At 33.8% G+C, this 61,589-nt stretch overlaps 9 protein-coding genes across 10 annotated transcripts in view; 3 read left to right on the top strand and 6 right to left on the bottom strand.

The window, feature by feature from the left end:
- The first annotated feature begins 1,196 nt into the window (after positions 1-1,196).
- Positions 1,197-3,816, top strand: LOC123890842 (benzyl alcohol O-benzoyltransferase-like). Its single transcript, XM_045940546.1, has 2 exons — positions 1,197-1,739; positions 2,784-3,816. Exons 1-2 carry the CDS (start codon positions 1,257-1,259, stop codon positions 3,723-3,725), a joined length of 1,425 nt encoding a protein of 474 aa, XP_045796502.1. The 5' UTR covers positions 1,197-1,256; the 3' UTR covers positions 3,726-3,816.
- Positions 3,817-3,979: 163 nt separating this feature from the next.
- On the bottom strand, positions 3,980-5,915 carry LOC123890841 (aldehyde oxidase GLOX). The gene has a single exon (XM_045940545.1). It carries the CDS (start codon positions 5,807-5,809, stop codon positions 4,133-4,135), a length of 1,677 nt encoding a protein of 558 aa, XP_045796501.1. The 5' UTR covers positions 5,810-5,915; the 3' UTR covers positions 3,980-4,132.
- A 2,587-nt stretch (positions 5,916-8,502) lies between these two features.
- Positions 8,503-13,348, bottom strand: LOC123890840 (benzyl alcohol O-benzoyltransferase-like). Its single transcript, XM_045940544.1, has 2 exons — positions 12,705-13,348; positions 8,503-9,569 (listed from the first exon to the last, which is right to left on the bottom strand). Exons 1-2 carry the CDS (start codon positions 13,146-13,148, stop codon positions 8,697-8,699), a joined length of 1,317 nt encoding a protein of 438 aa, XP_045796500.1. The 5' UTR covers positions 13,149-13,348; the 3' UTR covers positions 8,503-8,696.
- A 6,371-nt stretch (positions 13,349-19,719) lies between these two features.
- On the top strand, positions 19,720-29,905 carry LOC123890838 (5'-3' exoribonuclease 4-like). Of its 2 annotated transcripts, XM_045940542.1 has the most exons (22): positions 19,720-20,222; positions 20,905-21,007; positions 21,483-21,559; positions 21,641-21,832; positions 21,956-22,075; positions 22,175-22,237; positions 22,327-22,449; positions 22,541-22,705; positions 22,913-22,990; positions 23,166-23,252; positions 23,939-24,019; positions 25,289-25,384; positions 26,035-26,105; positions 26,481-26,609; positions 26,683-26,759; positions 26,842-26,882; positions 27,005-27,079; positions 27,578-27,729; positions 27,823-27,927; positions 28,004-28,079; positions 28,270-28,349; positions 28,639-29,905. In XM_045940542.1, exons 1-22 carry the CDS (start codon positions 20,022-20,024, stop codon positions 29,294-29,296), a joined length of 2,850 nt encoding a protein of 949 aa, XP_045796498.1. In that variant the 5' UTR covers positions 19,720-20,021; the 3' UTR covers positions 29,297-29,905. The 2 variants fall into 2 exon arrangements, with proteins under 2 accessions (XP_045796498.1, XP_045796497.1); XM_045940541.1 differs by having other exon boundaries at positions 19,788-20,222; positions 27,578-27,927.
- Positions 29,906-30,438: 533 nt separating this feature from the next.
- LOC123890839 (rubredoxin) lies at positions 30,439-31,326 on the bottom strand. Its single transcript, XM_045940543.1, has one exon. It carries the CDS (start codon positions 31,159-31,161, stop codon positions 30,622-30,624), a length of 540 nt encoding a protein of 179 aa, XP_045796499.1. The 5' UTR covers positions 31,162-31,326; the 3' UTR covers positions 30,439-30,621.
- Positions 31,327-33,320: 1,994 nt separating this feature from the next.
- On the bottom strand, positions 33,321-35,260 carry LOC123890837 (probable transcription factor At3g04930). The gene has a single exon (XM_045940540.1). It carries the CDS (start codon positions 34,873-34,875, stop codon positions 33,571-33,573), a length of 1,305 nt encoding a protein of 434 aa, XP_045796496.1. The 5' UTR covers positions 34,876-35,260; the 3' UTR covers positions 33,321-33,570.
- A 2,753-nt stretch (positions 35,261-38,013) lies between these two features.
- LOC123890836 (40S ribosomal protein S24-1-like) lies at positions 38,014-40,064 on the bottom strand. The gene is made up of 5 exons (XM_045940539.1): positions 39,882-40,064; positions 39,525-39,566; positions 39,250-39,420; positions 38,357-38,443; positions 38,014-38,243 (listed from the first exon to the last, which is right to left on the bottom strand). Exons 1-5 carry the CDS (start codon positions 39,948-39,950, stop codon positions 38,202-38,204), a joined length of 411 nt encoding a protein of 136 aa, XP_045796495.1. The 5' UTR covers positions 39,951-40,064; the 3' UTR covers positions 38,014-38,201.
- Positions 40,065-40,810: 746 nt separating this feature from the next.
- Positions 40,811-50,354, top strand: LOC123890835. Its single transcript, XM_045940538.1, has 6 exons — positions 40,811-41,580; positions 47,059-47,161; positions 47,538-47,593; positions 48,123-48,287; positions 49,875-49,988; positions 50,069-50,354. The coding sequence occupies exons 1-6, from the start codon at positions 40,984-40,986 to the stop codon at positions 50,159-50,161; spliced, it is 1,128 nt and encodes a 375-aa protein (XP_045796494.1). The 5' UTR covers positions 40,811-40,983; the 3' UTR covers positions 50,162-50,354.
- Positions 50,355-59,037: 8,683 nt separating this feature from the next.
- The window catches only part of LOC123890834 (probable serine/threonine-protein kinase WNK9), a 3,529-nt gene continuing 977 nt past the window's right edge, over positions 59,038-61,589 (bottom strand). The window contains exons 3-7 of the mRNA XM_045940537.1: positions 61,533-61,589; positions 61,186-61,406; positions 60,784-60,941; positions 60,272-60,698; positions 59,038-60,177 (exon numbers count right to left, since the gene is read on the bottom strand). The exon at positions 61,533-61,589 is cut by the window's right edge and continues 171 nt beyond it. Coding sequence (XP_045796493.1) covers positions 59,147-60,177; positions 60,272-60,698; positions 60,784-60,941; positions 61,186-61,406; positions 61,533-61,589 — 1,894 coding nt within the window. The 3' untranslated portion in view covers positions 59,038-59,146. The remainder of the gene's footprint in view (positions 60,178-60,271; positions 60,699-60,783; positions 60,942-61,185; positions 61,407-61,532) is intronic.

The raw sequence follows: 61,589 nt of genomic DNA, 5'->3' as shown, positions 1-61,589 counted from the left end.
GAATTTCAATTTCGTCGAATTTGGAGTTACGATGCATTCGGTAGACGATGTTGAATTTGAAGATCACAAGTAGAATTTGAGATGCATTCGGTAAGATTATTTTACATTAATGTCAACTAATATCAGCTATACTTTTGCTATGTCATCTCTTTAACACCACTAGAGACAATAACAGGACTCATATTACAATTATTTTAGAGGGATCGAGACTCAAAATGTATCGGCCGATTGAGTACGTTATTCTGAGATGACCACACGTTTCTATCCAACGAACACGGAAGACAACCTTCTATAGCGGCCGATATCAAAATGATTAACTTTTAATACTAATCATTGTATTCTAGCTGTTATTCTGACGACCATCAATGTCGAAATGATCACATTCACCTTCACATTGATAATTGTGGCACTGCGTCGCACACCTATACATACACACGCAAAAGATTCAAGTATTCAATCTTCTCTTTATAAAAATCTCTTACTTCACGTCCTTAATTACTGCCGTTGGAGTAACATTCCTATTTTCTACACAACTCTACAAAAACAGTTAACCTCCTAATTTTACACCTCCACTAATATACAGTATATTTATATGACCACGTTCTTCCCTCCTACCATGTCATATATAGGGGACCAATTTATTTACTGGTCCATTCTGCACGATAATACGACCACTTGTTTTGTTTGAATTTGTAAGGGGGCGTGTATTCCTTATTTGACATTGTATGTTTGAATTTTTGGTTTATCTTATGCTAATTTATTTTGCCTTTTTAAAAAAAAAAAAACAAAAAAAACGTGTATTCCTTGGGTTTGGTGTAAACTAAGTATTTATGCGCGCAACTGCAGAGACATAATTCCTCAGATCTTGTGGGAACTAAGTGGGTGGCAAACACTCCATAAGAATTTTAATATTTTTATATGCTCACGCCAGAGATCGAACCCAAGATATTGGTTAAACTTGAACTCGAGTTCTCCTGAACGATTCGTCATAGGAAAGCTAGCTCATTAACCACTTGAGCCAATAATATCTTGGTTTCGTGTGTTAGTTTTGACGATAAAATCAGTTTTTATAAAAAATAAAATTGAACTCCTAAGATTTCAATTGTAGAGAGTATAAAAAATGAGTTATTTCCTTTCAACCGAATTATTTATATATATATATAAACTAAAAATTGAACTCCTAACCATTTGCTAGACTCTTACGTATCAATTTAGGTGTCATTTTCAAAAACTTCATTTATAAACTAAGACAATCAATGTACAACAAGTCACTCAAACTAAACACAACACTAATGAGTTCATCATCAATGTTCAACTTCAGAGTGCATAGGTGCCAACCAGAATTGGTGCAACCAGCTGCACCTACTCCTCATGAAATAAAACTACTATCTGACATAGATAATCAAGAATGTTTGCGTTTTTATTTTCCTATGATATTTATGTATCATCTTGAACCATCAATGACAAAGAAAGATCCTGTTAAAGTTCTTAGACATGCACTATCTCAAACACTTGTTTATTACTATCCATTTGCAGGAAGGATTAGGGAGGGAGCTGGAGGCAAGTTGATGGTGGATTGTAATGGTGAAGGTGTCATGTTCATTGAAGCTGAAGCTGATACAACACTTGATCAATTTGGTGACTCTCTGCATCCTCCATTCCCTTGGTTTCAACAACTCTTAGATGATGATGTTCATGGAACCCAACAAATTATTGATCATCCCATTTTACTCATACAGGTCTAATTATTATGTTATAATTATTCGCTTATATTATTTATTTACGTAAATTTTGTTCGGTAAGCTTAAAAATAAACCAATCGAATCCTAATTAATGATGATTACAATTTTAACAAGTTTTTCAACCTCTATTTTGATTAGTAAGGCTGTCAAATACAAATTTATTATTTTTACAAGAAATAATAATGGGTTTTGAGAGAGGTCCATATAAAATAACTTAATTATGTTGATTAAGTTATCTTAAAGTTAAAATATTATAGGCCTCACTTTTAACTTAATTGCCATTTTTGTGTATGAAATTGTGACTCAAACAATATTACATACCTCACTCTTATTTTGAAAATAGATTAAAAGACATCACAACAAAATTCACTTCCTCTTATTTTGACACGAAAAATCTATGAAGCATGAACATTTTTCGGAATAGGTGTGCCCTAGTGTCCGACACGATACTAACAGTTATGATTACATTGAATTTATAATATTTTTTATTATCAATGCCGATGTGTTGGTGTTCGTGTTTGTGTCTGTGCTTCATAGCGAAAACTTGGTCCCAAAGAGAGACAGGAAATGCTAATCTCTCCCTAAACAATATACTAACCTTTTATCTTCTTCACCCTACACAATATCCAAGGCTATTTAAATGCTTTCTTGGTGTCTCTCTTTTTAGGCTTGGTTGTAGGTGTTTTGTTTGTTGGAATTTTTTTTAGTACGTCTTTTTGGTGTAGCATTATCCAGGAGTTTTTCACTTTTTGTATTCCCTTTGTGGAATAGGTGTTTGTTCTTAGTATGTGTTTTGCGGATTTATTTTCTTTTTATTGTAAACTCTCTGTTTTTCTTATCGGCTATCCTTTTAGATAACTGTTTCAATAAATCTTTAATTATCGAAGAAAAAATCTTCTTCACGTTTTCATTGAAGAAAGCATAATTAATTGATAATTGTGATAATTTTTTTTGAATTATGATAATTATAATTAAGAATTTTTATTAGCTTTGTGAAAATATTTTATGATTTTAGTTTTTAAAATATAATTAAAATGACAGGTGACACGTCTCAAGTGTGGTGGTTTCATAGTGTCCTTAAATATAAACCATACAATTAGTGATGCAACTGGTTTGAAACAATTCATGAATGCTTGGGCAGAAATGGCTCGAGGAGCACATCAACCTTCAATTCAACCTATTTGGCATAGAGAGCTCCTAATGGCAAGAAACCCACCACACGTTACATGCAACCATCGTGAATTCGAACAAATTATACTTCCTCCAAACACCGTCAAGAAAGAAGATGCTACTACCATAGTCCATCAATCTTTCGTATTTACACCTGCTCACGTAGCTGCAATTCGTTGTTTGGTTCCAATTCATCTTCGTCAATGCACTGCATTTGATCTTATCACTGCATGCTTTTGGTGTTGTCGCACAAAAGCATTGCAGTTAGAGCCAAATGAAGAAGTACGAATGATTTATACGGTTAATGCACGTTCTAGGTTGAATGCTAACCAGTCGTCACTTGTTGGATATTATGGTAACTGTTCTGCTTTCCCGGTAGCTGTTACTAGTGCTGGAAATCTAATTTGTGGAAACCCATTAGGTTATGCAGTGGAATTGATAAAAAATGCAAAAGCCCAAGTTACTGAAGAATACATGCATTCTTTAGCTGATCTTTCGGTTATTAAAGAAAGATGTATATATAACACCATAAGGTCTTGTGTTGTATCAGACATGACCCGTGCTAAGTACGAAAATGTGAATTTCGGATGGGGTGAGGCTGTGTATGGCGGAGTGGTAAAAGGCGGGGCTGGACCGTTACCTGGAGCAACGTTTATAGTTCCGCATAAGAATGCAAAAGAAGGTTTAATATTACTAATAACTTGCTTGCCCTATGAAGATATGAAAAGGTTTGCTGAAGAGTTAGATAAGATGTTTGGAAACCAAAATCAACCTACAACTAGTGGTCCTAGTTTTGTGATGTCTTCTTTATAGTTGTGGCGTTTTAGATAAGTAAATCACATTTTTGTAAGTAAATACTCAAATGTGATTCAAGTTATAAATAAAGTTGTGGGCTTATTTATAATGTGCAATATGTTGTATTTATCTCCATTTATGGCAAGAACGAACAATGAGAGAAAAGTTCGGAGATGATCTGACTCCATAAAATAGTGTGAAAAATCATAACATAGGCAAAATGAGTATGAAGTTTATTAATATTATCAAATTAGCAAACTATATATATATGACCTGCCCAACAAATAAACACAATACATTCTCCATGATAATTACTAATTTGCAAACATCTTATCTAATCTAATACATTCCTCCTAATACCTACTTACTTAACAAACAAACAACATCTATTCTAACTAATTAACTAACCAACAATTTAAACTACACTACATGAGTTGAACCCACACACCCAAACTAGGCACACCTGCATGCACCAAAAACAAAATGTAATAACCTGGTGGTGCAATCTCTTGAGTAGAGGGTCCTACCACAGTAGCATAATAAGTCTCCAAATTCACCATTGTTACTCCAATCAACTTCAATACCACCATCCTCTGATTCATTGCATAAGAATGTGTAGTAAACGACGGCGCCAATAACCTAACCGAAACTTCACTCCCCGTAGCAAAATTACCTACTGTAAATGTTACATAATAAAACACCCTATACCCTAAAATAGTATTGGTGACGTATCTAATCGTTGGCCGTACCGGTTCAAACTCCGGAGACAAATATGGTGGATAAAAAGCTTCTAAGCTTAAATCCGTCGGGAATTCACCGCTGAAATTGTAAGTTATATGTGGATTACTACCACCAACTAAAACTCTTCCATCTTTTAACACCACTGCAGAGGAATGGTAAAGTCTAGGTCTAGAAGCTGGTGACATCACACTAAACCGTTTTGATAAGTCCGTTTCGGATGAACGGAAAATTACCGGTGTTAAAACCGGTTGTCGGCCATTTTCCCAACCGGCAGTACCTAATCCAGCGCCGTTAATTATAATAATATCGCCGTTAGGTAAAATTAACATGTCTCCCATTACTCTTGCCATTGGCATATTCTCTATAATCCAATTAGGATTTGAATCTGTTACTTTGAGAAATCCACATGTTGTAAGTGCTTGCATGAAACTATTTTGCTTCGAAGCAGCTTCGAATGATCCACGAGGTGCTCCTCCACAGATCATGATTGTAGCTTCAACCGAGGCTTGGTTTTCGTCTAATGGAAGAAGAACAGATGAACCTGAACTTGGATAGTTATGAGGATCACAACCTGGAATCTCAGGAAACTCTTTAACAATCATGTTTTGTTTGTAATCAAATAAAACAGATCGAGTGTTCGCGAAAATGAATAGGTTTCCGTCTGGTAAAAGATGAACAAAAGGATATAAGTTGTTTTCACTTCGATCGTTAGTTTCTTGAAGAAAATGTAGATTAATCGACGAAGAAGAAGAAGACGAGGATATTTCTTTAGGAAAAAATTCGTAGTTGAATTGTCTTCTACCTCCGATTATGATAATGCGGTGATCAGGTAGTATTTGATTAGTTGCATACCATCTTCGTTCGGATAAGTAACTAGGGAACTCAATCCAGTCACAAGTATCGTCGAAGCATGGTGTAAACATGCGAATTCGACGCTCACCATCGTTGAAACCACCGGTTTGGACTAATGTACCATTTGGGAGAACAGAGCCGGAGGAACACCAAGTGTCAGTCTGTATAGTTAACGATCGGAAGGTGTTTGTGAAAATGTCATATATAACAGAATGAGCAGTGCAATCAATTTGGAGGGCAGTGTCGTTTGGATCGATACGACAATTGCCTTTCGAAAGAGGAAGATATGAAGGGCCAAAATCAGTTCTATCAAAAATTATTATTTTATCATTGTGTGTAAGTTGCATGTGCATAGCTGAAATGCCAATGCTTGGTTGTAATAGAAGCCATTCTCCTTGAATGCTAAAAGGTAATGTTGGTGATAATAATGATGATGCAAATGGGATGTGAAAATATGAGATTAATGATGATAGTATGAAGAAAATTAGGATTAATGTGATAGAGTTCATTGTGGGGGGTAAGAAAAGAAAAAAGAGGTAAAAGTGTTGGAAGAATTGAGTAGCTAGTAGTAGTTGAATTACTATTTTACAAGTAAAGTGTTGGTGGGATTTGGGTTTGATGAGTGATATGATAGTTAGTAGGAATCTATATTTAAAATGAAATTAATATATGATATAATGTATTATGTTGAATTTGGTATTAGAAGATGAAAAATTAATTTTTGATGGAAAGTGTCTTTGAGAGGAGTGATGAATTCGGCAGCTAAAGAGGCGATAGTGAAGGAATGCAGTTTAAGGCCAAGAAGTGTGATTCCTACACATATGGGGAAGATGTTAATTTCCATATTTTGAGCAAAGACTAGGTAATGGAATTGTAGGTGGTGGTAACTGGTAAGCACTACTTCAGATGTGGGCTTTCTTTTTTTCCTTGCATTTTGGACTAATTTATTGACATAAATAAAGCTTTTGATTTTTATTTTTCACCATTAGTATCCGGCCCACTGAACCGTTTAATCTAATTCGGAGGGCCAGTTCTCACATCAAGTGGTTACAGTCTCCTCCCGATCATAATTGTGGGCATCAAATTGTGGTCCTCCCTATCAAGTCACTTAACGATTAGTTTATTTTACATGAAACATATTTACACCTCTTCAAATTTTAAAATTCGGGTTTTTGATCTCCGTATTTGACACAAAATCGCAATTTTGATTCTGACCTACATTTGTTTTTTATAGATTCGTAACCTATGTTTTAACCGAGACAAAAGTGGTTGATTTTTTGTCCTAAAAGTGATAATTTAGATGTTTTTTCTTTAAATTTGAAATTAGAACAAAATATCACAACTCAAAAATTATTATTTTTTGGGTACAAGTTTGAATTGTAACAAATATTGCAACAATGTGTGAGAACCAGTAATCTAATTTTAAAATAGATCGACTATGGAACACAAAAGTTGAGTTATTTTTTTTCAATTGAATTTTCTTCATGCACAATAGTAATGGATCAAACACCTATAAAAAAAAATCTATAAATATACTTGAGGATGCATTTACAAATTTACAATTTTTATACATAACTTTGGGCCATTTGGGACCAAAATGCTTGTTTAACAAAGAGTGTCTATATTTCTAATCGTTAATCCTTTTTCAAATTAGAAACTTCTACAGATCTTTAAATTACAGTCACTTGTTTAATTTTTATTTTTAAGATGAATTTTAAAAAGTTGTTTTCTCTATTTTAAAAAGTTCTTCTATTCTGGTTCATGATTTCTCTTGGCTATATGGTTTATCCGGAGGAGAGATAGAACTTCAAGAAATAGTGAATGGTCTTATCAATACACAAATGTATAACTCTTCAGGAATTTCAATTGCGCTTATATTCATCACCGTAGGAATTGGGTTCAAACTTTCCCCGGCCCCTTCTCATCAATGGACACCTGACGTGTATGAAGGAGTGCAGTTTATTAAGAAATTCCGACCTATCTATCTATTTTGGAGATGTTTCAATTTTTCAAAACTCGATGGACATGCAGAATAATTTTTATCTAGTCCTTACTTTATTTTAAAAAAATAAATAAATTGTTGACACAATATAATATAGTTTTGGCCTTCTTACTTTTTCGTCTGAATAAAAGTAGTCTCCTCCTAGTATACTTCGTAATTTGCTTTTTGATTATTTATATGAGACTTGCATGTCTATAAATGTTAGACTAACTCTTTAATTTCATTTTCTCGTTGGGCTTAGGCCCTCTTTTGTACCAAACAAAAAGAGAATTTTTTTTTTACCCCAACAATTAACCTTGTACTCCTACACATTTATAAAAATTCCATTGCCTTATCTTATTCCAATGAATAGAAAGTGTTCAGGTTTGGACAAAAAAATTTCCCGTATGCAAAATTTTCCACTACTGTTCATCTTCTTCTTCGACAGTCCACTACTGTTCTTCTTCTTTGGAAAAATAATATAATAAGATAAGGGTGGAATGGGAATTTTATTAAATACGTAGGGGTACAGGGTTAATTGTTGGGGTAGAAAAAAAAATTCCACAAAAAGAAAAAGAAAAAAGAAACTTCCATGTTAATGTGGAGATACCGAACTAGAATATAAAATTGGAGTATCAACCAATATATATATATAATTCGAGTTTTCCTTTTTCAACCTTGTTAAAAATCGAAACAAATACTAGAATACCCAAACTCCATCATATTCATGAACGTTAAAGGACAAAAATTGTTCTCCGGTCCGTCCCTGTCGTTGCCATGCGTATATACAATAATACAACACAAACAATTTACGACCACACCTAGCTGGCTAGCTTAACTAAATTTAGTACCGTGACCATAAAGTTTTGGAATTATGCTTGTAACAACAAAAGTGAGAAAAGAGCTTCACATGTTCATATAAATGTCATAAAATAAACAAGTGATTTTTTTATCTTGGTGTGTCTCCTAAGACTCTAAGAGCATATACTATATAGGATATTAAAAACTACTAATATTTTAACTTTTAAAAGTTGAATGTGCCATTTTTAAGATAAACATTCTTACATTTAATTCTTTAACATATTTCCTTTAAGATATACTTGTTAACATTTAACTTCTTTTTTTATTTTATAGAAAGTAATGATGACAATTGACAAACATGTACCAATATTAGTGTTGACATTTTTTTTGTCAAGTAGTCTAGTGGCTAGAATTTCACCATTTTATGTGAATAAATGTAGAAGTATCAGGGTTCAAACTCCGATCCATGCAATAATTTACAATATCTCAGTGTTGGCATTTTCATTCATCTCTTCTTGTGATAGTACATTATTTTCACTTGGTGGTTCATTTAAATCAAATGAATGTTGGTTTGTGTGTTTTGCCGCTTGTTATAACCTTGTTTATCAAGCTTCTCATCTACCAAGCATCTCATCTAACTCTTTAGCAAACCTCTTCATATCTTCAGAGGACAAACAAATTGGTAATATCAAACCTTCTTCTCCATTTACATTCATATGTGGGACAATATATGTTGCACCAGGAAAAGGGCCAGCCCCGCCTTTTGCAACTCCGCCATACACTGCCTCACCCCATCCAAAGTCGACTTCTCTGAACTTTGCACGAGTCAAATCAGAAATAACACAAGATCCTACAGTTGTAAATAAACATCGTTCCTTAGTAACCATAAGATCTGCCACAGATTGCATGTATTCCTCTGTAACTTCAACTTTTACTTTTCGTATCAATTCCACTGCATAACCAAGTCCGTTTTCACAAAGCTTCCCTGCAGTGGTGATGGCCGCTGGATAAGCAAAACAGTTACCATAATACCCGACAAGTGCACGATTATCACTAAACCTTGGACGTGCATTGACGATGCACATCATTCGCACCTCTTCATATGGTTGTAATTGCAATGCTTTTGTGCGACAACACCAAAAACATGCAGTGATAACATCAAACGTAGTACATTGATGTGGAACCAAGCTACGAAGTGAAGCTATATCAGAAGATCTAAAGAAGAAAGATTGATGGACTATGGTGTTAGTATTTTCTTCCTTGATAGGCGAAAGTATTTGTTCGTATTCACGATGGTTGCATGTAATGTGTGGGGGGTCTCTTGCCATTAGGATCTCTCTACGCCACACAGGTTGAATGGAAGGTTGATGTGCTCCTCGAGCCATTTCCGTCCATGCATTCATGAATTGTTTCGTGCCAGCTCCATCGCTCATTATATGGTTCAAATGCAAGACTAGTATGAAACCACCACACTTGAGACGTGTGACCTGTCATATTGTAAATCTAATATCAAGTATATATGTATATTGTAAGTTTAATTAGCATATCTAATTGACATGAAAAGTTCGAGTGATTAGCTTTAGGGTTAGATTTCTTTGCTTAGCGTGGCAGATTGGTTTAACATTGCGGATTCTATGTGAGTTTAGGGGTGTGCAAAAAATTTGGTTATCCTTAACCAAATTACTAACCAATCCATATCCAATTTTAGTTTGTAAAATCCATTTAAAAAAAAAAACCACACCACTCCAATAAAAAAACACCAATTATAAACCATAACCACATTTTGTAATTTGGTTTGGAATTGGTTTGAAAATTTAGGCCCAATAGGTAATTCAGGCCCAATCTTCAATTTTTTTAAATTCTTTATTATATAATAAAATAATTAATTAAAAGAGGGGTGGAGGACCGGTGGTCAACCGGTGGCAACGCCGGACCACCGGCGGCCGGTGCGGCGGCGCTCCGGCCGGGACGGCGGCGGACGGCGGACCTCCGACGACTTTCACGGCGGCCGACGGTGGTGCTCTGGCGACCGGCCACCACCAACCACCCATACTATTTTAATATTATTTTATTTTAAAAATCAGATTTTTAATAATTATTTTAAAAATAATTAAAAAAATCAGTTTTTAATGTTTTTTATTTTTAAAAATAATTAAAAAAATCAGTTTTTTTTTTAAAATAATTAAAAAATCAGTTTTTAATGTTTTTAGTTTTTCAAAAATTTAGTATTTTAATTTTTTTTCCTATTTATTAGTTTTTTTTTGTATTTAAAAATCAGATTTTTTAATTTTAAAAATTACTTTTTTTTAAATAATAAAAAATATTTTTAAAACAATATAAAAAATAAGTTTTCGGCTAAGTAAAAAATAATTTGGGTTTAAAAAAAATATTTTGTGGGTTGATTATAAACCAATTCAATCATAAAATTAATGAAAAATTATGTTTTTAAAATAATTAATAAATCTATTTTTTTTAATCAACTAATAAAAAAAATTAGTTTAAGTAAAAAACCTATTTAAAATTGGATCATGTGAATAACTTAAATTTTATTACAAACCGGTTATAAATTGGTTCGATCCGGTTAATAACCAAATCCAAATTAGTTTTAAAAAATAACCGGTTTGTTATTGAAATGGTTTTGGTTTAAAACCAAAACCATCAATTAGGTGTGGTGTGGTGTGGTTTCCAAACCATGCACACCCCTATGTGAGTTCAGGTATGTACGGCAGGGTCATAAAAATAATTTGGAGCCCTATAATCTAATCTAATTAATAACATCAAAAACTTATGAATATTTGTTTATTAATTATTATTCATAAAAGGAATAATAATAATAATAATAATAATAATAAGTTTTTCTAATGAGTTTAATTGTTGTGCACCGTCGGTGTAATTTTTTTTTTTGCGCATACATTCAATGATGTGTTGCCACATCATTTAATGAATGTGACACATCATGTATTTTTAATTACCATACATGATGTGTCAGTATATTATTGGACGCATGTGCAAAATAACTTTACACCGACAGTGCATGTAAATTAAATTCTTTTCTAATCTGTAGGTAAAATTTTGATAATTTCACTTTTTCAATTTTGATAATTTTACCTCTTGTAAAAAAAACATAGATTTTACCTACAGGCGTTAAAATTCTTAATATGTAGTAACAAACACTAGATGTGATCCATGAGTGTGGAAGCAACATTTACGGTCACTCAAAGTAAAAGCAACATCTATCTCGATGAATGGTGGCCTAACTTATTTTGAACTTTTTTACTCCTTAATAAAAAAGTTGGGCCAAACAGTTTTTTCTAAAGTACTTAATAAAAAAAAGCAACTTATTTTATATGTGTTAAATATCCTAATAAAGTACTTTCAATTAAGTTAATCCATGTAACTTTTTCTAACAGAAATTAGCTTTTCGGTGGTTACCTCCTTCGATTCCCGCATGAGACAATTCAATCGCTATTTTAAATATTTATTTTATTTTCTAATTCTAACATGCATATGATATATCCGGCTTGCGTAATTATTTTGTTGTTGTTTTATCTACTTATATATTTACTTATATATTAAAACAAACACTACTCATCAGTCATCATCATTAGTCAAAAAAATCAGTCATCATCATATCATTTTTCCTATTTGTGTATTTATTTTAATTTTTTCAATTATAATTATAGTTAATAATCATTTTAAAGCAAACAACTTTAAATAATTACTCTTTTTAAAATATTTTCATTTATTTAACATAATTATTTGTAAAATTAATTTAACACTTATTAAGAAAGAAAATATCATATTTCTTGGTATTCATTTTTTAGAATTTAATTAAATGATTCATTTATAGTAATTATTGTGAAAAAATAGCGCTTCTAAAACAAAATAGAAAATAAAATCACCAAACAACTTTAGCTTTATTTTAAAGTTCTTCTTTTTAACTTTAAGTTTAAAGTAGCTTTTATTGCAAAAAAAAATTAGGCCAAACGGTACCTTATACTCTTATAGTGACAAATATTTTCTGTCACTAGAAGTCACAAATATTTTCTGTCACTATCTCAATATTTTTTTATTACTTTTTTGCTGTAAAATTAGCGAATTTTAATGGGAAAAAATTGTGAATTTTGGTCTCAAATTTGATATTTCATCTTTAGATTCAATGTTGGAGACAATAAATCACCTTTATAGCCAAAAATCACAATTTTTAGAGTAAAAATATAGTTTGTTGGTACCAAAATAGTAACATATGAAAATAGAAGAGCAAAAAATTCAATTTGAAAATAGATTGACTATTTTTCGGCCCACCCACGATATTTTTTCTAGTTCCGCCACTGGTTATACCTGCTAGCCACGGCTTTTTTTTTTTTTAAGTATATATTGGCAACTACGATTTTATTAGAAAAAAAATCAACTTGACGTTTAGTGACCGATAGAATCTATTAGTAGAAATCACTCGCTTGTCGGTAGAAATCACTCGCTAGTCAATAAAGATAAAGAGATAGTAATTAATATTTTCAAGTTATACCCATGGGCAGTGATTGTGATAAATCTCAGGAGAATGTTAACTTGTGCCCTTAAGGTACATGTTAAGAAGATAAATGTTGTATTAAATATAATTGGACCTGTATGAGTCGAATGGGACGGTCGATAATTAATTCCGCGTCTGCAACATCATGTAGAAGTTCTTGGAAGCAAGGGAATGGTGGTTGCAGAGAGTCACCAAATTGATCAAGTGTTACATCGGCTTCAGCTTCAACAAACATGACACCTTCACCGGTACAATCAACCATCAACTTGTGCCCGACACCCTCCCTAATCCTTCCTGCAAATGGATAGTAATAAACAAGTGTTTGTGAGAGTGCATGTTTAAGAACTTTAACAGGATCTTTCCCCGTTATTGATGGTTCATGGCGATAGATATATATGAAAGGAATATTGAAACGTAGGCCTTCTTGATCATCTATATCGGATAGTAGTTTAACTTCGGAAGGAGTGGAAGCAGCCGGTGGCACCAACACTGGTGGACGCCTCCGCACTGTGAACATTAATGGTGATGAATTCATCATATGCTAGCTATGGAGTCAATAAGTGTTGTGAATAGTTTGTGTGAGTTATACATTGATTTTGCATTTGTTATAAATAGAGTGTTTGAAAATGATACATCACAACTTTGTCATAGCCACACATAAAATTATTGTTTTTTACCAACAACACATAAAATTATTAAAAAATCTATTTTAATACTTTTTTTTTCTTCTTCACTATAGTGCTTCAGGAAACTAGATAACATACAACATTTAATTATATAATTTGTTTGTAAATTTTTAAACAATTGTTGTATCTCATGGATAGGATGACCAATCAAATCATGTTGCCATTTTTGTTTTGTTCTCATCTTTATAATTATATTTTCCTTTTTTAATTTTAGCTTTCACAATTTTTCTCTTCTTTTTAATCTATCCGAGAGAGGTGATTTAAGATAAATTTAGGCCTGGAACCACCCCTTTCAAATCATTTTTTTTTCTTTCTATTTAGTTAAATAAGTGTGGTTTAATTTCCACATATCTTTAGCATTTTTTTTTCGTATTTTTTGTGATTTCGTCGTATGATAGTGCGACGTTGTTTGTTTTGATTTTTCATTGTAGTGCGGTGTTTTTTATTATTCCGTCTTAGTGTAGTGTATGTTTTTACGTCATGTGCGGTGTTTATTTTTTTTCAGGTTGAAGAATTAAGTTCGATCAAGTGTAGCTTTTTCAAAAAAAAAAAGTTTGACCTAATGCAGATTCAATCAATGACTTTGGTGTTATCAATGCTACAGATTCGGAGACATGGATAGTCAAATTTATAGACTTATATAATTTTTCGTTATATATATATATATATATGTTATTAACATGAATGCTGTAAATTTACCATACAAAAATAAAATGATTCATCCTTTTAGTTTTTAGCGATTATAAATTTGTATTGCTACTCTTTTTTTGTTATTATGATATTGGTACGAAGTTTTCACCGCCGCTAGAATTTTTGGGACACACAAGGTGGCCAAATTCTTTCCTCCCAACCGAATTTTCTTCATACACATGAGTCAGAAATTTAAATTATTCTATTAATTTGAATAAATGAATATTGTTTTATTTAGGAGGAAAAAAAACTACTTGTCACTATTGTCAAGATCTAAAAAAATCATCGAATTCATTGCTGAGTTGAATTGGCTTGAATTTGATTGAAAAGATACGAGAATGACTTGTTTGGCCAAAATTAATTCGACCCAAAACATTAACGTGGGAACAAGGTGAATGTTTGTGTCCCAACCAGATTCCAATACAAATTTGTTTGGCCAAAATCACTAGTACTACTATGTTATTCGTATAGATTTTTTTAACAATTATATACTTGAAGGAATTTGTTCTAAAATAAATATTATTTTAAATAAGTGTTTTATTTTTTACAGGTTTCTTAATAAGTGTTGTGATTCGTTTGTGTGAGTTATTGATTTTGGGTTTAGTATAATGTGTTTGAAAATGATATGTAAAGCTGAAGTTTATCATGTCCACAAAAAAAAATTAAGGACCACGTGAATATTTGTAAAAAAAAATAAAAGGACCACGTGAATATGTGATATAAACTGCCCTTATCTTGTAGTTGGACTCCGTTTGATCGGTAAAATATAAATACTAGACAGAACAGTATAAGATAAAACAGCACGGGACAAACATTTAAGGTATTGAACAAACTTTGTGTTGTACGATGTTTGGTAGACAAAAGGTTATTTTGGTATTTTAGACAACTTGTGCTGAGGACAAAAAGTTGTCTCGTGGTTCTGTGGGAACAAGAATTTCAGTTTTTATCCTGGCCTTTGACCCCTAGTTTGTCCAGTACCAGGAACAGTTTTAAAATCAAACACAGTACAGCAGAAGTTGTCATGTCCAGTCCCTTATTTTTTAGCAGATCAAATAAACCGATAACTCAATTATCACATGTCATTATTCTTATAGGTTTCTTTTAGCAATTATAATATGTTTTATATTAAAAAAAAAAACACATGTAATATAATATATACTCCCTCCACCACACAACGAATATATAGCCGGGATTATCCTAAAATAAATATTATTTTTAATTTTTAATATAAATAATAGGATTTTTTCTTAAAATTACTTTTTGAAGAATTGAATATTTATCTACCAACCAATAATGAAAACAAGTCACAATTTGCACGTAAAGTAAATTTAGTTTGGGTAAATACGTCACCTAAATAGTATTAAGTCATAATTCATACATTTTTATATGAATTATGGGATAAATACGTCCCCTTTTTCTTTTCTTTTTTATGAAAATGTATATCTCACCTAAATAGTATTAAATTAGCATTCTGATCCACGCCAAGTAGGGATAAAAACGCACAACAAAAATAATTAGGTTGTTCTTAGAACAAAAGTAGTTGTTCATGCCAATTTGCTTCCAATATACGCTTCCAATTTTTTTAGCTCGAACTCGACTCACGAGTAACTCGGTTCGGCTCGATAGGTTCAACTTAATAACTCAATTCAAATGAACCAAGAGATGAAAAAAAAAACTTCCAAATATGCTTCCAATTTGCAGCACCATTACCGTCATCAAACCTGCATATATAACGCTTGGTACATGGCATAGATTGAGAAATTTCCTGCTGTATGTATCCTCCATGCAGTACCTAGAATTAATCCGCTCCTGCACTCTCTTCTTCTAGCTGTGGAATAGCAGCAATCTTGTGCAAATTAAAGACTCACTGGAAGACAAGCAGCAAGCACCTCCAGCTAATTCCATCTCCCTTCATCATCAACCAATTGCGCCAAATGGTTAACCGATGGCGACAGGAACGTACACTTGATATTATTGTTAAATATTCTCGGATGTCATCTCCAAAAGCTAGCTCAAATGGTGAGGTTACCCTCACATATTTATACAGTTCACATCCCGGGAACCTAAGCAATGTGAGACTTCAAACAAACTCCAACAACACACAACTTCACATTCAACACCCACCCTTACGCCTAGCGTGGTCCTGGGTCAAATGCCCACATTGCAGTCTTTAACCCGGCTCTGATACCATGTTAAATATGTTTAAAGATGACACCTTCACCGGGATGGAGAGAGTCGCCAAATTGATCAAGCGTTACATCAGCTTCAGCTTCAACGAACATGACACCTTCACCAGTACAATCCACCATCAACTTGCCCCCAGCTCCCTCCTTAATCCTTCCCGCAAAGGGATAGTAATAAACAAGTGTTTGAGAGAGTGCATGTCTAAGGACTTCAATAGGCTCTTTCTCTGTCATTGATGGTTTGTGACGATAGAAAAATATGAAAGGAATGTTATAACGCAAACCCTTTTGATCATCTATGTCTGATAATAGTTTAACTTCACAAGTCGCACCCACTTTGGTTGATTCCTTCGACCTATGAATTTTAACGATGAAGAACTCATGATATCGGAAAAGATACTTATAGTATTTCAAGTCTCATATAATTTTTGTGTTTCGATTGAATGAGTTATACACTGATCGAGTTTTATTTATATATGAAATTTCTTAAATGATACGTATATTATATAAATTGAAAAATAACAAATTTAAGCACTATCTTATTGAAATTGCACCTCATATTGTTTGTAGTAGAGACTAGTAGTTTTCAAGCAAGCCCACTTTGTTAGTAATACTAGGTAGAAGTCACCTATGACAAGAGTCTAACTTGTCAGGATTTAGTATTGGAATCTGCCAACAACTTAATATGGTAAGCACTAAGGAGGTTTTAACCACACAAAAAATTGGTAAGCATCTAACTATATATTTTGATGATGTGGTTTGTTCTACTTGTTGAATTAATTTTCTTTATAATAAACAATATCCATGTGTTATTAGAAACAAAAATTAATTTAACAAATATGCAGGTCACGTCATCAAAAGGTCAAATACCTATACATGTGATAAGAGATTAAAATAGAGAATTTTTAAGAGTTTAATGGCTATGTATTGTCGATATATAAAATTATTTTACACATGCATTTAATTAGAGCTGTTAAAGGGGTTGGTCCGGCCTAGTCCAAAGGGGCTCGTTCACATAAAGGGGTCGGCCCGGGCCGGCCCGTTAACTTCATGGCCCAGCCCAATAAGCAAAAGCCTACATGGCCTGATGGACCGGCCCACTAATTTTTATAGTATTTTTTTTTAAAAAAAAAAAAACAGATTCTACTATTATATTTCTCAACTAAATCTCTAAGAAGATAATTCGTATCCCTATATTTTGTCACATAATCTCTCAAACAACAATATCTTCCTTTTTATCCTCATCAAACAAACAAACAAATCTCTAACAAATAATCTCATTCTAATCCAATAATTTTTTTGTCATATTATTATTACTAGCGGCCAAAAGGGCACATTCCATGTCCGTTTGTGTGATCCGCGTTTTTTATTTTGTCTTATGTTATGGTGAGTTTGTTAATAAAAGTTTTTTACCGCTAAAAAAAAACAGACATGTCTTATATTATGGTGAGTTTGTTAATAAAAATTTTTTGCTGCTAAAAATAATTAAGGATATTGTTGCTATTATGAAAAGTCCGTACCAAATTTTTTTTATCCTCTTTATATATAGCTATAAATTTTCACCTCGTATCTTAGTAATTTTTGTCTACTTCTAATATAATAAAATTAATTACTACCAAAGTTACTAATTTATCTTTAGTAGGTTTCACCATATTCCAAGTTTTATATCTTTCATTGTAATTTAAGTAAAAAAAAATATATATAAAAAGAATATAGAAAGAATATAAAAGAAATACAATAAAAATATGATATGCTTAAAATAATCATATTCCAAGTTTTATATTCTTCATTGTAATTTCACAAAAAATTTAAAAAAAATATAGAAAGAATATAAGATAAATACAATAAAAAGATGATATGCTTAAAAATAGGAATAAAACAAATTATAGATAGAAACAAAACAGAAATAATAACAATAAAATGACAAAAATAATAAAAAATATTATATATGAATTTATGCATAAAATATGACCAAAATATGACAATGAAAAGATTATAGAATTTTTTTAAATATTTTTTTAATTCTTTAAAGGGTCGGCCCAAAAGCTTGTGGGTCGGCCCATGACGGCCCATGAAAAAGCCTAACCCGATAAGGCCCGACCTCTTTTTTATGAAGCCCGGCTCGTGTAAAAGTATAGGGCTAATAGGTGAGCCCAATAGCCCGACCTATTTTTACAGCTCTACATTTAATAATGTATTGTCATATCATTTAAATAATGTGATACGTTATATTTATTTATTTTTACATAAGGGGACAAAGCCCCAAGAAAAAAGAAAAAGAAAAAAAAAGAAATTACACGAACGTTCTGAGACATGCAAGCGCCGAAAAATATCATTGAAAATAAGACTTCGAAGTTCTTGAGGAGGAGTCTCAAAAATATGTAAATCCAAAGAGTTCAAGGTTAGACTGAAATTAGCTAACCAATCAGTTGATCTATTTCCTTCTCTCCATATATGATTAATCCGAACTTGCTAATTCATATTCTTGAGATCTTGAATGCGCCTCATCAAAGTCGGAATCTTTTTATTAACCTTGCAATTTTCCGTGACCATATCAACTAACACCTTCGAATCACTCTCCACTTGAAGATGATTATCCCTTGTCTTCGAGCTAAATCTATTCCAATGTACATGCCCCACATCTTCGCGTGGAGCGCGTCACAAGAGACAATCTTTTGTGAGAAGCTACTCGCACAGATATCGTTGCTGTCGTGGAGGAGTCCTCCACACCCTGAGAGAGAAATCAAACTTTTATGAGTTTGACTCATCCTTCCTGAGGCTGCTTACCAACCAATGAAGGTTATCACAGAACTGTCGATAGATCAACTGTTTATGTTAGATTAATTCCAAAATTTACAAGTCATTTTATTAAAATCTTCATAATTGTAATAATTTTGGAATCTTTCTATTGTCATCACAGTCGAGCTTTAGACTCAATATTGACTTAAAATTCGCTAGAAGTCTATCTATTCACTCTCATTGAAGTAGACTGCCATTGTTAGTGCGGGTACCGTTTAACTCACCAGAATTATTACGAAAACAAGCACTTATCGCGGTCCTTCCTGCGTCGGCGAAAAATGCAGCATTACATTGCACTTTAATCATCCTATACGAGGCTTTTCCCACTGATTTGTTTCTTACAAGCGGAACATCATGATCATCATTACTTCGCATCTCATGGACTGCAAACCACTCATTCCAATGATCAAGCGCAGCCCGACCAACTTGGTTTGGACTTCTAACATTATTATTCCAAATTTTATCATTCTGATTGTGTCATATACTCCTAAACAGCGTAGCCACTTTACCTATAGTATTAGTAGCGTAGTCCTCATTATGACAGAAGGCAAACACTCTATCTTCCGCACTACTTTGCTGATAAGCTGCAAAACCTAAAACAGATGACAGTCCAGCTGCTTGCCAACTAGATCAAGCAGAAGCGTGAAAAAATTTTCATTTACCAAAAAAAAAAGATACAATTTTTTTTTTTTTTTTTGAAGGAAAGATACAATTTTCATTCTTGTCAAAAAAGAAACGAATTTTCATCCTTGTCAAAAAAGAAACCATCCTTATATATATTTCTAAAAATAAATAAATTTAGTAAATATGAAACAAAAACCTACGGAATTAAAGATGGAAAGCTGATATTTCAACTCTCTTTCTTTCTGTTGTATTTCTGTAGATCCAAGCAAGCACAGTATTATTACTGTCATCATCAATCAAAGTACTAGTCGGCCACCGCATCCGCCCGTACATTCGAAACTGCCAATCGAGATCTTCTAATCTTCTTCTTCTCTTCTTAATTTTTTCTTTCTCTCTCCGGTTTTTTCTGAACCGGACCGAACCGGAAATATGGGAGTGCCAGCGTTTTACCGGTGGCTCGCGGATCGATACCCGCGATCTATTGTCGATGTCGTGGAGGAAGCAGTACCCGCCGGCGGTGTTCCGTTTCACGTTGATGTATCTAAACCTAATCCTAACGGCATGGAGTTCGATAATTTGTACTTAGATATGAACGGTATCATTCATCCTTGTTTTCACCCTGACGGCAAGGTACCTACCCTAGCTACTTCTCCTCAATTCAATTTCGTTCATTCGTTATGCTATTTGTTTTTCTTTTTTGGTTCAAGAAAATCAATATCTATAGCCTAATAGAGCAAAAATCGTTATGCTAGTTGTGAACCTGAGATTTATCTTCAATTCACCGTTTAAGGTTTTGAGATGAGTTTTCGATAATCGTTTTATTTGTTAGGTAGTGAATTGATGCTTGATGCTTAATTTTGTGTTGTGAAATTGATTGTTCACAACTTGTTGCGGTGTTTAGATGCTTTGTGAATTTTGTTGTAACTAGTGTTTATGGAAGATATGATTTGACATCTTAAATGATTGCGAATAGAACAGTGTTTTTTTGTTGATAAGCTGAATAGAACAGTGTTGTCAAGCGTGGATTGCAGAAAATAGTGCTTTGTTCAAATTCTGCTAAGTAGCATTGTTATAGCACCACCATAACTGCTACAGAGTGTTTCACAATATTTTGTACTAAATAGTGTATGGCAGACTAATAGCTATTTGTTCAAATATCGATATGGAATAGTGCTAGAATGTAATCTCATGAACTATAAAGTAGACTACAATGTCAATATGACAATTTGGAATTAGAAGTTTGTTGATTTTGTTGTTATGTAAACTTAAATTTATGTTCTGCGAACTGTGTTAATTAGTTTTTCAAATGCAGCCAGCACCTACTACCTATGATGATGTATTCAAATCTATGTTTGACTACATTGATCATCTCTTTACATTGGTTCGTCCGAGGAAGCTTCTTTATCTTGCAATTGGTATGGTGCATTTTATTGTTTTTTGTATTTATGTAATGCAATAATATTTGTTATGTTACTGGATCTTAGTTGCCAGCTTCTTTAAGTTATAAATCCAAGACATTTATGACTATAAAGACACTGATGCTTTAATGTAAAAAACATAGAAATGACTATAAAGACATTTATAAACATCTAGGAACTTGGTTTCCGTTAAACCTTCAATTTCTTTTCAATTATTTGTAACTTAGCACATACATTCCCAAGTGGTTTCAGCGTTCAAATTTACTGCAAATATTTTCAAGTGAATACTCAGATAAGTGTTTGTAAAAACAGAAAAGCTAATATGGAACAATTAAAACTTGTATCCAATTTTTGGAAGGCTGCAGTCTTTCTGTGTATGTTTTGTAATGTTAAGATTGTACGTCTTATTTAACTTTGAACTGCTTTCTCATTCCAACCATTTATTTTCAATATTTTGTTTTTGCCCCTTCAGATGGTGTTGCACCAAGAGCCAAAATGAACCAGCAACGTTCTCGACGTTTTCGAGCTGCAAAAGATGCAGCTGAGGCTGTAAGAAAATTAATGTCCCTTTGTTTACAATGGTCTCTTACTATTTTTGTGACGAAGTTGAGTTACAATGTGGTGTTATAGGAAGCTGAAGAGGAAAGGCTAAGGAATGAATTTGCCGACCAGATAGAACTTTTGACGTCTAAAGAAAAACGTGAGACTCATGACTCAAATGTCATTACTCCTGGCACTCCGTTTATGGCAGTGCTGTCGGTGGCACTTCAGTATTACATACAAACTAGATTGAATTACAACCCTGGCTGGCGGAATACAAAGGTTCACTTGACCTTATCTTGATATATTCCTTACCCATATGGCACATACATCCATTTTCAGGATAGTTTGTTTATGTATATTTATTAATTTGTTAATGGAGCTGCTTTTGGTGATTATTTGAAGGTCATGCTTTCTGATTCAAATGTTCCTGGCGAGGGAGAACATAAAATAATGGAATATATTCGATTACAGCGTAACCTTCCTGGTTTCGATCCAAATACTCGACACTGTTTGTATGGATTAGTGAGTTTTTATCCAATTTTGAAAATCTTGCCTTATCTGATGTTGGTATATTTATCCATTCATTGACATTTACATTGTGTGATATGATCTTTAAATCAGGATGCCGATTTGATTATGTTGGCTTTAGCTACACATGAGATACATTTTTCAATATTGAGGGAGGTTAGTTTCTAGTGTATGAATTGTCGTGCTGATTTTAACTCTATTGATCTCAATGGATTCCCTTGGTTATTAATTATCTCAATGAACAGGTAATTACTTATCCTGGACAACAAGAGAAGTGTTATATGTGTGGCCAAGTTGGCCATCTTGCAGCTGACTGTCGCGGTAAGCCGGGTGATGACGATACACCAATACACAAGAAGAAATATCAGGTTGGAGGATTGGAATTTGTCATGTCAATATGAATTTTTACTTTTGTTTTCTGTTGATTTTTCATTACTGACTAATTAATTCTATTCACAGTTTCTTCAAATTTGGGTGCTGCGTGAATATTTGCAATGTGAATTGATGATTCCCAACCCTCCATTTGAGATTGACTTTGAGCGCATAGTAGATGATTTTGTATTCCTATGCTTCTTTGTTGGCAATGACTTTCTTCCGCATATGCCAACATTAGAGATACGTGAGGTAAGCATCTTGCATGTGCCAACTGCCATGTTAAACGGAGCTGTAGCTTGAAACAGAAAACATGTCAATTCAATTTTGTTACTATGTATTGATCTATATTCTTTAGATGTAGGACCGTAACATACTTGCGTTATGCCCTTTTGCCCGGATATTTTGCTTTCCACCTCATGGTTGGTGTACTATTTGATAAGTTTTTTACTTCCTCAGGGGGCTGTGAATTTATTGATGCATATCTATAGAAAGGAATTCACTGCCATGGGTGGTTATCTTACTGATGCGGGTGAGGTAAATTCCTCTTCTCTGAATTTGTGTTTGGTTTTGCATTTGTTACTGTAAGGCAGTGATTTGTTCTTGAATGTGATAGATTATTTTACAGCAATCCCTTTTTTTTTTTTGTGCTTCAATTTGACTCTTTAAGTCATTCGTGTGGAATTTCGTCTTTTTTCAAAAAACCTCCCAGGTTTTCTTAGAGAGAGTGGAGAATTTCATTCAGTGTGTTGCTGTTCATGAAGATCAAATATTTCAGAAACGAGTTCGGATTCAGCAGGTATTGTCATATCTGACTTTCTGTCTATTTGACTGTCTTTTGCTGTCTGGAACATGTAATTATTATGAATCATTAAACTTCTGAACCCTCGGAAGTTTTGCACTGATCAAACTTGTCTGTTGTCAGAGTTGTGATTTTTTCATGTTCTGTATTTAAAGTTGGTATGCATGCTTGATGCCTTGTAAATAAAGTTGTATTGTCAATATTGATCTGGCAAAAATCTTCAATTTGTTCTATTCCATTTTGATTCTGCATACTTTTACCCATTAGAATTGATGAACCTCATAATTTTCCCCCTCAAACTTGATAATTGCCACCTATTTGAGTTTGTTTGAAATTTATTTTCGGTAAGAAAGAAGAATCGAAGCCTTCCTTAATTACACTACTCCAAAACATTTAAAGTTGCCATGAGTATATAAGGAGGTACTAAATTGGCTTTGGCTACTTGAAAAATTAAATAGTTGTAAAGGGGGGTGTGAATTCTAGTTCGAGCATGAACTTGATCTGGTTTAATCATACTTCCGGTGCATTTGTTTAATCATACTTTATCCATAAAATGTATGATGAATGGAGGAAATTACTGTAGTACAATTTCATGAACTGATATGCACAAGCCATATGTATCTTTAATATGGTTTGAAGTTTACTTGCAAATGTATAATAATTGTGATTTGGTTGTATTTTAGGCTCAAGAAATTAATGAAGGGATGAGAGCTAGGGCACGAGGAGAAATGCCTGAAGAGCCCCGTGCCTCACTTACAGATAAGGTTCGGTAATTATTTTTATTGCCAGAATCTATTGAGCAGTTGGCTTGACTAATTATTTTTATTGAATTTTTAAGTTCATGTTTGAGAACTCCACCACAATTAACTTTCTAGAGCTTCAGACCAAGTTATTCTATTGGCTTCCCAAACACACACCAAGGGTAGCAATGTAACTTGCTCGGGAGTTGTATTGTGCACTAAAAGCATTTTTTCCCATAGAACTGTGGTTGCAAAATTCGCACTCTTGACATTCAGAATTATACCTTTTTATGTGTTCAGAAGGCCCCTCCAATCCTGATTCCATCTTCAAACACACTAGCTTCTTACGTTCGGCAGTGTGTTCACTGAAAAACTTGCCATGTTGGTGTTGTTCGGCCTATGAACTAATCCTGGTCCAGCTGAATTTTTTTGAACCCTTGCCAAGTTGGTGACACGGTTCAAGGCAATGTTGTGACCTTGTGTGGCTATTTTGGTGATGGGATTGGTGATATTGGGCGGACTCAATTTTGGGTGCCTCTGTTTCTGCATGAATGGTCTGGGTTGACTGCTTCTGAAATTTCAATAGCTCTGTTTTTGTTATCTGCCGGTTTGTGGGTGTCTGCCGGTTTGTCTGTGGGTGTGTGCAAAGTATATGTAAAGAAACTTCTTTTTGGCATAAGTTGTACTTTTCCGTGCAAAGTTACATATTTTATGTATTTTGTATTAGAAAATACTTAAATGCTATGGTTGTTTAATTTTTTTTTTTGTTATTAAATTGAATATAATTTCATATAGAAGGTAGTATCTTATGTTTTGTGTTACATACCTTCCTATCCAATTTTTTTGAACAACCTTCCTATCTAATTTTATGTTTCTACCTTCGTTATCCAATCCATGGTAGGATAATACAATTTTGGCAACATCGGAATATAAAGTCGCCGAGGTTTTGAATATATTCATAGTTTGCCTCATTGCTTTTATTTTAACCATTCTCTAACTTAACTGTTTGGATGCATGATACAAAATGTATGCTATGTTTTTAGCTCTTCTAAAATAGTTTTATCACTCAGGCTGAAGCTTTTTTTTTTTTTTTGAGATTGAATGTTTCTTTTAGCAGTTAGAAGTAGATTAAGAGTCCCTGATTAGACGGATTCACATTTTTTAGGGTGCAATTGATATAAAAACTGAACACAAAAGCATGGCTAAATGTTAGACCACATGAAATTCAACGGTTAAGAAATCTAGAAGTCATCAGATTATTCTTTTAAACTGCTCGAGTGTTTGTTATTGCAGGTTAAGTTAGGAGAGCCTGGATACACGGAAAGGTATTATGCCGAAAAGTTTGGTGCGTCGAATCCAGAAGAGATCGAGAGAATTAAGAAAGATATAGTAAGTTCTGCACTTCTGCCAGTATTGTTGGAATTTTTTTTTCTAAAGGACCAGTATTATTGTAATTGTTTACTGTTCTTTTACACATTCACAGTGCAAATTTCCTTAAAACATTGATGGCACAAATTGGAAAATAATTATTTAAATTACAATTTAATTAAACTTTTCAAAGTCTTGTTTCTCCAGTGATGAAATTTTCAATTTTCTGTAACATGTTTTAGACAGGCATGTAAAATTTTCCATTTTCTATACTGAAACGTTGAGGCATTTTGTTAGCATGTCTTCGATTCAAACTGGAATTGGAACACTTGGTGTGTATGCTTTTACCTTTTTAACTTGTGTAAAAAAAAACTGTCAAACTTTGGCCATTATTAGGAGTAGTAGTAGGTACTAGAAATTACCCAAAATTTGCTCTATAAGGAGGAGAGAGAATATACTTGTGTAATTCCTTGTATGTTATGCTCATGAGTAAATAAGGTAATGAGCACTGCTGCACTGGCTGAAAATTTATTTTATGTATTAATAGATATTTGTTCAATTATATATTTTTACTTTCTTGGTAATGACTATTGTAATCAATTCCATTAGTTTATGGTTTTTATGTATATATCCCTTTAAAAGATAGCTGACTGTCACATTTTTCTTTGAAGGTCTTGAAATATGTAGAAGGCCTTTGTTGGGTTTGCCGGTATTACTATCAGGGTGTCTGCTCATGGCAGTGGTTAGTCATGCTTTTATTAGTTAATAGTTATAGGTTATATTTGTTCTGTAATGCTGACTGTTTTTATGTTATTGGGTTAACAAGCTGTACTTTTAGATGAAACCGTGAGTTACTACTTGAAACTTGTAAGTTTGATTAAAATCTGATGTTACCCAAATGATGGTTGCTAGTTGGAACTTGAAATCATGATTTAAGGGATGTAATATGATAAGATGCAATATACACCGGGATGCCTTGATGACTAGGATATAGATGTTGGTGTTTGAGTTGCTTTAATATTTTACATCCCTTGATGCCTTGATGAGTTGCTTTAAGATGTCTGAATTATCATCACTCTTCATTATTCAATTTTTTTAATATTTAGTGTTTCATCAGGTATTACCCGTACCATTATGCTCCTTTTGCTTCTGATCTTAAAGATTTAGCCGATCTGGAAATAACTTTTTTTATGGGAGAACCATTCAAACCATTTGACCAGCTCATGGGGACTCTACCCTCTTCAAGGTTTCTTCACTTCCCGCATCTTCAGATCTGTTGTATCACTCTTCATATACATGATGCTTGTTAATTTATACAGTTCAACTGCACTGCCGGAAAGATATCGAGATTTGATGATTAATCCTTCATCACCTATTCTTCAATTCTATCCTTCTGGTGAGATCACTTGGCTGTTATTGATGTATTATATTATATCGTGTATACTTTCTAGTATTTTACTTGGATTGCTTTTTGACAGATTTTGATATCGATATGAATGGCAAAAAATATGCATGGCAGGTAATACAGTAATGTTTTGTTTTGTGTACACATGCTCTCTTATGTAATTTTTCATCATTAAAACATTTTATGAATGGTTTAGAGTGAAGTGGTAATAAGGCTATTGTTTGGAATATTCTTAGGGTGTTGCCAAGCTGCCATTCATTGATGAGAAGAAGTTGCTTTCTGCCACAAAGACGCTTGAAGGCACATTAACGGTAACGGTCTGGAAAATTTATTATTATTACTTTTTTCTGAGGGCTTGTTTGTTACTATGTTTATTTCTCGTTCACCACATTTATGAACTGACTCAGATCTGTTGTCCAAAATTGTTGGCCTTCAAATTATATCAAAGAATAGATCTGATAAGAAAATGACGACTATGGTTTATCAAAATAGAAGTTGTTGATTCCGTCAAAAAAAAAATAATAGAAGTTGTTGATTGACGGTAGCAGCTTTTAAATATACCATAAGTACTAATCCTGTCATCGCCATCTCTTGTTATGCTAATTATCCAACTTCTTTGTACTCTATCGCATGTTATTTTTGGGAGGAGGGGGTTTGAGATGGATTTTTTCTTTGTATTCTTTCCAACTAGTAGCTTCAAATATGTTTTTGCCTAGAGCGAGCCTGTTCTACAGCTCATGAATTTATGAGACCAACCAATTCTTAGTTGTGCATGAGTGCTCAATTTCATTAAGATTAATTATGTGCAGGAGGAGGAACATCTCAGAAATAGTAAGATGCTTGATTTGCTTTATGTCAGCTGTGCGCATAAGTTGGTTCCACATATCCTATTCTATTACCATAATTATAGTCATTTGTCTTATGGAGAAAGACCTGTTCTGCCAATTGACCCAAGTGCTAGGTTAGTGAATGTGTTGGTAATTGTAATTAATCAAATTCTCGTTAGCCTTTTATTAGGGCTCATGTGCTTGTCATGTTTTGTTTTTATTGGCAGCGATGGTATGAATGGATTTTTTTGGTCATATGAAAGAAATGTGTTCAGAAACGTTGTATCTTCTCCCATCAGAGGCTTGCAGGATATCGCGGGCAATCAAGTTTTGTAAGTGTTTTCCTTCAACCTGCCTAATATTTTAAAATCTTCAGATGTACTCATGTTGAGTGTTTTTAAATTTCAGAAATATTACTTATCTTAATCCTCGTAGTCATAGGCATATCCCAAAACCTCCGGATGGTGTAGTAATGCCCAAAAAGGTCTGTATACTTCTCTTAGCATCTAACATAAAATGTTAATAAATTCATCCCGTTGACGGTGTCCATGACTAGATTTTTATGTCGATAACATGGCTCAGATGGTTGCCATGTGTAAATTCGTTTTATCAACTATTTCCTTTTGGTTCAACGATATTGATCACATATACTTTGACATTGGTTATGTTTGCAGATATTAAGAGCCCTTGATATTAAACCTTTTCCTGTGTTATGGCATGAAGACAATAGTAGGCGGCATCAAGCCAGAGAGAGGTGAGAATCCATTCCGGAGCTTGTTTAGTTTGGTCACTGGTGTAACATTATTTTCGTATTCTTGCCTTTTGTAAAACAATATTACAACCATTGCATTCCAGAGCTACCTAAATTTAATGTTATATGTGGTAATATTATTACTATATGCTGACTTTTTTTGAAGATATTCATCCATACTTCAAATTAAGAACATAAAGATTTTGGTGTCAAATCTGGTTTCTATAATGTGAGTGATAAGTTGTATACTTTGAAAGAGTTCTTACTTTTCTATTTTTGGTACATCTTACAGACAACAGGTACCTGGAGCAATTGCCGGACCTCAACTAGGAGAAGCAGCTCACCGTCTCGTCAAAAACTCCCTTCAGTTCAATAATAATACATCCTATGGATTGCCAGACCAGATTCCAGGCCATCATACAATGAACAGGGTCAGACCAGCTGGATCCTCTGGATCTGGAAAATATTATGGTGAAGAATCAAACAGTTATTATGGACAAAATTACCATCCGCAGGGCATAATGAATAGGCCTAGGTTCCCAATGCCATCTAATGGTTGGCAAAATGACAGACAGAATATTAGGATGCAAGATAGGTCGCAACATCATGAACAGTTCCACAACATGAAAACTGGATTTCATGCTTTGACAATAGATGAAGGTGCAAGACCTAGGTCGTCTGCAGTGCCTTCACCAAAGACACCTGCAATGATGTTAATGAGGCCGCAAAATACAGGGCACGCAATGAATCTACAACCACAATTTGTTCAGAACATTGGTCCTCCTATACCACCTCCAAATTGGATTAGTAAAGCTCCAGATACAAATGGAATATATGCTAGGCATCAAGAAGCTCCATTAGGGGGAGCATATGATAAGCCCATTAAGAAGGTGTACCAAATTAAAACTCGTAATCCCCAAGATATGCCGGAGCAAGGGAATCAAGGATGATTGTTGTGGATATATTTGAATTACTTAACCGGAGTGCTCTTGCTAGATGCTTCTCTCAGCCCCAGATTGGAGCTCATCCAAGTTCATTACTGAAGTTTCAGGGGGCATTTATTTGATATCATAAATTCGTAATGCAATAGGCAGACAAATGCTTTTATCTGCCTATCCTACACAGCACTTCCTTGATAGTGGTCCAGGCCTATATCGGTTGGAAAGGTACGAGAGCCGTGAGATGTTCATTATTTTGCACATTCCAAGTTCTGTAATCATCGAGCTGGTCCAGGCCGTTGGTGGATATCAACAAGTTTACCGTAAAACAAGTGTTACTAAAATTGCACTGAGCTCAGGGCTCATTCAATTGTTGTCTTTCATTTTTTAACCTTCAATGTTATGTAACATTTAGACAGGTGGAATAGATGAATTAAATTAAATGTCTGTATAAGGTAATCCAATCAATCTAGGTTCCAAAGAAATTGTACAGGGGAGACCGCAAAAATGAGAGGTAGAATGTTGCTCCTTGCTAGTCTATATCAAGTTTTTTTTTTGGTAAAGAGTCTATATCAAGTTTTATTACTTGAATTATTTAAAATGTAAGTTATCTTTACACTTCTTCCTGTTTGTTCTTGATTTAATTTATTGTTTCATTCGTTTAATATTGAACATTCAAATAAAACCTGTTTCTCTAAGTGCCAATCCTTCAAACTTTTTATGAGTACCCTGACCATTTGTCACTTTAACCCTTCCCCCTGTTTCATTTTATGTGTGATCTTAGTGTTCTACCATTTTGATTTTGTATAATATCTCTGATGCACTGTTGACTTAGAAGCATAAATGAATATTTGAATCCATTACAAGTAATTAATACAAATAAACACAGAAATGAATGTCAAAACTTATTAAATCGAGTATGGTTCGCACTTCGCAACATACACATATCCTTAGTGAAAAATATAAAATCTCTTTTAGCTTTGATTTTTTATGCGAACTCTAAATCCTTAAACATGAACTGCTCAAATGAACCCAAACTATCAACCACAACAAAGGTCTCGATCTCAAACAATACATGTGAAATGCTTGTTCTTCTCAGTTCTAGCTATATGTGAAAGTTAAGCTTGCACTAGCAATCTGGTATCTAAGAAGAATTAATTCTTTAAACATGTAATTATTTGTAAGATGATTGTTAATCCTCATACTTTCACAATGTCACCAACAAAACATTGATTGGACATTAGTATCTTATACTCATTCCAATTTTAAATATAAACAAAAAAATTACAGCAACAATTATCCAACAAAAATTGAGAAATGAGAATAATAATAGAACTCTATTGTATGAAATAGCCACTGAGAAAAAGTGCAAAGAAAAACAACAAAGTACCATAAATAAGCACAGTTTTCTGTCCAGAAGTTAAAGAATTTCCACCAAGACCATATTGTTGATTCTGAGCAAAACCAGCAATTTCAACACTTTTACTTTCAAAGAAACTTGTTGCAGCACCACAAGTGGGACATCTCCAATCATCAGGAAGTTTCTCAAACTGAAAACCAGGTGGAATTGGATATGAAGGGTCACCAACACCTTCATCATATTTGTAACCACAAGAACGACATTCAAAGATTCCTGTATTCAAAACAGCAAATTTTTCTTCCAAACGACGCTTTTCTGAATCGGGTTTTTCTGACTCTGATGTGTCTTCTTCATTTGAAATGTCGACGGAGTTTATGGTGAACTTTTTAGGATGAGGATGAGAGTGTTTGATTTTGAGTTTTGGGAAGTGAAAAAGAGTGGGATTGGTGGAATGGAATTTGGGTTTGAGAGGATGGATTTGAGAGAAAGGTGTTGAGAGATGAAACGTTGAAGCCATTGTTATTGTTTGTTTTAGATTAATTGACGGAGGAGTTGTAGTGACAGTGAAATTGAAGTCAGGAGTGTGGACGATAAACAAACTATCATCGTATCGTAATGTGTTGTTGGGATGGAAACACGCTTGCTTGGATAAGGTAACCCACTCTGTTTATTTTCATTTTCTGTTTTTTCTTTAAAAAATAAATAAATTTTGTGTTTATTGATGAAAAAAAAATATAAAACAAAATTATTCTATTTCAGCTTGTTTTGTTGGTTTGGGTTATTGCAATTTGGACTCTTGGGCCGTTCTCTTTTTCACAAGAAACTTGCTCCTCTTGCTACCTGTATTGCTTTCAGGCACTATGTTATGACCAAATTACCCCCCTAAAATAGGGATGACAATGGCTATGGTATGGGTAGGGTACTATAGTACTCATCCCCATACTCACGGACCCAAAGTTTGGAAAAATACTTGTCCCCATCCCATACCCGCATGGATAAACAACCTTTGTACCAGTCTCATACCCTATGGGTACCTAAGTACTCATATCCCCGTACCTGTTACCTGCATTTTTACTAAAAATAAATTTATTCATATAAAATATTATATCGTTTTAATATAATTAATTTTTTTAAAAGATTTCAATGTTGACTCATGAAATTTATAAACAAAAATTTGATTAACATCACGTTAAAGTTCATTTCTTTGTTGATATATTCACATTGTGTTTGTATTATGTTATAAATAAACATTTTATTAAAAATGTGTAATAGTAGTTTAATAGTGTTGTATTTTTTAAAATTGATAAACATATGTTATTATATAATAATATATATAAAATAAATATATATTATGCGGGTATGGGGCGGGGTGGGTACTAAGGTACCCGTACCCGCACTCATACCAGTTCATTTTTGCGGGTAATTATCCGTCCTCATGCCTAAAATGCGGGTTTTTACCCTACCCGTTATGGGTATTTTTTGCGGACGTCCACTGGGTATAGGTCAAATTGTCATCCCTACCCTAAAATGTTTCGAATTGTAGGATCCGAAATCGCACACTTTAGGAAGTTACGATCCGAAGTGCTATGCAACCTTAGCAATGAATCCTCTTCCAAAAACTCACCACTATCATTGACTCTCTTTCACTCAGTGTCATTCTTCATTGCAAACATCCTTCTCTACATTCTCTTTCCCCTTTTTACCTTCTCACCAATACTCTTCTTTACCCTTATTACTACCCTCCATCAAAGCCTCTTTCTCATCCTCACCAAAAAATAACAACAGCAACCCTTTTCAAAAATCCCAAAATGTTTTTTTTCCCAATTGCTCCTAACCCTTTTCAACACCACTAAGGATAAAAGATGCATTTTTTAATGTAATGTGTAAATAATAAATGAAATAGAAAATACAAACAATGTAAGATGAGAGGAGATCCTCTCCATTGTACATTTTTTTATGTGACATCTCAGTCATTCATATTATTTTTGCACTCTACTAGTTGGATAATTAAGATTAAAACTAGACAAATTTCACCGCAGAGCATCCTTTCCTTTCTGTTGTAAGATGGCTGCAATAGTTGTATGTTTAAAAGGAACATTCACATGTCACTCAAGTTTATTAGATAAATATAATTTATTTCTGGTGATATTGTCCCTTTTGCCACATGGCTGGTACTACCATCATTATTTTATATGATATGGAAGTATTGCTCCTACACATGAATGAAACATTGGATAATAGATAAACTAATCATTGCACAAATAAAAAAAATAAAATCATTGCACAGATCTGAGCAAGATAAATGGATATAATCCATGTTTCTAACCCTCCCAATAATACCTTCACCTCTTGTGTACAAAGCATAAAGTTAAAGAAAAATATATAGAATCACCTCGTAGCAATTCCCTCTCCGGCTATAATTATAAACAAAAGTTCACTTTTCAAATCTATTAAATAATTGATATACTCATATCTAATTTATTTTATAGATAGATTAGTTATTCAGTAAATCTAAAAATAAACTTTTGATTGTAATTGTTGCATGAAAATATCTTGACAATAATAAATGTGCTTATAATAAGCACCTAGTATGTATGAGGATGAGTTGATAGTTGATTGATTGATTCATTCTGTGTACATATAACAAATTATTAAAATTCAGAACATAAAGAATAATAGAATCAAAGGAATGACAAGTTGCATTTTATTAAGCACTACACAAATGTTATTCGAAATAAACACAAACAAAAGTTGTGCTAAACACTATGAGAGTATCATTCATTCATTCATTCATCAACCATGTTGGTGGATAAATTAGGAAGCAAATCTGTATATAAATTAAACATGAAGAAAAATAAAGTTGAAGAATTACAATAACTTTAACACTAATCAACAACTAAGTTAATTAAAACAAGAAAATTAACAACTAAAAGGTTGATCCACCAACCGAACGCAATTCATCAATAGATGCTTTGATCTGATCTTGAACCAATTCCAGTCTCTTTGAATACACTTCCAATTCCAAAATCTGTTGCTTCCTCCATTTCTCATCCACCACTTCTCCATAACCTAAATTCATCAACTGCAACGGATTCATCGCGAAACCACCGGCACCTCTTGCTCCGAACGGTCCTCCTGTCGCACTGGTCATCAATTCCTTCAACAACGGCGATAAACAACTCCTCACTGTCTCTTCAATCACACCTGCTACACTATTCCCAATGTTACTACTACAATTGTTACTATAATTATTAGCATTAATTGCAGGATTAGTATTAGGAGTAGTAGTAATTGTAGGTGCTGTTGTTGCTGCTGTGTTAACAGTAGCGGAAGTAGTAGCTATGATAGGATTAGCAATAGGATTAGGATTAGGATTAAAATTAGGATTAGGATTGTTGAGGTTGATATTGAGATAATCACGATCTCTGATTGATGCAATTGCATCATTTGATTCACGTTTCTCGAAGCTTCTGATCACAGATCGAGGCCGTGAACGCTTTCGCGTATGCGAAGTTGATTCAGACTTGAGAATTACGGGAGTGAAATTGAGGTTAGGGTTGGGACTAGGATTGAGATTGATTTCTTCATCGTCAATAGCAATATCACCGGCGATTGGCGCCACGTTGTTCCAGATCTTGCGCGAGATTTCAAAAGTAGCTTGATCGTGAGCGGTTTTGAAGACAAATTCCTTACCGGAACTGATTTTGTTTAGAACGTTTCGGTATTTCTTCTTCAACCTTCGGATCTTCTCAACGAGCTGGTTCTTGTTAAAATCGAGTTGGAGTTTCGATTTGATTTGATCGTAAAATTGAGCAGTGTCGTTGTGATGAGAGGAACCTCTCTGTGTTGTGTAATCGAGAAAACCTTGGAGGAGTTCCATCTCGTCTTCGTCTGTCCATAGACGTTGAAAAAGCTTACGTGAATCTTCGAGAGGAGGTTTTTTTTCTTCAATTTGATCTAAACGTTGGCGTTTTGAATCGGGGAAGGAGTTTGCGAAAACGATTGTTGTTGCGGTTGGAGTTACAATTGGAGGTCTGATTTCTCCGTTGGAGATGGCGGAACCGGGAACGGCGACGGTGACGGAGGGAGCGGAGATAGAAGCGTTTTCTTCTTCTTCGACTAAAACGTCTTCTTCTTCTTCTTCATCTTCTTCTTCGTATTCGTGAAATTCTTCGTCTTCGTCGTCGATGTCTTCATCGGGGAAAACGGTGTCGTGTTGCTGTGAAGCCATGGAGAGAGAGAGAGAGAGAGAGAGAGAGAGAGAGAGTTTGGTTTAGTGGTTAGGCCAAGAGAGAGAGAAAGAGAATGGGTTCGCACTTCGCACACGGGTTTGGTTTATTGGTTTGGATGGTTGGACTCATTCATTCACATTTGCACCTCTCTTTGCCCTTACTTGGTGGTAAGTAGTAACGTAATGCGAATTGTTTGTAAGAGTGGTTTTGGTTTAGGTGGTGGACCAACCAACCACTCCTCATAGGTTCATATGTATTTTTTATCCGCAAGTTCTAAGTCAATTGATAAAAATATCGAAATTATTAAGTTGGTAGTTATGATCAAATTTTGAACTTCAACTTCTTCACTTATTTGTGTGAGTTTTAAAAAGCTATTGTCATTTCGTTGAAGAGCGCTTTCTTTGTTTGTTTTTCCAATAACCTATAGACTAGAAATTATAATGCAATGTTCTGTCAACTGAACTAATAAGCTTACGGAACTTGAAGTTTAGTTGAATAAATACATTAAATTGAAAATAATCTTACAAATGAAACTGAACACCGCATTATATTGATACGTAATTTATTATAAAATTTTAGTATCTCAAACAAATTTTTTTAGTCAATACAAAACTACTCTAAATAGGAAATGTGAATTTTTTTTAGAAAAAGTAAATTACTTATTCTAGGAAAAAAATAATAAAGCATATTCATGGAATCATTGTTGAGTACTTTGATAAGTTTATTAATATTTTTTTAGTAATATAACAATTGTGATTGGGTGATGGTGTAAAAATTGTATTCATAGTAAATTAAATCCTTGATAATATATGGTAAACTATAAAATTGAAAATAAAATAGTACTCCATTCGCTTTCTTAAAAGTGAACAGTTCTATCATATATAGCGTTTCTAATGAACTGTCTAGTTTGTATTTTAAGGATACGATTTGCCAATTCTACCATTTGTCAATTATTGTTATCTTTTTCAATATATTTTTTATATATATTTGAAAAACTAAAGTTTTTTTTTTTTTTTTTTAAAAAAGAAAGTTTGTTCCTTTTTTTTTTACGATAGGAAAGTTTGTTGATTCCTTGTTATATTCAGATTTAATTACTAGGTGCAAAAAAATAGAAATTTATTAGTGAATTAATATGAAGGTATAATAGGAAGATAGGGTGCAAAAATCCACTTTCTTAATTTGGTGTTATCATTATAACTGGACACTTTTTAAAAAATGGAGAGAGTACTAATTAAGATGCTACAAGAATAATAATATTCCGGAGGTACTATAATAGTAGAGAGATTTAGGTTATTCTAAGTTCCACTTTGAGTTAGAACTTGACTACTTGGCATAACAAAGTGTCATCTATCCATTATCCAGCTGGTAGTTGAACTTGAAACTCACGGATTTCTTTCATTTAACGTTTCTTTCCAGTTCCTAATTTAATCCATTGCGTGTTCCATTTACATTACAAAGCAGCTGTTTCATTTGCTTATTTTTTTTTATATGTAATGTAGTGTACTGTAATAGGATGGAATCAACAAATAATAAGATATCTTGATAAAATAGTACTAAGTAACGTTGATCATATGGCCAAGGTTGTCATATTTTCCTACGTCACACAAACTGTATTCATTTTTCCGTTAAGAGATTGAGATTAATTTGGTTTAATTATCTTTTCGTACCTTAAATGTATTTGTAAGTGTAGTTTGATAGATTCTTGTAAAACTTCACTTTCTTTGTATTTAAACTTAAGATAAATTTCATTAGTATGTAAAGCTTCACTTTCTTTGATTAATTTGTATCTAAACTTAAGATAAAAAAAAAAAATAATGGTTCAAGTATTCTTTATTAGTGTTTTACAATATTGGAAAAGTATTTTCCAAAATAATCACATCAAGAATTAAATAATTCAATGAGGTGTGAAGTTTATAAATCATCAACAATAGGAAATGTAGAAGTTTATTGCATTACATTACTGATGACATCGGCTAGGCTAGGTCAATTTTTTTTTTTTTTGGTACAAGGCCAAATTTTGTTATCCAACAATATTCCTATCATATGCTTTTTGAACAGAACAAATTAGTCCCTTGGCCAGGTGTCATTTGTTTTGTGTTTGGCCACAAAATATAGTGGAAAGACGCTCCATGCTATAGGACCCATTTCATACCAATGTGCCATTAGTAAGAGTGTCGTGTGGGAGACAATAATGAATGAGTACACAAATTACATTAACTCAAGAAAGTAGAAAATGATCTCATCATAAACCCAACCCTTACTCAAACCAAACCACTTCGAATTTAAGAAAATTTCTCATCCCACCTACCCACTTTCTCACCCACCCCCTGGAAATTCCATTTTTGCCCTTGGTCAAAAAATTCGGAACGTGTTTTCCGAATTTTTTTAGTTCAAATTTGGAAAAAATTCGGAAAACACATTCCGAAGTTGTTTTTAAAGGCAAAAAAAATTCGGAAAATGCGTTCCGAATTTTTTGACCAAGGGCAAAAATGGAAAAACAGGAGGTGGGTGAGAAAGTGGGTAGGTGGGATGAGAAATTTTCCGAATTTAAGCCAATTGATTCAAAATTGAACTCAAACTTGCATGGATAGTCCGTCCCTACATAGTTCTCATTCGAAACCCAAATTCACAATTATTCAATATTTTAGCTTGTAAAAACCATGAGCTGAAAGAATAGCAGTGAAAGCTAAATTGAAACAAAAAGAACATGTTCACAAGCATATATAGCTGAGTTCTTGGCAAAGAACAAGAACAAGAACATCATAGGATTTTATAACTCTTGAGAAATATCTCTGTACGACTGTTGGATATTAAATGAAATTCTTTTCATAGCTAATAATCCAGAAGCAACAACCAAATCCTCATGGAATCATTAAACCAGTGCCTTATTTAACTAGAAAACACAAATTCAGCAGGATTTCAACCATAAAAATACAAAAAGCCTTGGTTATTCTACATCCGCCAGCCCCTAAGTTTGTGTGATAATGTTTTACTATAACGATCATATTTTTGTAGTAACGAGAAAGCATACTACAATCTGAGTTAAATAGTCATTAAACGAACTCTATCATGTAGCAAAGCAAGGCAATTCGCTGCTACATAAATTAAAATAACAGGTCCAACCATTAAACCAAAAATAAATAGAAAATTGTCCATTCTAGTATTAAAAACCTCCAGTGGTAGCAAAACATAAATTAAAACAAGGATTAACCATTGTATCAAAATATCTCATTCTATAAGACCTAGCATGAGATTAAATACCTATTAAAAAACTCTGAAAACATGATAATAATAATCTTAAAACAAAAACAGGAAATCTCAAAACTTATTTCTTTTTTCCACTCTTAGCAGCATCAGAGGCCTTGGTCTGCAGAGACAACACAAGCAAAATTTTATGATTTAATCAATACAAGGATTGAATACAATGTATGCATTAAGCAATAATAAACAAAGGACAATAATTAGTAGCTAAAAAAATACCTTCTTCACACCACGAATCTTCATAGCTCTATTCTTTCTCTCCTTCATTTGCTTCCTTGACTTCTCAACTTTGGTGTCAAGACCATTCTGAAATAGATGTACATTTTTAGTTCAGTAGCACAAAACAATGTAAATCATGGATAGTACAAGCTTATTGAGAAAAAAAAAACGTGTTTTATTCACAAAGATCAATATGACAGAAACACAGATGACTAAGATATAGCAAATGATGGTAAAATAAGTTGGAAAAAGAAATATGTGAAATAAACACATTATTTGGAAAAAAAAACAGCAGAAATCACAATTAAAATCAACAGACCAACATGATATTAGGAGACTTGACAAGAACAACCTAAGCAATAAATACTAGCACTATTATAATTTTAAAGAACATAAGAGAAAATTCACTTCAAAAGATAGGTTTTTTTTAGCAGCAAATTATATAGATAAATAAACAACTCATAGCATAAGACATGAGTAAGCTGGTGAAAACAGTTCAGGATCCAGCCTACTACAAGAGGCTGTTGAGCCAACAAAAAAGACAATAGCCAACACAAACCAAATATACACATTAAGCCGTACTAGAGGCAACTACTAAACCACTACTGATACAAAAGAATGAAAGGATCCAAAAGCAAAAGAAACTACCACAGACTAAAAAGAAAGGAAATTCTGATTCAAAGAGGAATGAGCCGTTCAGCACTACGAAAAACAATATCTAAACTGACATGTCTTATGCTAAGGAGTAACTAATACAATGTATTATAACAGCAATGATATAAGAAGTAAGTAGTAACTACTACGATGTATTGTAAGAAGCAAGTGATAGATAATTTCAGACCCAAAAAGTTAAAAACAAAATCAATCAGGTAGTAATGCTGATTGTTACTCACCCTAATAAGCCTGTACTTAGGCTCATACTTCTTTGCACTCTCAACAGAATCATAAATCAAACCGAAACCAGTTGATTTGCCACCTCCAAATTGAGTTCGGAATCCGTAGACGAACACAGCAGCATTGTCCTTCACTCCATACATTGTTGCCAGTTTTTCCTTAAGCTCAACCTTTATGCAAAACAAATCAAATCAAATGTTCAATTTCTAATTGCTAATTTAATATAATGAAACCCTAATAATTTTTTCAAACAAAAATAGATAAACGAAATTACCCTAGAAACATTAGGTTTCCCTGGATGATTAGCTTCAACAACCTGCAATAACAACAATAATACAATAGTTAAGGGCAATGCTATATACTACGAATCAGTTAATCGCGAATATCCGTCACGAATTAGATACATGCCGCCTATTTTATTTTCCACTAAACCTAGAGGCTACCTCCACAAACACATTGTGAAATTATACACTGCTAATTGATACTATAAAACTCAAGATCCTACTGCATAATACAAAACTTAATTCCAATACTTTAACGAAATTTATTTTCACTATGTTTAGCATTTTACAATAGTTAATTAAACCAGAAAAGGGATTGAAACCTAAAATTGATAAAGAGGAAAACTCACGAATTGCTTTCGTGAAAGCAGCCTGTTGGTGAGGAACTTCTTAGTCCGGATCGTAACTGCCTTTTCCATGCTTGTCAGTGGAATGGTGCTGGAAATGATCGACAGAGATGAGGAAGCTTCAAAATCGTTACAAATCCTAATTTTTTTTGTTTTTTATGTTGCTGTAGTTTATATTTATGAAACTAGGGTTTTAGACTTTAGTATTATATATAAGTGGGCTGGGCTACAATTCTAAAGACCCGCTTTAGAAAAACTTTCCTCAAACTAGGGTTTTTACTTTTTACTTTTTATTTTTTTTGGAAAAGTCGAATTTAAACTTTTCAAAATAATTTTATTTATATTTATTTAAATTTTAAATATTTTGGAATACCAAAAAAATTAATTTAGTTTTATATTTAGTCATTTCCGATCGGTTATTCTCAATTTATTATATTCGTTAAAGAATTAATATGAGTTAAATTTTGTAAAGTCATAAACCTTTTTGAAATATTTTTTAGGGTCTTATTAGGAATAACTTGGACTTCTATTTATCACGGTATTCTTGTTTCATTCAGGGTCTGCTTGCTGAATTATATACAATTAGGGGCGGCTATTAGCTATGTGGCACATGGGTCATGGCATAGTGCCTTCTAAAATCAGGGGCCTCAACAAAAAATTACAAAGTGTATACAATTAAATTATTTTTTTATTAGAACATATTTTTATTATTCAGGTCCAATCTCAAAGTGTAATGTCCATGTTATGCATATTAAGGACATAAATAAACTAAATCTTGTTTTATTTTTTATTATTAGCCATGTAACAAAAAAAAATGAAATAAGGAAGGATTGTGCAAAATAGATAGAGCAACGTGGCATGGTTACTGACATGGCAATGAATGTGAAGATGAAAACGATGGAGATTATTTGGTGGGAATGAATGAGATGAGGTTACAAAACGATGGGCCGTCCGTCAAAGCGCGCCACACAACACAACACATTTCTCCTCCGAATCAATTTCTTCACAATATTTCTCATCAAATCCCTAATCCCTCCTTTTCCATTCCATCAATTCAAATATATAATAATATCAAAAATCAAATTGTTATCCAAACTCCAAAACCATGTTCACCACTTTGTTACTACAACAACCTTGCCCCTTCCATTTCTCATTTCCTCGCATTCACATACCTCACACCTTCACAACTTCAATTTCAATTAAACCAATCACAAAACCCATCAAATGTCACAAAAACCCATCCCAATCATTAACTTCCAATCCCAAATCCAAATCCCCATTAGAATCCCTCGCCAAAACAATATGGAACACACTTCGAAAACCCGCGGTAGCCGCGATATTAATCGGAATTTTATTAATATCCGATCCAAACACTTCATTAGCAGCATCTGGAGGTAGAATGGGAGGAAGATCTTTCTCTTCATCATCATCTTCATCATCTTCTTCGAGGAGTTATTCAGTTCCATCATCACCGAGTCGAGGAGGAGGGTTTTCTTACTCTACTCCATATTATGGACCTTCTCCGTTTAGCGGTGGTGTTTACTTTGGACCTGCTGTTGGATTTGGAGTTGGTGCTGGCTCCAGTTTCTTTCTTATCTTAGTCGGTTTCGCCGCTTTTATTTTGGTTTCTGGTTTTCTTTCCGATCGTTCTGATGGTAGTGTTCTCACTGCTGCTGGAAAAACCACCGTTCTCAAACTTCAGGTAATTATTACAGTACAATCTTTTGCATTTTTATTTATTTTTTAAATATAATGCTCATTGATTACAAAATTAGATTAAGATTTATTTATAAAAAAAAAAGTGGATAACCCAATACTCAATCGAACCCAACCCAATCTGGTAAGGTCCGTCTGGATTGACTTATTCTTAAGCTTATGAAAAGCAGCTTAGTAAATAAATACTACAACGCCTTTAAATCCAATCTAAACTGAAGCTTGATTGGGAAGTGATTTGTCGCACTTATCGCGAAGCAAATTCGTGATGGTGGTTGGTTCTTCTTTGCATATTTATGAGCGACCTCCTGCTCATGTTAGTTTATTGTTAGTGGCTGATAGTTCTCGGGTGTCTTTCCCCGTATGATTGTTTGTGACTTTGTGGTGTAATTTCCTTCTTTTTTGGGCTCTAGCCCTCTCTAGGAATTTTTTTTTCTACCCCTACATTTAACTATTCCAATTCTACCCTTATTTTACTATACTATTTTTTATCATTTTTTTACTTTTGTACACCCCCTTCAAACACACTGTTCCGGTAAACTCCTCTACTTTTCCGGTTTGTTAAATTTACCGGAACACTTTTCAAAGGTGTTCCGGTATGTATATTTTTTTTTACCGGAACACTTGAAGAAAGTATTCAGATGTGTTAAAAAAAATTGAATTTTTTTAGTCACCAGAACACTTATGGAAAAGTAAAAGTGTTCCGGTGGTAAGATTTTTCCAAACTCCGCATTTCCTTTGTTTGATGCTATATGTTTCACCTGCTTTCTCTTATTCTTTTTCATATGTTTAGCTTTTGTTCTAGCAAGGTCTTTCATCTTTGGAATGATTCTTATCCTCTTATTCTCTTTAATTTTTCCAACTCATGGCTTTGCTCCACTGATTGTTCACCGATTATGGTGTTTTTTTGTTGGCTAAGATCAATCCAACTGTGTTCCACTATCCTCTGTGTGAATCATCAGTATTATGTTGTTTTTTGCCGCTGCTTCCTTCCGATCTCTTTGATCGATTTTCGTTCTGTGTTTCAGTTTCCTCCGTGTGTGAACCCGCGTTATCCTGATGTTGTTGTTCGCTTTTTTTCTTCTCCTGATTTGTCTGGATCGGACTCTCTGACCCAATATCTGCCCTTTCTACACTTTTAACAAACCAGAACACTTTTCCATAAGTGTTCTGGTAACTAAAAAAAATTCAGAAATTTTTTACACACCTGAATACTTTCTTCAAGTGTTCCGGTAAAAAAAAATTATACACACCAAATACTAGTGTTCCAGTAAATTTAACAAACCGGAAAAGTAGAGGAGCTTACCGGAACAGTGTGTTTGAAGGGGTGTACAAAAGTCAAAAAATTATAAAAAAATAGTATAGTAAAATAAGGGTAGAATTTGAATCTTTTAAAATACGTAGTGGTAAAGGGTTAAATGTAGGGGTAGAAAAAAAATTTCCCCCTCTCTATTACCAAAAATAAACTGTAGTTTCCTATAGTCCGGTTTGTAGTTTTTTTTTTTTGAAAAAGCCAAATTAGCCCACTCAAATTGGCACCAGAGAGAATCGAACCTCAGACCTCAAGAGGAGCACACTCCCAGGTCACAAGCCAATACCAATGCACCAACCTAAGTCGATCCATGTTAAACCCTAGCCGTCATATAGAGTAGTATATACCCAACATATATCTTCCCTGTTTGGAAAACCAGACGTTGAATTTCTTCTTTAACATATTCATTTCACAAATTAAATCAATTAATCAATTTCCATTCCACCATGGCAATGTCCACCACTTTGTTAATGCAACCCTGCCCTTTGCACTTGAAATGGAAGAATGGATTCTCTTTTCCTCCACACCGCATTCATATACCTCACACCTTCACACCTCCAATACCAATATCAATTACAAAACCACATAACACCATCATGAAATGTCACTTGGACTGCAAAAGCCCATCCTCATTAAGTTCCAATTCCAAAACCCCGTTAGAGTCTCTGGCGAACAAGATATGGAATGCACTTCAAAAATCCGTGGCAGCGGCCATGTTAATAGGTTTTTTATTGATGTACGTTCCAAACACTGCATTAGCAGCTTCTGGTGGTCGAATGGGGGGAAGTCGTTTCTCTAAGTCTAAGTCTTCGTCATCGTCTTCCACTACTGATTCATCAAGGAGTTCTTCGGTTTCAACGTCTAAGTCTTCATCACGGTCTTCTTCTCCTCCTTCTTATTCATCATGGAGTTATTCCGTTGCAACATCTAAGTCTTCGTCATCGTCGTCTTCTTCTCCTTCTTCTTATTCATCTGAGAGTTATTCGGTTCCAAAATCTAAGTCATCGTATTCTTCTTCTGATTCGTCTAGGAGTTATTCGGTTCCAAAATCTAAGTCTTCTTCGTCGTCTTCTTCTTCTGATTCATCGGAGAGTTATTCGATTCCATCATCTAAGTCTTCATCATCTTCTTCTTCTTCTGATTCATCGGAGAGTTATTCGGTTCCAGAACCTAAGTCTTCGTCATCATCTTCTTCTTCTGATTCATTAGAGAGTTATTCGGTTCCAGAATCCAAGTCTTCGTCATCGTCATCATCTTCTTCTGATTCATCGGAGAGTTATTTGGTTCCAAAATCTAAGTCTTTGTCATCGTCTTCTTCTTCTTCTGATTCATCGGAGAGTTATTCGGTTCCAACACAGAGTCGAGGGTCTTCTTACTCTGCTCCTGATTCCGAGCCTTCTATGTTTAGCAGTGGGATGTACGTTAGGCCTACCTTGAACTCTCCTAACTTAGAGCCTTCTCCGTTTAGCAGCTTTGTATTCTGGGTTGCAGTCTGGGTTGCGTTAATATGGGTTTGTGGTTATACTTATAATTTATTTCATCGTGATCGTTATGACTATGAGGGTAGTACCACTACCACCGTCCTCAAATATCAGGTAATTATTACACTCTTTTCTTCATTTGTTGCTTCATGTATGTTGGTATTGTTGCTTTTGCGGTTTGAACTTTAACAACTATACTTCACATATCATAGGCTATGCTTATTTTCACTCACTGTTGCATACAATCTTTGGCTTAGATTTCTGAACTAGGTTAATTATCTATACTACAGAACTTGGATAAAAACCATACACTTGCAGATTTTTTACATTGCCGATATCTGTTGCTATTTTATTTGGGTTTAGAAAGTCTGTTAGTATGTGTCTTGTAATCTTGTTAGGTATCACCAGTTCCGTTGCTCCGCTTGGTCAATGTGGGTTTATTTATGATGAATGCTAGCAACAGATATTTCTTCATTCTCTTTATGATTGATTCATGTTGTACAAAATCAACATATGTGTCTTGTAAATTGATCACTTTTCAATAATAAGTGTTTGCTTTTAGAAACATGCATCAATCACAAAAAAAGAGTATGAAAAAGTGTATAATGCTAGCGTTCCTTTTGTGAAATCTTTTTGGTGAATTTCAATGGAGGTGTTGTTCTTAGGATAGGTTGTTGGGGTTATTTTTGTTCAATTTGGATTTGGATACAATGTTTCTTGTATCAAGCTCTTAAAATGGTAGTGTTTGTATAAAATTATGTACTGTATATGAATATACTTTGATGTAAAAGGCAACAATAATCAGATGTAATGTTTGGTTGTTGGAGATGATTGTTATGGCCCAGAAAAAGAATTGACTAAGGCTCAAATAGCTCAAGGAATATGAGGTGCCTTATAAGATTGGGAAAGAGAGAATTCGTCTTAGGAAGGATCTAGAAGAGTTGTTTTGCTGATTCATTACCGTTTTTGTTTTGCAATCCGTTAACGAGAATTTAGCACATGTAATGAGTGGGCCTGAAATGAAACCCTGTTATGGCTAGTCTATCTACATGCTGCTCAATGAAGTAACATGTGAAGAATATTCAACAAAGTGTAGTCTTAGCGTGTTAATTTTAGCCTTTCATTATTGTTGCTGCACTAGTTTCCTTTTCCATCTTTTTGGTAGTACTTAGAGTTAGATCCTTAATTCCTTACTATGATGTTCGGAAAGTATAGTTAAGGTTGACGGGTTGAAAGGGGTGTAGAATGTGTTGCATTCATTTTATTTTATGGTCATGGCACACATGGTAAGAAAGAAACAGGGCATTGTTTTAACTTCTAAACAAAATAGATTGATTTTCTCCGTTGCACTATGCAGTGTTGCCAAGTTTTCGATCTTGCTCGCAGAATCATACTATTCTACAATTTTCGGTTCCTATGAACCCATCCATGCTGGATTGCAAGCAAAATCTGCTTTTTGGTCAGATTGGACTAAAATTGACTATCCTGAGCAATCAAGAAAGGGCCCAAGTTTTGGGTCAGATTTCCTGACCCAGTTTCAAGATCATCAATTTCCCCCTCTCAGTCTCATGATCTCTCTTTCACTTTTCACAAACTCTCTGCCGTTTAGAGGTTATTTTCCTTACCTTTGTAGTGTTCATTTAGGAGTTATTGAGCGGTGAGTTGCAGTGACATCCTCCACCCGTTGTCGTGCCCTAATTTAGGAGTTATTGAGCGGTGAGTGGCAGTGACATCCTCCACCCGTTGCCGTGTCCTAGGATTCTCTTTCTTAAGTACTATATTATGCGACTTCTGGTTTTAGTAGGATTTACATTGGCCCTGCTGTAGGGTTCAGTGAGGATGCAGGCTCCAGTTTCTTTCTCATGTCAGTTGCCTTCTTCGCATTTATTTAGGCTTCTTTCAGATCGCTGTGGATAATGTACTCACTGCCAATGTGGAAACCACCATGCACAAGCCATACTTATGGTCAAGTTTATCACCTGAGTAAATTATTCAAGACAGTTATTGGCACTAGCATTTATAGTTAAGTGAGATGTTCAATCACATGTTGTGTCTGTTTTTTTGCTGGGTGGAAATAGGCCGGGTTGGGCCTGGATTTGGTAGACCTGATTCTGTCCAGTGTTGCAATCTTAAGACTTGAGTTTGCTGGCCTTGCCTAAATGTTGATTTTGTAAAAGGACCTATAAATTTATAGCCTCAACTCCATATGTAGACTAATATGCTTACATCTTAAAATAGGTCAATAAGTATATGATTTTAACAATTTAAATAGTAACAACTAAATATTATATTATTTACATTTACTTAAATAGGTTGTCCTATTAAGCTTGAAAAGCTTTTGAATTACTTAATGTATGGTCTGTTTAGCTAAATAGACTTTCTAGAAGTGCATTTGATCTAAAAAATAAAGGGACTGGACATGACAACTCCAATTGTACTGTATTTGATTTTAAAATTGTTGTTGGAACTGTGGACAAAAGCTGAATTTTTTGTCTCTCACTAAACCACATAACAACTTTTTGTCCCACACACATGTTGTCAAATTGTGTTGCTATTTTAATTGGGTTTTGAAGGATTGTCTGTCAGCATCTTGTTAGCTACCACTTGACTTCATATTCACTATTTTGAATCTTTGGTGAATTTTGAATTCTGAATGATTGTGTTGTTCTTTTAGGTTGGGTTGTTGGGGATGGGTCGCTCACTTCAAAGGGATCTGAATAGGATTGCAGAAGTTGCAGATACGTCATCTCCAGAAGGTTTGAGCTACATATTGTCAGGTGAAGCTCTTAAACATGTGATTTTTGGTCATTTATATGCTGTTGTTTCTATCTAACTATTAACATGATATTACTTTAAGGTCTACTGAGCATGATCAGTGCTTTCAGTATTTGTGTAACGGAGGATTATTATTATTAATGACATAAAATTGTTTTCTGTGCTCTCGAGTAAACTATCATTGTTTTTATTGTCAATGTAGTGCGGATGCATGTAGAAAATGATGAGGGTGAAATCTGTTAAGGAAATATAGAAAATATTGAAAATAAATTATGTTAAATATTGAATTACTTATGATTGTTATATAATTTATAATGTAGTTGGAAACAACATGGCCGTACGAACTATTTTCTAATCGAATTTGACCTTCTATTGCAGAAACTGCATTAGCTTTGCTTCGGCATCCTGATTATTGTATCTCGGGGTATTCATCTGTAAGTAACTTTAATACATAGTACCATTCCAAGTGTGTTTCTGGAATAATTGATGTCTCATGACACATTATTTCCACATAAATAATCTAGATTTTTGCTTCAGTTAAAAGAGAAAGTATTGAAGCGACTGTATAGAACTCAGTCCTGCTAAAGTTTTTGTGCCTTTTTGGCTTTTGCAGAAAATCCAAGATTACTGTTGTAAGAATAGTATTTTCTGTCCTAAAATATAATACTTTAAGTTTAATAGCTTAATATTGTTAGAGTAATATTTTCTGTCATAAAAGGTAATACTTAACTTTAATAGCTTATTGTTGCAAGAGTTGCATTTTGTGTCCTAAAAAATAATACTTAAACTTTTATAGTTGCTGTCTGTCAAGTTAACTGCATCTGATATCTACTATACAACATTATTTATTTATTAGAGTTCAGCTTACTTGTAATTTAAATTATACTCTATATTATTGCAATAGAAAAAAGAAAACTGAGTTTATGGAAAGTTGAAAGCACATATTTTCTGACATTTTTGTAGGTGGACATAAAACGGGGTATAGAAGATGGGGAAAAACACTTTAATAAACTTTCAATTGAAGAGCGAGGAAAATTTGATGAAGAGACGCTGGTCAATGTTAATAACATAAAGAGGCAAAGCACAAGAAGCCAGAGATCTAATGGGTTCAGCAATGAATACATAGTGGTATCATAACTTTCTTGGTGTTTGTTTTCAAGATGTTGTATTCCTGTGTGCATTATAGACTTTTTGAAATTAGAAAGACATAAGGAAATCATATATTAGTACAACTTAACCTGTTGTAGGCATGAAATTGGACATACAAGCAATCATTTTAGGTACCTATTTTTTTTGGTTTACAATGGAGTAGAGGATCGAACCTAGGACCTCATGCATACTACCCAAACCCCTCACCACTAGACCAAACATAGTGGCTTATTTTAGGTACCTCTTACTTGTTCAACATCCAGGTTTTATATCCCTATTGACTTCAATATCTAAATGAGAATATGTCTTTCCATCCAAAAGAAAAATAATCTATAAAAGATATGGGAATGTTTGGTCTACGACTAATGATGTCATGAGATAAGCATTATGCTTCCAGCCCAATGCATTTCACTGAGAATGAAACACTTTGTTTGTTTTTCTTGGTAGATTCAACCTCTCTAATACACACATTTTTACATACCATTTAAAATCATTCCTGTGAATATTTTCAAAGATGATCCTTGTTGACATGCTTGGTATACAAATATGAACGAATGGGAAACACTCAAACACAAAAATATTTGTTCCGTGTTTTATTTTAAAATAGTTGTAGGACAAAAGTAAAGATGAAACATGGAACAGAGTCGTATAATATATTGGCCACTCAATCATGAGGCTTTTTTTTGTCCAAATGCAACATTCATTAGTCTACAAGTAACCAACCATTTCTTTTCTGCCTTGATAATCTCTTCTACAAACAAAACAAAAATTTGTTTCACTACTCAATGTGTTGTTATTCAACATGCATCAAATATACCCCTGTAGTTCAATTTTGCTGATTGATGCATCAACTCACTTGAGTTTAATTACATTTGTCTGGACCCACTTGGGTTGGTGCATTGGTATTGGCTTGGGACCTGGGAGTGTGCTTCTCTTGAGGTCTGAGGTTCGATTCTCTCTGATGCCAATTTGGGTGGGCTAATTTAGCTTCTTAAAAAAAAATTACATTTGTCTGGTTGAAGAAATAGGTAGCTTGTTTTAATTTGATCTTATGGTAACAAATGAAATAAGATTGAATTTGGATTGTATGTTTTTCTTTATCTTTCTCTCTCTTGGTAATTGTCTAATGGTAATGATTTGATTGGGTCACCTCCCGCCTTGGCAATTAACGTAGTGGATTCTTGCTCGATTCATAGCTGTAGTGCATCTTATTTTTTACTAACATAGGTCAACACCCTCTAACCTATACAGTTATGTCCAAATAGGCATATGTTTAGTCTCCTAAATCAATAGACATGTAGCTGAACTAAACTATGTGAACCTGCTGTTATTTTTGTTTGACTGCAGATTTTATTCCGAATTTAAGTCCTGCAAATCTGTTCACTGAAAAAGGAAATAGAGCATAGAATAGACAAACAATTTGTTTTAACTATTAGTATTAAGTCATAGATTTGCTCAACTTAACTATGTAATACAAGTATTCTTTATTCTTTATCACTTGAAAACATGAAGTTCTACGGGGACGGTTTATATACCTTTCTTCTAACCCTTGTTCTTATATATCAGATAACAATCTTGGTAGCTGCTGAAGGAGAAACTAAAATTCCTAGCATCAATGGAAGTGGAAACTTGAAGGAAGCTTTACAAAAACTTGGATCCATTCCTTCGAGCAAATTATTAGTAAGATCGATAATATTTTGCAAGTCCTTTTCAGATGTTAGTACCTTTTTCTAAAACGATGTCACTATAATTACTTGCAGGCAGTTGAGGTTTTATGGACTCCACAAAATGAGAATGATACTCTCTCAGAACGGGAATTGCTTGAAGATTACCCACTTTTGAGGCCTTTGTAAATTGCAATGGCATGCTTGCACTCTGCTTCCCGCCTTCCACGGTTATACAGCTGCGGCCAATACCAGTATGACATTGTGTCGTTATAAAGGTTCTTAATCATTGTTTTTATTAGTTGTAAATATTACCCAATAGGATCTCCTCTGAAGAATACGTATCATATTATAGATAATTAATTTTTTCGCCTTAATTTTATATAGTTGTCCATTCTGTTTAGTAGAAATTTCTTTGCTGTAGAATTCAGTGGACTTTTACAGAGTATGTTTGTGCGTATTATTGGTATATACATTTTTTAAAAAGCTTTTTTAAGCATAGCAAGTTGCATTTACAAGATAAAAAGCTTATTTAAAAAGCTTTTATAGGGGGTTATTGACCGATGCAAAGTGAACCTTGTGAGTAGCTAAGAAACTCTCTTTTGAGCTGAAAAATTTGAGACTCATTGCGCTGTCGAAAGTGTTTTGAAAGTCATTTCAAAAGTCAGCTGTTGTGATTGAGTAAATAACACTGGCAATTATATATTTGGACATGGAGTTCAAGAGTCATGGCAATGATATATTTGGTATGGAGTTCAAGAGTAAAGATGGAAAAACTATATATTGCACATTAATTTATGGCGGAGAGGAATGATTTTAGGTGGAGGAGTAGGATAAGTTCCTTCACAAATATATTCTGTCAAGTCATTTTTATAGGAGACACGTGGTCAACAAAAGTTGTTTGGTCCATACATATTACTATGTACCAAGAACTAAATACATCATATTTTTGTTTATCTATACCCCCAATATTCCGATTTTGCCCTTGCAAAAAACTTCGGTTCGCAAAAACCGAATTTTTTCTAGTACAAATTCAGAGTAAATTTCGGTTTTCAAGGCAAAAAAAACTTCGATTTTTATAAATCGAAGTTTTTTGCAAGGATAAAATTGGAAATTCAGGGGGTATAAAAGAATCACGGGGGGTGGGGAGAGAAAACATCAAACGATAATATAAATGTGGGGGAGGAGGAAGAATAAATGAGATCTTATGATGTCATATTGTAAGCATAAAATAGGGGAGAGATTGAGTTAAATTCTTAATGCATAGTGTTTAGGCCCACAAAATAACAAATAACAACAAAAAGCAAAATATTTTTTTTAATTGTTATTGTGTATGCGTCTGAACACTATACATTTGGATCGTTTTCCTCTGTCCAAGGTCTATTCGATTAGCTTATCTCCTTATATAACTGATCTTACAATTATCTTTAAACAAAAGTAAGTTACTACATAAGAATACTCCCAAATTCGGTATTATATTGGCTCTTGTTATTAAGGCAATGCATAACATGCAAACAATCTGTTTCGATTTGAATAAAGCTTGTCCGCATAGTGTTCAGCCATGTAGAACGCAGCATCGATATTGCATATGAGACTTTGAGTGATCCTCTTGGTGGTTTACTCCATGATAACAGGTCTGGTGCTGTTTCTGTTCGTGCACGAGCTATAGCAGGGCACCGAGCTTGCTTCCAATTCTGCAAATTATCACGCATTCTATGAACTGTTTCGAACACTGTTGAAAGAGATTTATTCCAACATTTTTGGTTTCGTCGCCACCACAAAGACCATAAAACCATAGCCACTATTGACATGATATTATTATCAAGTTCATCTATCATATCATATTAAACATAGACACAAAACTTATAGCATGAGCGCCGTGAAGCAATAATTATTGTAATATTAAAATTTGGGTCCGTTTGATCTGCAAAATATAAGTACATGACAGTACAAAACAGAACAACACGTAATAAAGTTTAAGGTGTTGAATTTTTTTATCTTTATACGATGTTTGGTGAACAAAATGTTATTTTGATATTTTAGACAACTTGTGCATAGGACAAAAAGTTATCCCATGATATAGTAGGGGACAAGAGATTTTTGTCCAGTCCCTATCAGTTTGTCCTGTCCCTAGAACAGTTTTGATGTCAAACACATTAAAACTAAGATGTCCACTTCAGTCCTTATTTTTTAGCAATCAAACACGCCCGACCCGAGTGTCGATTATTTTGGACAAATGAAGTTATTATCAGGAAAAAAAAATCACGTCTAGGTGACTTTTGAGCGGGAAAGGCAGTTATTTTGGCACGGTGCCTTTGGCTCAATCTCAGCCACAAGATGTATGTCACAGTGCAAATCATGCCACGGTGGGTTTTCTTACTCTACTCCATATTATGGACCTTCTCCGTTTAGCGGTGGTGTTTACTTTGGACCTGCCGTTGGGTTTGGAGTTGGTGCTGGCTCCAGTTTCTTTCTTATCTTAGTCGGTTTCGCCGCTTTTATTTTGGTTTCTGGTTTTCTTTCCAATCGTTCTCATGGTAGTGTTCTCACTGCTGCTGGAAAAACCACCGTTCTCAAACTTCAGGTAATTATTACAGTTTTTTTATTAACCAATTATTACAATCTTTTCTTCATTCATTGCTTCGTTATCAATTACAAAATTAGAATTAGAATAAGATTTATTATTATTATTATTATTTACAAAAAATAAAAATAAATTGTCGATAACCCAATACTCAATCGAACCCAACCCAAATTGAAAATTTGTTGTCGGCCCTTGGATTGACTTAGGCTCTGTTTGGTAACACAAATAAGCTAGCTTATAGCTTATTATATGAGCTTATAAGCTTGTTTCAAAAAATTAGAGGTGTTTGGTAACAAGCTTTTTGTACTAGCTTATAGCTTTTTTTCAGATGCTATTTCAAGTAGCATTTGAGCTTATAGCTTATAGCTTTTTACACTTTATTCCATTTTTACCCTTTAATTTAATAACTACCCACTCTAAAAAATAAACTACCCACTATCAATTATGTAATTTTATATTTAATAACCACTTTTAAAGCTAATTTTACCAAACACTTTAATTTCAATAAGCTAGCTTTTCAGCTATCAGCTATAAGCTAGCTTTTCAGCTATCAGCTAGCTTATCAGCTATCAGCTAGCTTATAGCTTATTTTTACCAAACGGACCCTTAATTTTAAGCTTGCGAAAAAAGTTTATGCAAATAAATACTACAACAATTTATTTTTTTTGGGTTTTTCACTATCCGGCCCATTGGACCGCTTAATCTGGTTCGGGCCAGTTCTGGCATAAGTGGTTTCAGCCCCTCCGATCGTAGTTGCGGACTAACAAGTTCAGTGGCAATCGCTAGACCAACTAAGAAACCGTGATACTACAACAACTTTAATTTTAAAGCCAATCTAAACTGAAATTTCCCATAGTCCGTTTTGCAGTTTTAGCCAAAATCGATCAGCCCAAGTTGATCCATGTTAAACCCTAGCTGTGATAGCGTAGTATATATGTGGCCAACACATATCTTCCTTGTTTGGAAAATCAGACGGTGAATTTCTTCTTTAACATATTCATTTCACCAATGGCAATGTCCACCACTTTGTTAATGCAACCCTGTCCCTTCCACTTGAAATGGAAGAATCATTTCTCTTTTCCTCCACACCTTGTTCATGTACCTCACACCTTCATGCCTCCAATAGCAATATCAATTACAAAACCACATAACACCATCATGAAATGTACGTCACTTAGACTGCAAAAGCCAGTCCTCGTTAAGTTCCAATCTAATATTGAATTCTTATGATTGTTATAGAAATTATAATGTAGTTGGAAACAACATGGCTGTACGAACTATTTTCTAATATAATTTAACCAACCTTCTATTGCAGACAGAGACCACATTAGCAATTTGCTTCAGCATCCTGACTATTGTATCTCGGGGTATTCATCTGTAAGTGGCTTTAATGCATAGTACCATTCCAATTGTTGCTGGAATAATTGACGTTTCGTGACACATTATCTCTTTTATGTGGAGACTCCACATAAATATTCTAGATTTCTGCTTCAGTTAAAAGAGAAAGTATTGAAGTGGCTATATAGAATTCAGTGCTGCTAAAGTTTTTTTTGCCTTTTTGAGAAAATCCAAGCTTAATGTTGTAAGAATATACTAGTACTGCTATTTTCTGTCCTAAAATATAACTAGTATTTCTACCCGTGCGATGTACTATCGCACGGGAAAAATTATACAACGGGATGATTAGATTAAAATCGCAATAACAAATATGATATAAAAAAACACCATCAACGTTAGAAGTGAACTTCTATTAGGTGGTGTCTGGTTTTGGCTTTATTCATTGGTGAAAATTCAATAGAAGATAAGAGACACAATATATTCTCAAATGGTCATGTGACAAAAAATTTCATTTTGGTCAGTCTCACAAAATCTATTACTTCTTCCGTCCCAAAATATAAGTAAAACTTAGTCAACAAAAGTGAATGTATTTGGTCCAAAGCTTTAACCAAATACATCAAGTTTTTTTTTGTCCTAGATTTTTGTACTTTGGTCGCTGGAATTAGGCCATTTTCGGCAGAAGTTTACCGAAATAATTGTTTCGGTACCTGCGAACCGAAATGTCTCGGATTTCGGTAAGTGGTTACCAAAGTTTATCAGCATGTCAAATTCCTTTGGTTCGTATAAACCGCAGTACCCTCCAAGGGCAAAAATGGAAAATCAGAGGGTAGAAAAGAAATGAGGGGGGTCGAAAGAGAAAACATCATTTATGGCTATGTTCAAGGAAAAAAAAAGTGGCCCAACTTAATCAACACACAGTAAGCAACAACATGTGGCATAAGGCTATTGGAAAGAGCACACACACGCACAATAATTGAAAAGAGCACACGCACAGGAACAACATAAATAATTAGGATTTCAAGAACACATTCACTCCACCGACCACCACAAACAACAAATCAACATTAACCTAAAAAGAAAAAAACAAATCAACAGCATAAAATCTTGTTCTAAATTTAAGGTTAGTTTACTAATTGTTCTTTTTAATAGCTTAATGTTGTAAGAGTAGTATTTTCAATGTAGAAAGTAGGAGTAATTTGGAAAAAACACACGGACCAAGGAATCTTCTCTTTCTAATTAATGCATAACTTTGGAATGAATTAATTTGATACAATTTAATAAGGGTATAAATGGAATTGTAACAATAAATTTAATGATTGTTTCTTATAAAAAGGACCAAATTTTTTTTCCAAATTGTTCTTTATAAAAAGGACCTGAGGGAGTATAAAGGAGGGGGAGGAGGAAGAATAAATTTGTTCTTATGATATCATATATCAAGCATACAATAGGAGAGAAATAGAGTTAAATTCTTAATGTTTAGCCACACAAAATAACAAATATCAACAAAAAGCAAAATCAATTTTTTTTATTAGAAAAGGTGTCTCTTTTGTGTATGTGCCTAAATATTATATATTTGGATTTTAATTTAGGTAGAAGAGATTTGTGCCATTTTATCTGAATTTTTTCATCCATGTTTTAAAAAGTCTATCTTGTTTTGCTCTATTTTTAGAATGAGACAGGAGGGGGCAAAATCCTTGTGTATTGAAGCATGAAACATGTAAAATCTTTATGTATTCTATTATTTTTCATGATGTGCAGACGTTTCTTCAAGATTTTGGACATGTGGGTTAATATTTGACGTGTGTGGTTTTCTCAACAATCTCAAGGGCAAAAAAGAAAACAAACTAAAATATATTTTCTAATAAAAAAAACTAACTAAAATATCAATGGAGGTAGGGCAGCTTGAATAATGTCACTAGACATTATGACCATATATATTACTCCATTCCTTCTATAATAAGTGACAATTTTTGTTGTTTTCAGATTTTAAAAACCCGTTAAAAATAATTTTTACAACCATCGAAGAGATTACTGGGTTGAGTCGCGGACTAGGTCGCTCTCTTTAAGACGTTTCGTGGCACTGCCCAAAATCGTGCAAGCAGACTATCAACCACGCCGTCCCCAGGATAAAACAGCCCAGTTACAACTGTATACCGATATGCTACTGCACGGTAGAAATCGGTCAAAGAATACACCTTCTTGAATGATACTACAATACCACTCGAATTGATGCTACAACATCAATCTATGATTCATCGGTGATTCGGTGGTACTACAATACCACTCAAATTGATGCTACAACCTCAATCTATGAATCAATGGTACTACGATACCACATGTGGTACTACAATACCACATGTATTGATGATACTACAATATCAATCAATATAATGACACTGAGGTCACTCCAATATGGTACTAAGACCAATCTTCAATCCAAGGGATAATGGTATTAAGACCATAATTTATTTGAAGGAACTAGTGATATTTTGATCACTCTCAAACCAATTAACACTAATAATAATAATATTATCAGTATCACATAATACATAGAATAAACTTTTTCTTCTCTAAACAATTATTAGCATAACCAAATAAAAGAACTAATTTATGTGTCTACACCGACAAATTCTTTTATTCTAATTTTAACATGACACAATTTCAACGTACCTGATTCATTGAAAAAATGCACCACGAAATTATAATACTAGCAACTTGTATGATTGATTTTACATTACCACACATATTGTTAACATAATTCCAATTTAACCATTAACACAATTTTTATCCAACTGATAGAAAAACAAGTTGACACAAGTTGGAGCCTTTCACGTTTCCTTAATATATATGTATATATACATGGTTAATTATAAACTCTATACATCAAATGAGTTTCAATTGAAATTCATGAATATGAATATAGCATGTTATTATAGAGAAAATACAATATTACTGATTCACGCATCAAAAGTAAGGACTAAAAATACCTGAAGTGATAGTACGTATAGCACTAACATATTATTGCCACAAGATATTCATTAGAAGAATTCTTTGTCATAGCAAGCACCTCTTTAATTTCAATTCTAGTAGAGCAACAACTCTACCACAATTCTGATAGAGCAACCAATCTACCGCACCCGTGATATTTGTTTTTAGTATAAGATTCATCCATGTATCAAAAAGGGCTACGGGCTACGGCCGTTCTTCTTATATTGTTGTTCACTTGATATTCACAAAAAAAATAGAGGCCACCGCTTATAGAGCATAGGTTTTCTTAGTGTAGCAATCAATAAGAGTTATTCTCCTATAAATTTAACGGTTACAAATTGATGGAAAATAAATCATAATAAACTTAATTTATTTATTTATTTCCTCAAAATACACACTAGTATGCTACAACACACTATTATGTTCAAGTACCCGATATGAGATTCAAATTTATTTTCAATTCACACACCAATGTGAACTTTGTTCCAACAATTTTACACATAAAAAAGATAATAGTAATACTCTTAGATTTATAGAATGTTTAATGTATCCGGGATCTACATTTTATTAACCTAAAAGATAAAACTTTGTTTTACGATAAGAACATTTTTTACTATGTTATCCTTATCAAATGCGTAATATAATTATTGTAATATTTTTTTCGATTTATAATGTGTCGGTGATCGAACTCATGAACTATAACGTACTATCCAAACTTCTCACCACTAAATCAAACCCTAATGACTTATAATTATTGTAATCATAAAATTTGAAGTGTCGATTATTTTGGACAAATGGAGTTATGATCAGAATCACGTCTAGTTTTGCAAGCATGATCCAGAAAGCACACGTAGAAGAAAATAGAATAGAATACAATACCCTTTCATTTCACTGTCCTTTTTGGGGTCCAATTACTAATTGATTACCTTTGAAAACAACACATTCATTCATTTATTCATTCATCCATGATTGAGAAGGAATAATGTACTACGTACTCTTAATGGGAAAGCAAAAAGTGATCAAAGACCATTCTCATTGGCCAATGCATAGTCAGAACTGACATACGTAAATGAACCATTGAACCAAACTATAAAAATAAAACAATTTGATTTATTCATTGCTATCTCATTTGTCAAAGTTCTTTCAGTCTCATTTATATTTTCTTGTCCAATAAATAAATTGAAGTCTCAAAATTCAAATTGTGCTTTTCTTCCTAGAAAATAAGGTTGTTTATCATTTGATCAGTTTTTTTTTTTTCTTTTTCAAATTGTGCTTGTCCGGCATATAATAATGTAATATATCTACCAACTGAGTTAAGTTTACGAGGATTTTGATCAGTCCTTATACCATTATATTTATACATTTTTTTTAAAATTTGTTTTAGTCCTCCCACAAAAAATCAAACAGATCATGGTTCAAATTCGATTTAATTTTTAAAAATATATCAATTTTTCATTGTGAGATGGAATATCATAACTTTTAAGTCCAATTATTAGGTTAGGCTGCACTGCACCTACATACGTAACAATCTGCATGTTGCACCATAGCTCTTGAATATGCTCCTTGTTTTGAAAGAATCGCCAAAGATAATTGACTATAAGATAAAGAGACAGAGACCCATATGGTTGAATTCAATCTCCATGTGCACCAACTTCACCCATTTACCACTTAAAATTCATACAGATAACTATGAAGTACCCAATTCAAACTCTAAGTAAAGGTGTTCGGTCTAACAATATTGATATTTGTCAATTGAGTTAAACTTAAACCTTATGCGACAATATAACAGCGTCTAATTGGACTTTTGGTAACAAACATAAATGCAATTCAACAGTCAACACACAACACATTTTCTCATTCCCCGCTAATAATCTGGAAAATACTTTGCCAAATTTGCATAGACTTACTCCATCATTATTATACATCATACAAGTCTAACTATGGGAATGTTAAAACTTTGGGAAGAGTTTACCATCCATTTGGATCTCATAAGACTCGAGAAATTAATCTTTGTAGTTGCGCGCAGAGATACCTGATTTACGCCCAACAATTTATTTTTTTTAAATATAGACTGTACCAATATATTCATACTTTTAAGAAAATGATTTGGTTTTCTTGCAGGAAGTAATTTAAATTCCTAGAAGAAAAAAAACCAAAAACAAAAAAGGTGGCATGATGAATTCAGATATCCTCTGTAAGGGTGGTATCTATATACATAATCTACGGAAGAATTCAATGAGTGCATCACATTGTATTGTATTATATTATACATCCACAGCATCAACAGGGAGGGAAACAGTTCTATGTAGTGTATCTGGAAGCAATAACCTTGTGTAAAAACTCTTTGCAGTTACCACATCTTCATCAGAACATGTCATCGCGCAATTTTGGGCCCTTCGGGTGTCCAAATTGGGGTGGCTCTTGTGTTCTTGAGAATGGTAACTAGAATCATAGTTCCCGTAATTATCAAAGTGAATACGGTTATCGAATCCGTTTACTGTTTCAGCTGTTGTTTCGTGGTTACTAGTAATATGTGGAGATTTAGCTTCTAGATCCAATTGTTTATCCCTAAGTTCCCTTAACTCCATTTGATATTTTGCTTTGAGCCACCTCAACTCATGTTGGATCTCGTTCTCATAATCGCTCTTGACTCCACAATATAGCGAATCAACAGTTGACAAATAATTGTTTCCTGATAAATTTGTCAAGGAGTTTCCTGCGTTGGGTGCGAAACCGTTTTCCCATACAGCCTCTCTTTTATCTTCAGTCAACGGTGATTTATCTAATAGTTCATATTGTTCACCCGAATGGCTTCGAGTAGACTCTACAGGACTAAGTTCACGGCTTTCGTGATGATCCCATGATTCCTGATACTGCAAGAAGTCTGATTCACTTGACATGTTAGGTGTATCTTCGCTAATGTGGTTGTCGTCATACTCCTCAGATGGGTATGTAATCTCCTCAAACCGGCCGTGCATTGAAGTACATCCGTGTGTGCAGCATTGACGAAGCTGCAAGTTTTTTCCACCTTCATTATGTAAAAGAAAATCTGTAACTGTAGTATGACTAGACACACAATTGTCGCAGAAACTTTGATTTTCATAGTTGGTGGTTTCCTCGATTCCTGGTTCTGTTCTCCATTCCGGTACCAAGGAAGCAATTTCTCCATCTATCATACCAGCTATGCTGGTAACATCCTGATCTGTAATATCTAGTTCCGCAACCATTTCAGTTGCTACGCTTAATGCTGTGTCCAACTCTATGTCGAATGGGAAATAAATGTTTCGGATATGACCTGTGACATGAATAAGTCAAATTGTCAAGCTTAAATCCTAACATATATAAATCGTGATAGTAAAATACCAATATAATAAAGTTGTGGTTCCAACCTTCTTTGTCTGCCATTCTTAGTCTCAAAAAGATGCCACCGTCGTCTTTTTTCTTGCCTTTGATGCTTATGTCAACATCTTTGGAGGGTTCATCGTCATGGCACTCGAAAAGTTCAATTCCATGTTCAATCTCAGCTGGTTGAGAATACCAATCTACTTCATACCCAAACCCATTTGAATATTCAGTACTTATGTTACTATAGCTACGGTCGAGTGAAAGGAATGACTGACAAACGAGAGGACCCAAGTCACCAAACTCTTCAACATCTACCGATCTCAAATCATATTCGTCATCATCAATTCGAAGAAAAGGATCATCCAGAAGCTCCCTTGCAGAGAGTCTTAGAGACACCGTTGCTAGGCATTTCTCAATGAATTCTCGTACTTCTGGATCGTTCACTTGATACAAAGCATCTGGTTTTTTCCCCTGGAGATGTAAAATGTCAATGATATTTCACCACTCCAGAAAGAAACAACACTTCAAAAGAAAACGAGAAAGAAATCAATCTTACAGAAGAAACTTTCTTGTAGATTTGTGCTGGATGGCTGCATTCACTGTAAGGATATTCAAATGTAACCATTTCTAATACACACATACCAAAGGAATATATGTCAACTAGTTCATTATAGTCCTCTTCGTATACTTCTGGTGCCATGAATTCGGGCGTTCCTGTGGAAATGAAAATAGAACATATGTAAAAACTCTAACTAGAATTTCTGACCCTAGTTCAAATCAATCCTTTTGCTCTAACTATCTTAAAAACATCAACCGCACGTTACTGATCCTAGTTTATGGACATGTCACAAGTTGTTTCTGTAAGTTCTTTCAAAGAGTCTCGCAAGCGCTCATGTAAGTCAATAAGCTCAAATAAACCAATCCAAACAGGATACATACTAACATGAATGAAACATACCTACACAATGAGCAGCATGAGATTTCCGGAGAACCGCAGCCAAACCAAGATCCCCAATCTTAACTTGCCCTTGGTTACCATTAATGAAAATATTATCACATTTAAGATCTCTATGGATCACCGGCGGATCATGGCTATGAAGATATAGAAGTCCTTGTAGGATCTGTCTACACCAATGCTTCACCGCTCTTATGTTAACCCTCTTGTGCTTTTGCCTATACCTATTTTGACAATTTTATCAATTAAGCTAAAGAATATGTAACAGTATAACACAAGATCTCAAATGCACAAAAAGGATAATGAATCTTATCATCATAATAGAAGTTAAAACTCAAGAGAAAACTCACTGTCTAAGAGTACCAGAAGTAAACAATTCAGTGACAAAATTGATATTCCTATTTGCA

The sequence above is a fragment of the Trifolium pratense genome, linkage group LG6, assembly GCF_020283565.1.
Source record: "Trifolium pratense cultivar HEN17-A07 linkage group LG6, ARS_RC_1.1, whole genome shotgun sequence".
In the NCBI taxonomy this organism is placed as follows: Eukaryota; Viridiplantae; Streptophyta; class Magnoliopsida; order Fabales; family Fabaceae; genus Trifolium; species Trifolium pratense.
The sequence above is the reverse complement of the archived record's forward strand: the minus strand, read 5'-3'. Positions and strand labels throughout refer to the sequence as shown.

Bases quoted from the DNA above. Each gene is read 5' to 3' on its own strand.
- LOC123890842 (XM_045940546.1), top strand. From the start codon at position 1,257: ATGTACAACAAGTCACTCAAACTAAACACAACACTAATGAGTTCATCA. The intron at 1,740-2,783 runs GTCTAATTATTA...TTAAAATGACAG, and splicing joins ATCCCATTTTACTCATACAG to GTGACACGTCTCAAGTGTGG.
- LOC123890841 (XM_045940545.1), bottom strand. From the start codon at position 5,809: ATGAACTCTATCACATTAATCCTAATTTTCTTCATACTATCATCATTA.
- LOC123890840 (XM_045940544.1), bottom strand. From the start codon at position 13,148: ATGATGAATTCATCACCATTAATGTTCACAGTGCGGAGGCGTCCACCA. The intron at 9,570-12,704 runs GTCCAATTATAT...ACAATATGACAG, and splicing joins GTCCCATTCGACTCATACAG to GTCACACGTCTCAAGTGTGG.
- LOC123890838 (XM_045940541.1), top strand. From the start codon at position 20,022: ATGGGAGTGCCAGCGTTTTACCGGTGGCTCGCGGATCGATACCCGCGA. The intron at 22,450-22,540 runs GTTGGAGGATTG...TTCTATTCACAG, and splicing joins TACACAAGAAGAAATATCAG to TTTCTTCAAATTTGGGTGCT. The intron at 27,080-27,577 runs GTAACGGTCTGG...AATTATGTGCAG, and splicing joins CGCTTGAAGGCACATTAACG to GAGGAGGAACATCTCAGAAA.
- LOC123890839 (XM_045940543.1), bottom strand. From the start codon at position 31,161: ATGGCTTCAACGTTTCATCTCTCAACACCTTTCTCTCAAATCCATCCT.
- LOC123890837 (XM_045940540.1), bottom strand. From the start codon at position 34,875: ATGGCTTCACAGCAACACGACACCGTTTTCCCCGATGAAGACATCGAC.
- LOC123890836 (XM_045940539.1), bottom strand. From the start codon at position 39,950: ATGGAAAAGGCAGTTACGATCCGGACTAAGAAGTTCCTCACCAACAGG. The intron at 38,444-39,249 runs GTGAGTAACAAT...CATCTATTTCAG, and splicing joins CTAAGTACAGGCTTATTAGG to AATGGTCTTGACACCAAAGT. The intron at 38,244-38,356 runs GTATTTTTTTAG...TTGTCTCTGCAG, and splicing joins AGATTCGTGGTGTGAAGAAG to ACCAAGGCCTCTGATGCTGC.
- LOC123890835 (XM_045940538.1), top strand. From the start codon at position 40,984: ATGTTCACCACTTTGTTACTACAACAACCTTGCCCCTTCCATTTCTCA. The intron at 47,162-47,537 runs GTGAAGCTCTTA...CTTCTATTGCAG, and splicing joins TTTGAGCTACATATTGTCAG to AAACTGCATTAGCTTTGCTT. The intron at 48,288-49,874 runs GTATCATAACTT...CTTATATATCAG, and splicing joins TCAGCAATGAATACATAGTG to ATAACAATCTTGGTAGCTGC.